We start from the raw sequence: 54,888 nt of genomic DNA on the forward strand, positions 1-54,888 counted from the left end.
GCCGCGCCGGTGTCACAGCCCCGCCGCGCCCCCGCGGCGCGTGACACAGCGTGGTTCAGCGAAAGCCAGAACGGTGCACCACGTACGCGTCATCCTAAAATTTGAGACAGATTTTACCCGACTATAATCGACTTCTTAAATCAGAACCGACACCTTTTTATTTTTCATCTGATGCCGTTAGTTAAAAGTTGTGTTGTTTGGGGGATAATAACAACGTGGTGTGTGTGTGTGTGTATACAGTATACATAAAAGGACGTTTTTATTTTTTGTGTCCCGGACGCCCTCAGCGTCTTCACCCAGGTGTCCCGGTCGACCCCCCGCCGGGCTGGGCTGCCCCCCCAACCCTGCCATTTGCTCTGAAACACCCCGCGGCACTGTATCATTTCCCTGTCACCGCAATGACTGGCTAACCGTTGTGCGGCGCTAATGAGAGGAAGAGAGAGGGGAGATGAAGAGAAGTTGCAGGAAGTCGGATTCCGCGCGCCCCCCCCCCCCCCCACACCCCTCCACGTAAATACAATACACAGCCTCCACCTACCCCCCCATCCGATCCCCAACAATGCAGTGCAGCCACGCGGGCCGCGGGAACCGGGGATCAAAACAACAGCTTATTAGTCGGGGGAAGGTGGTTTCCGTTCGAGACGACGGTAATGACTCACACTGCAGCTCTGTGTTAAAAGACCAAACTGTGTCACGTCGCCACATCAGATTGAGCGACCCCCAAGGTCACGCCGCCGCCGCGACCAGTCGGACCGCCGGATATTCTCCCCATACCCGGATACCTGGGTTTGGACGTTTTTTTTGTTTTTTTTAAATAGCCGCGCTCGCTATTCGCACGGACAATTTACCATGACTGCATCACATTTTAATGTAGCCAGCTCGCTAAGCTCCTCCGCGCAGATTAAAAAAAGCAAATTCCACTCAGTCGAGCGCCATCTTAACCTTGACCCCCCCCCCCCCCCCCCTCCCCCCCACGGAGCACTCGCAATATTTCCCCATAACTTTGACAAACATGAGACCTCCACGGGGGAATCCATCACTCCCCGGCGCCCGCACCTTGGGAATATGCGCCTAATCATCGTCAATCTGCCCCAGGAGCTCCGGCTTGGCGCCTGTTTTTTTAGGTCAATGCGCCGATTTCCGCGGCTTTTTCCAGATAAGAAAGCCGCCGCGTTGATACCGGCTCGTTAAAACGCGGGGGGCTTCGTTTGGTCAATATTAAGTTAATCAGATCCCAACACTGAGTGCATATAGATAAAAAGGAGCAATAATCTAATGCGCCGCATCTCACATAGAGAGCTATCGGCGGAAGCCTTTCAGGAGCTTCCTCCAGTGGCCCCGAATGAATTACACCGCTCTGTTAGTATGCGCCCGCCGCCGCCGCCGCGCCAAAGGTCAATGTCAAACGCACCTCATTTAAAAGTCAATAGCAGCCATGCACATCATCTCCTGGGAATTCCGCGCGGGACCCCCTCCAGACGGCATTGTGTATCATTCAGTTAGTGGAGGGCGGCCGCGGAGCTTTTTTAATCTTGACCTTCCAATAAAATATGCTTCCTATCCAGAATTACATGGTCCAAAATGGAGACATAAGCTCCCGACAAATCACGGCCCGGACCAAAGCGTCTCGAGGGAGAGGTTCTGCGCTGCTTGACACCCGAGACGCTGAGACACGCGCGCGCGCACACACAAACACACACGCTGCAGGTTATCTTGTCTCTGGAGAGGTGTCACAACATCTTTTACTGTTTCAAAATATACAAAGAAACACACAACGCGAGCACAGCAATGTGACCCGATTGGCTCCATCCACGTAGAGAATGGACTTCACATCTCGCCGTTTGATTGTGTCTTTAATACGCTTGGGGTCACTAAAAAGTATATATAAAAAAAAAAAAAAAAAAAGATACATAAGGTAACACGCAGTACAGTTACTGTTTGAGTGATCTTAAAGGGAACATGACAATTGAAGGCACTACATACTAACTACACAATCTCATAATACTGTCTTTAAGTTGTAAAAAATAAAATACAAGTCTGGAGTTCTTTCCCCATTTAGGAAAACTCTGCACCTAAAGCCCCGACATGGAGATTATGAAAGGAGCTTTTTTTGCGAGAATAAAAAGCGCATTTCTCATGAGCTCCATTGTCTCTTGCTGCAAAGATCTACACTGGATGGAATGGAAACATGGCAACAGTTTGCATAAACAGCTATTTACAAAATGTATGGCGACGACGGGGCAAAATAGCGGATACAAAACTAGTGTTGTTCTGATTTGTAAAGTCCACTGTGCAGCGATGCCCTCTGAATCATCCTTGCATTGCAGGTTGTTACGCTGGTTATAGAGGTGCAATGGGAATGGACGACAGGATCAATACAACGCAGTCACTACCAGCCGACCTGACTTTGCCTCCACTTCTGAGTCGTCGCGGTCACACGACCAGGCCTCCCGGTCCCATCCAAAGCTCCAGAGCCTCTCAGGCGGAGAGCAGCAGCGCCACCCCCCCGATGACCCACCTGGCGGGCGGCTGCCTGGTTCTGAGGTGGAAGGTCCAGACGTAGTCGGGCCCGCGCCGCCTGGTGCGGTACAGCGGACAGCGGTACGTGCTGCTCAGGTCCCGCTGCTCCGCCGGCGACGCTCGCACGTACAGCACCGGCATGGCCGCCGACAGCTCCCGCAGCACGGCGTCCGAGATGGTTCCGCTCTGGGTGTCCCACCGAGCCCCTGGGGGGAGGTGGGAGTTGAGATTGTGTTAATTGAAGCCCCCCCCAAAAAAAATGAAGGGATCAACAAATATTAGATATTATTTATCTGTTTCACTGCGGCGCTTGCACATTATACTACATACTGTGCACATATACATACAAGTCTCTTATATATACACACACAGCGAGTTCCAAATTATTATGCAAATTATATTTTTCTCTGATTTTCCTAAATAGTCGATGCAAATGACCCTCAGTATAATTTTCAAGTCATCAACCGTTCGGGTATAATTCAAATGTTATTGAACAAACCTCCCACTGATAACAGTTTTTTTTTCAAAAATAAACTCAAAATGCACTGTTCCAAATTATTATGCACAACAGAGTTTCAAAACATTTTATAGGTTGTAAAGAACTGAAAATGGTCATTTGTTGAATTTGCAGCATTAGGAGGTCATATTTACTGAAATCAAAAGCTATTTTAATCAAAAACATCTTAACAGGCCAAGTTCCATGTGAACATAGGAGCCTTCTTTCATATCACCTTCACAATTCTTGCATCCATTGAACTTGTGAGTTTTTGGAGAGTTTCTGCTTGAATTTCTTTGCAGGATGTTAGAACAGCCTCCCAGAGCTGCTGTTTTGATGCAAAGTGCCTCCACCCTCATAGATCTTCTGCTTGAGGATGCTCCAAAGGTTCTCAATAGGGTTGAGGTCAGGGGAGGACGGGGGCCACACCATGAGTTTCTCTCCTTTTATGCCCATAGCAGCCAATGACAGAGTTATTCTTTGCAGCATGAGATGGTGCATTGTCATGCATGAAGATGATTTAGTTACGGAAGGCACGGTTCTTCTTTTTGTACCATGGAAGAAAGTGCTCAGTCACAAACTATATACTTTGCCGAGGTCATTTTCACACCTTCAGGGAGCCTTAAGGGGCCCACCAGCTCTCTCCTCATGATTCCGGCCAAAAACATGACTCCACCGCCTCCTTGCTGATGTCGCAGCCTTGTTGGGACATGGTGGCCATCCACCAACCATCCACTACTCCATCCAGGGTTGCATGGCACTCATCAGTAAACAAGACTGTTTGAAAATTTGTCTTCATGTATTTTGGGGCCCACTGCAACCGTTTCTGCTTGTGAGCATTGGTTAGGGGTGGCCCAATAGTAGGTTTATGCACAACTGCAAGCCTCTGGAGGATCCTACACCTTGAGGTTCACGGGACTCTAGAGGCACCAGCAGCTTCAAATACCTGTTTGCTGCTTTGTAATGGCTTTTTAGCGGCTGCTCTCTTAATCCCATGAATTTGTCTGGCAGAAACCTTCCTCATTCTGCCTTTATCTGCACCAACCCGTCTGTGCTCTGAATCAGCCACAAATCTCTTCACAGTACGATGATCACACTTAAGTTTTCGTGAAATATCTAATGTTTTCATACCTTGTCCAAGGCGTTGCACTATTTGAGGCTTTTCGGCAGCAGAGATCCTTTTTCTTTCCCATATTGCTTGAAGCCTGTGGCTGCTTAATAATGTGGAACGTCCTTCTTAAGTAGTTTTCCTTTAATTGGGCTCACCTGGCAAACTAATTATCACAGGTGTCTGAGACTGATTTCAGTGATCCAAAGAGCCCTGAGACACAAAACCATCCATGAGTTTAATTGAAAAACAAATGATGTAATGTTTATGACACGTAAATCCAATTTGCATAATACTTTGGAACAACACAGTGTACAGTATGTATATATATATATATATATATATATATATATATATATATATATATATATATTTTTTTTTTTTTTTTTTTTGTTGCCTCTGGCGTATATTTATATTTACAGTGTGTATATATATATATATATATATATATATATATATATATATATATATATATAGTATACAGTATGTATACATATTATATATATAATTGTACTTTTTTGCTTCTGGTGTGTATTTACAGTATATATATATATTTTTTTATGTCCTTTTTTTTTCTTCTTACTTTGCCTTCAGAGTTTGCCCTTTATCTTCACTGTACTTGAATAACTGCATGCGACCAAAATATATATATATATATATATATATATATATATATAAATATATATATATATATATAAATATTGCAATCTTGAAATACTTCACAGTGCATTAATGTGACTGATTACGATTATTTTGCGTTTTTATGTCATGTATGAAGTAAAAAATATGAAGTGACAAAAAATGTGTAAAAAATTCTGTGCCAATACACCGCAATTTCCATACATTGGATAGAATGGCTGAACAAGATTTTATGAATAAAACAAACCCACGCAGTTCCCGTAGTTCGTAATCGATTTGATTCACACACGAAACACTGTTGATCTAAACACATTTCGGTCGATATGTGGTCGTTTTATTCCCGCAGGATGATGTGTGTGTGCGTGCCCATTCTCGCCTTCCATGAAGAGGCCGTGGATGTAGGCCCCCTCCCGGGGCGGGTGGCCGTAGTCCTCTCTGGTCTTCTTGGTCACGTCCACGGTCAGAGCCACGTCGTCCAAAGGCCACTGGTTCTTCCGCGCGATGCTCTGCATCACGGCTAGAAAACAGGATGGAGTTAGAGGGCTTCAACATCCGCTTCGTCATGGTTCATCATTGCTGCTCCGTAAGAGGCTGTGCTGTGGAACGCGGGCCCTTACCGGTGAGGAAGGACTGGGGATTGAACAGCCCCGGCAGCCAGACCACAGCTGGAAGAACCAGGTCTTGGGTCCAGCTGTCCAGCTCACGACAGCTACACATCAGATCAATAAACCTGGTGGGGAAATAATAATCCTGATATTTACGGTAATAGCTGCTTAAAGGGAATCTTAGTACTAAAGTGCCTCAAGTATCTTGCAGCTCACAGACCAACAGCGCTGAGAGAACTTGTCTTATCAACATTGTTCAACCTGAAAATGTTTTTTTTTCTGGCCGAAGCGAACGTTACCACAGTGCGAGCGTTTTGGTCGAAGGGGAAGCGAGCCTGGCCCAGGATTCGGGCACGGAATCCCTGAACAGAGCCGACTGCAGGGCCTCCATGCCGGACGACGCCGTCAGCTCTCCCTACGGACACGGTGAAAAAAAAACTCGGAATTCAAAGAGCGGTGGAGACAAAAACGATGAGTTGCTGTTTGCTAAAACCCTGGTGTGATACCTTAAGGCCGAGGTCCAGCTCCTCTAATGACCTTCTGATTTCGGCTAGCAGCACGTTCATGCGCTCGCACTCCTGGAAGCAGACCGCGCTGTACGGGCTGCGCTCCGCTCTTTTGGACATGATTTCCACGATGTTGTAATCCTCTGGTAGCTTCTCCAGCAGATCGTCAAGGAGGACTTTGACCTGAATAAAGTAAAAAAAAAATAAAAAATAAAAAAAATGTCCGCTAGATGGCTGTAATTCTTATCCTCGATGCTGTTCCCGTTCGATACCTGCTCCTCGGTGCCGCCGGAAGCCCCGTCGCCCCCGGACGGGTTCTGGGGCTGCAGCCGGAGCAGGGTCCTGAAGAGGCCGTCCGAGGCCACGGTCAGGACGTCCAGCTCGGCGTTGGGATGCAGGCCGTACAGGGAGGGGCTCTCCGGCGGGAGGCGCTCGTCCACGTAGGCGTGGTAGCCGCCGTAGTCGGCGAACGGAGGGGCGGGGAATCCAGGACACAGGAAGAGCTCCCCTTCAAACTGGAAAAAGGACAAAAAAAAATGTTGTAATAATTCCAAGATAAATCAAAGAACTACCTTTTTTTATTAAACAAAAGTAAAAAGAACAGAACATTTAAGAGTAATATGAAAGACGTGAGCAATAAAGTGCGGCCAACCGGTCATTACTGCAGAAATAACCCCCCGGCAGGGTGATCAGGTGACCTTTATCACTCTGAAGGGGTTATTTTGCGATAATGAGCGGTTGGCCGCACATTATCCCGCTTATTACACGCCTACTCACTAAATTGAACGCCTCGCATGGCGGCGTGCTCGGCGACTGAAAACCTTCCGCTTTTTAGCCTCACCTAAGAAAAATAGTCCACAGCGACGTAGCGTGCAGGCAGGCGGAAGCGGCTGCCGGTGACAACAGTCACTATTCAGAGATAACCGATGGGCGATTGCCGCCGTCGACCAATCAGAATGCCGCCGGGCCGTGTGATAACACAGCACACACGTTTTATAAAATGTACTTTTACTTACAGGGACAAGTCTTATTTAAAAGGGTAACGCTGCAATGCTGGTGTTTGGAGCGAAGCGGGCGTGCTGGTCAGTTGGTGGTAATCGATATGGTAAACACCGGTTGATGGGCGAGACAAATGCTGCTGTGAATACAGCAATACACATTGATAGATGGCTGGTTTTCTGTGGTTCCAATCGCAGGCCTGGAGAGAGTGCGATTGCATTGCTCACTAAAGGTGAACACGCAGCGTCTCTGATCCGACTGGCACCTGAGTGGACCAGAGGAATTCTAAACGGAGCCGGGAACCCTCTCCAGGTTCTGGTTAACTTTGCTCCTGTGTGAAGAAGCGCTGTCACAATCACGATATTTTAGCTGACGATTGTCAACAACAAATAATAATAATTAAATATTTTTTTGTGTCCATCATAATATAAGCATTATAATAAATGTCTGCCTGTTGCAGAAGAGCTATCTATTCATATTGATATTGGAAGATAAAAATTCAAGTAGACAGTTAATTTGCCTCAACCCAACTGATGGAAAATCACATCATTTGAATTTCATTTCTAACATTGGTTTAAAATTCTCTCCAAGTTTGGATGGAAACATGATTGCGGAATACGACAATTTTTACAAAATGATTGCAAATTTGCACTATTGTAATGTATATACACACCCAAAGAAGTTACCCGTTAGCTGTTGTAAAATACCCAGAAATCGAAGGCATCTTTTGGCATTTATGGTACACTGTAGGTACATAAGTGATTTTACAGAAATTCACACTCAAGTATATTTTTTCAATGGCTATAATAGTAAAATCACTGGCTTTAATAGCTCTATATTTGCCACGGAATAGTTCTGGTAATAAAATAAAATAAAATAAAATGATAAAAACAGTGCTAAATAAAATTTACAGTCGTGTGTTTTAGGTAAATGTAAGCAAGTACAAGGAGACTTGTATTCCTGGACTTGCCATTTTGGGATGCATGTATTCCCGCAGGTAGGTCTGACACAGGCGTCTGTCCCAGTCGTCGGTGATGTGGCCTCCGTACATGATCTCCCCAAAAAGGTAGCACAAGTCCTCCCAAGGCACCTGAATGGAATACTTTGACTTGTTATAGCATATCTGATACGACCCCCCTCGTTCAGGACAATCGATAATAGAAAATACAAATAAATACTATATCCCAAATACGATTTGACCAGTTGGATCTTTTTTTTTGTGTAGAGTATTTTCAACAAACCGCTCACCCCGTCCCCCAGTGTAAAAACTTAGATCGGTAACAATATGATTACCTCCCAATTAAGCCCCTCCGCAGCGGATAGCGGTGGGAAATTATGTTTCTCTACACACATTGATCCAGTGTATGACAGAGGACTCTCTCCCACAGCGGGAGATTATGATCCGTGAGGGTGAAGGAGGAAGAAAAGAACCCGTGATTCATAACAAATTACAAAAACTGGAGGTTCACAATCATTTGTACCTGTATTGTTTTGCAAATTGCTTCCTTCATCAACTCTAATTGCAGTGATCACTTATGCAGCATTGTGAACTGTCACATCGGCTGCATGTAATTACATTTAGGATAACGCTTCATTGCCCTCCTAATGAATTCTCTGTATACGCACATACAGGTTACTGTTTGGTTAACATAATGAAGGACATTCGTTTTTTTTGGAGGGCAGAAAACCCCGGAGACATAATTGGTTGTGACCAGAGTAATAAGAGTGCGAAAGAGAAACGCATTAGGAGCCGTGAGATGAGCAGCATTATTATGGGATGGATTTTTTAATTTTTTTTTTTGCTGTTTTCCTGAGATAAAGCTAAATTACAGGGTGTCTGTACGTACCGCAGTCGTAAGAGTAGAAAAGGTGGAAACTGAGTGGAATCAAGAATTTATTTTTTGGTGTTGTAATTGATACCGTCGGATAATTTGATATCGCCGATCAAATTGTTCTCCGTTAAAAAAAAAAAAAAAGAAAAATTAAAACATGAAAATAATTTGAGTAATCAAGTACTTTGCTCGTCGCCTCCAAATAGTTGTACAAGATGTTGACGGAGATGGTGAGATCTCCGTTATTGAACGGGTAGTTTTGATTCCAGCCCTGGGGCCCGAATTTACGACGTTCGGTAACACAGGCATGGAAGTAGCAGAGCGAGAAGAACAAGGAGTTGAACTCCTGTTCCCTGGAGCACATCTCCAGAGTGTCCTGGGGAGAGAATAACGAGGACATGTTCAGTCTCCATGACAAAATCGTAATAACCGTCCTGAAAACCTGTTTTGAATGTTGTTTCTTTTTTCGTCTCTCTTTTTTTTTTTTTATATTCTTTTCCCCGCACCTGACTGAAGTTGTGAAGTGCCGCGTGCAGACTGGCGTTCATGCCGGCGGGCGGCTCGTTGGCGATTTTGACGGCGCTCTCCAGAATGCCCCGGGGAATGCGCTGCTCGGCGGTGAGCGCCGGCTCCCCGCTGATGAAGACCCTGTAGGCGGGATGAGCGCCCGCGGCCTCCAGGAGAGCTTCCAGGGAGGGCAGCCAGCGAGCCACCAGGTGAACGTTCTGACCAAAGAGATATTTTATTATGACGATCGCTGCTCATTTGGAACACGGGTTTTCAACTCAAGATGACACCAAAGTGGACTATTTGTCCCGTCGTTTTAAAAGGGGTGGTGAAACGCTTATGGGGCTGGAGAGGTAGAAAAAAGCACAAGTCAAGGCTTGAGTTAAAAACAAGAATATAACAATGACTGGAAAGGCTTCACTGCTTTGGCTTTTTCCCCTTTGAGGCCAAAATTTACACAGGCGATTCAGCCGGTCCTTGTTTGAACCAAATTGAGTTTATTTCCCTGGCGAGATAATCAGATTAGGTTCTTGAGCGGCCGGCTGGAGCGGCTGCCCCGAAATCACCGCAGTCACCCGCACTAGCGCTGACCCAACCCTCGGTACCTGCAGGAAGACCCAGTGTCCGAGCTCAGAGGCGCTCCTCATAACCCTCTCGGCCACCTCCTCCTGGCCCTGGCCGAGGGACACGTTGTGCAGCGTTCCCCCCTCGATGGAGAACCCCAGTCGCAAACCTTTCCCGAGGGAGGGAGCCAGTGCAAAAGTGAATATTTAAGGAAAAAAAAAAAAAGTAAGACGACTAGCCTTGAATACCACGATACTGATGGCGGTCGTACCTAATTTCTCAACATGTTTGAGGGGGTCCACTCCAGGGGAGAGGATAAAGAACACGGGGGTCGCGGGGTCGCTGTCCTCAAATGACTTTTCCAATTCCAGCCCGGCTGCTTCCACATATCTGCTCCCCATGCTCTCCTCCACAAAGCTCCTGTCAAGCAGGTATGTTCAAGGACATATTGATAAGCTCCTCGACATTTAGAAAACCCAGTTGAATGACTTACCTGAGGGTGTAGATCATCCTATCGGGACGGATAGCCCTGAGGATGAGGAGCTTTTGGAAGGAGCTCCTGCTCTTCCAGTCCTGAGGAAACCTCTCTTTCTCAGGGCACTTGGACTCCACCACCTTCCTCCAGCGCTTGGGGGCGCTCTCTATGTCTCTGTCCAGTCCGCCGAACTGCTCCATCGAAGAAATCGCCTGCCTCCGAATGAGAGACACCATCAGCGCCCAAGAGCCCATTCAGCCGAGAATACCGTACTTGAACCGGTCTTTTTTTTTTTCTCCTTACTACCGCCGTACCTTGATGGCTCCCCAAGCTTGCGGAGAGAGGAAAGATACCGGGCTGACTTTGCTTTGCACCACGGGGAAACGCAGCAGAAAGTCAAACTCCCGAGCGTCAATCACACCCCGTTTTAGGAGAATCTGGGAGATGCGGGGGACAAGACAATGCCACAACATGTGAGCACGCCGTGAGATATTTCATTGTATTTCGAGCCTTCTGGACTCCGCTTGCGGCCGATCCCCCCGAAAAAAAAACAACAAAAAAAAAAGCGGCAAAGACATCAGGCTAGAGGGAACTTGAGCATATGGCTGAATAAGTGTTTTGGAATGCAAATGGCCCCTCGCGAAGGACAACATTTCCGAGACCCACTTCCAGAATGAAAACAGTTGGCACAATGGCACATAATTGCACTCTCTCATCAGAAGCCACCCCTTGTCAGAACCAACTGGCGGAGCAGCCGCGGCGGTGCCAGGTGTGAGGGGTAATCGATAGCGGCGTATGGTCCGGCCGACTGCTTTTAATTGAAGTTAATGCGGGGGCAGAAAAGTGCCGTGATTGATGAGGATGACAGGAGTCCCCACCTCGAGGCGGGCCCCCTCGAGGCCCTCACCTGGAAGGAGGTGTGTGACAAGAAGGTTAACTTGTCTCTTTCGAACAGGCCCTGGCTGGTGTACAGGAATACAGAGTAGGTGACGGCCTCGGTCAGGTTGCGCACCCTCGCCGCCACGTCCTCGTCCCGCGTGGCGCGGCTCATGGCCTTCTGGAACACGCGGTTAAAAGCCTGGAACACAACGGCGGAGGATGGTCACACACACCTGACTTCCAAAGACGAATATTAAAAATAAAAAGACCAAGTCACGTCCACGCTCATCTTTAAACGCCCGTGACATGCTCAGCACGCGTGCATGGTGATTCTGGTTTCTAACAGCTCCGAGAGGGTTTCGTCCTCTCGCGCGGCACTACAGGCGGAGCGGCTGTCGGACGACCGGAAGGGTCGGCGGTTTCGATTCCCAGGCAGCAAATTTGGAAGGGGTCTGCTTGAGCGAGTCCCAATGACGAAACAAACGTTTTAAGATCGGGGAGGGAAGGGAATCTCCCGTCGCCGGCAGTCGTTTGATTTGAGACGCTTAGAAACTCTACCCTGGGGATATCAGTCTTAGTCTGGGAATATTAAAGTACCGAATATCGGGTTTGCTTTAATTTATCTTAAATCTTGGTTCCTTTAGCGTGTGGTACAATCCCAAGAGGTGTGATCCCCTATGATCGCCGTCCTTAATAAACCCCACATGCATAGTGTGTGCACCACTGGGATGGATGGGAAGTCTTTAAATGTCTCTTTAAGCGTTTGTCTTAAGAAAGTCTCCTGGTTAATCCTTGAACATCAGCTGAAATTCGACATAGAAACGAGCCCGAGTTCAGCCCTGGTCTCACCTTGAGGGAAAACTGGTACATGGGGCTGATCCTGCTCAGGTAATTGATAATGAAGTAGAGGAGTGACGCTCTCTCAGCTGCTGGGCGGTAAAGTTCTCGAGCCTCGTTGATCTTTGTTTCGGCCTCTCTGGCTTCCACCACCTGTGCGTTCCAATTGCACAAAATGAGCGATTATGCTCTCAGTCATGCTCCAAATCACTCCCATTACACATAATCTCTTTAAGGATAATGCAATAAAATGAGGTGCCGGCTTTTGTGTCACACCCCGGAAAAAAAATAAAATAAATACGTGAGTGACGCTCCGAGGAAGAAAATAACATGCACTCAACTGTGGTCGGCCAAGTGGAGGGACCCCTCTGGTGTAATGGGTCTCACCTTGTAATGGACGTGAGCCGCCGCCGTCTTGGTGCTCTCTAGCCGCTCAACCAGGGAAATATCATTCAGAAAATTACCCTGGGCCGCGGAGAGACGGTTGAGCAATTCGTCTTCCAAACTCTTGAGCTCGATCTTAAAGTGGTTCTGCTGCGTGGTGAGCTCAAGCTTGTGAAAAGAAGAACAACTGTTCAGACTACTGGACATTTCACCGGGCTATTCATAAAAAATAAAAAATAAAAAAACCCACAGCACACCACAGCTTTTCTCTAAAATGCCTGAAAAAAAGGAGTATTTTATTTTACGCTCGCTTACCTTAAGGTTCTCCAGGTCCAGCCTCTCCCGGGTCACTACCTGGCCGAGGAGCTGCTCCTCCAGGCCTTCGGGGGTGACGGTGAAGTTGATGAGGGTGGTCTGGGCTTGGAGCTCGGGGGGGAAATGCGGGTTGGTCAGCTTTGTGTGCAGAATGAGTCTGAAGCCACGGTCGTACTCGCACTCCTTACCCCCAATACGTATGCACCTGGGCCAAAGGGTACAGAAGACTCACCTATTGAGGGACGCGTTGCACCCATTTGGCCTCATCATAGTGAGACCTTGGTGCATTATAACGACCAGGTATAGCGATGGTGAATAGTTATCTCGCAGGTACGTACGTATGTATTTCAGGGTTTCGTTTAAAAGCGGCGCCGGTTTCACCGCGAACTGATTTGTGATTATGAATTTCCTTTTTACTGACACAGCACACGACGTACGGAAGGTGAGAGAGTCATTGAAGGTGAAAGTTAAAGAGTCACAGTGAAATTCAAGGTGAATATAAAAGTATTTAGACGCTAGAGGGTGTTGTTCCTGTGATGCCGTATGTTTTTTTTTGTGACCAAAGACCAAAAAGAAACTTGAAAACGATCCCACACACGATTTTCACAATAATAATAATAATAATAATAATAATAACAATAATAATTAGGATAATTTGGGATTCCAATGATTCCTTAAATAAAAAATGTGCAAATTTCCGTTCTCATATGACGTTCTCACGCTCTTATATCTTCAATAAATGGAAAAGATTATCAACCGGTGCGGCCAGTATTTATCTGTTGATGCTTTTCAATTAGATTCAATTAGGTTTGGCTTTTCTCTTCCCCTAATTACCCCCTCTGGATGTCAGGTAAAGCCCCGGTTCCCCGGCGCAGGTTCCTCGCGCCCGGGTCCAGTTCAACTCTGTATCTCCACAAGCCAGAATTAATGTACTATTGATAGAACCATTACTCCACCAAATTAAAGTCCCTGCTGATGGATTGGCTTGTAGTCTTCCGTCAGCCATGAAAAGAATAATTAGTATTCATTACTTCACACTCTACAACATTCCAATTATTAATGAACTTCAGCGGTGGAGAGCGACCAGATCCATCATGGCCGCCCCAGCAGGTTGGATTAATCAGGGACAGAAACAAGTGTGCGGGTCATTCTACATGGAATAAACTTATAATCAGATTTACGCCGTGATGAATCGTCACGCGCCCAGAGACAGGACGTCAGTAGGGGCTCAATGCGGGCGCATTATGGGGGCTCGATTTTCATACTCGTTCATACATCAGAGCGAGAAAGATGTAAACATTTTTGGGCGATGGTCGATGAACGTTGTCGATATGTGGTATTTTCACTTTTCTATTTGTTAGACCCGTTTATTGAAAATTACCGGTTGTTATATGGCGATATTGTATTTTGCTTAATCACAGTTGTGGGGCAAATAGTAATGTCATGCTGTGCAATCACACATATTTGAACAGATAATGAGAAAAAAAACACATATCTTCAGTATTTTAGTGACTATTTGGAGATTAAAAATGCTTCATCGAGGTTTTTTAAAAACAGCCTCTGTTTTTATTCCTCACGTACAGACATGCACGTTTAAAATGTATGTTAAACAAGAATTCTTACATTTATGATATAAGAATGAAATAATTTAAAAAGGAAGCATAGTAACAGACAGCAGTGCTGCACAAATGTTGTGACAATCCAGAAGCGGCATATGGAACTTCTCCTATTACCTTTTGATTACAGTTTTATATTCACAAAGACGGTCAGTGTTCGCAGCTGGACATGTGCATATTTAGAACACATTTATTATTATATTTTTTGAAATTTTTTGAAAACGCGTGAGGACAAAATGTCTAGAAATCACCGATCCATAATGACCTCTGGAGGAAAAAATGAGTTTGTGATAATGACAAAGGAACATTGAGTTTAGTGCGCTGTTACCCGCCTTAAGACCTTTAAAAGCGAACGGCCACAGCCCAGCACTAACCCGGAGGCTCCGCTGTTCAATATGCATCGCGCATAGAGAATATAAGCTCACATAAATACATCTTTCAAGCCGGTGTCGAGAGGCCGATCAATACGCTGGCGTGAGGAATTCCACACACGCGCCGAAAAATCCATCTATAATCTAAAGACGGGGCGATCATAATGCTTTCAGTCAAGTCCTGCTGGTGAGAGAGACTCAGCCTTCTTTTTAATCCGCCTCCATTGTCTAATAGCAGAGGAGGACAAAGTGTGGGCTCACTGACCTGTGATCAAACGGGAAAACAAAATAAAAAAAGACCTGATTTTACATTAAAAAACAAAAAAATTCACATTTTACACATACAACTGTATTCTATGGAAATGGTACTATTATAAATAGTATAAGCTGAATATATTAGTTAATATTTGAAACACTCACAGAGAGAGATTTTTAAGCTCTTTTATGCTGATATATATTTTTTATTTTAACATTTTTTTTTTTGGGGGGGGGGGGCTTACCTTCCTTTCTTCACGGTGTTTTTACCCAGTAGAGGCTCGAGGACTGGATCCACTTTCTCCGTCACGTTTTCGATCAGAACCGTTCCACCGCCAGCCAGCGCTTCCTCGATCACATCCAGATACCTGCAAAACCAAGAGGATTCGGTGATGCCAATGTGGCTCGACGTGCACCTTTCATTCCCTGACCTAAATTTGTACTTTAATATACTTGTTAAAAGCGGTTTATTTTGGTCGTCAAAAGTCATCAAAGATACATCAAAAATATGTTTTGATATTTGATATTTAAGCCCATGTTACGTACAACCTCTAACACACAACTTACGTGGTTTCAATTGAGCACCACCATAGTATATGAACTAAACGAAAGTACATGCTCAGAGAACACACTTACGTATACTTGTGCCCAGCCCCGCCCCTCTCACCCCTTCTGGCCCAGCTGCACCACCCTCAGCTCAGAGCCGCACCAGGTTCTGATCCACTCGATGCCTTGCCGCTGGGGGTCGATGACCAGCGGCCAGCGCTCGCTGGCGTTCAAGATGGCTGCGTTCTCCACGGACATGCGATCGTTTGGCAGCCCCTGGTTGTGCCAAGCGGCCACGGTGGCATCGTCCGTGAGCAGCAGGACCGGGTCCAGGCTCTCTGTGAGGGGGACGGAGACCTGGAACCAGGACCAACAGGCAATGTCACTCCGGTTAGAGGGAGACGCCGTCTTTAAGTTGTATAAGTATATGAATGGGGGGGGTTATGTCAACTCGGCATTTTTTGGGCAGCACAAATTATTTCTACAAGTTTTGATTTTAACTGCAGAATAACTCATCAGAATCAGAATCTGGAAGTGCATTTTTCAGATACAATTTGGTGCATTGTAGTGCAAAGAGACAAGTAACATAAAAATTAAGAATCTTTCACAGTCTAAAAAAAATAAAGATAAAAAAATACAATATACTGTATATATACAGAATGTGTTCAATGCACCAGATAAAGATAAACACTATCTGAAAGGGGCTAAATGCCCCCAAAGCTGACTTCTATTACATGAACACTTTCAGTCCTTTACTTGTGTACTCTACAGGATGAGAGTTATAGCGACTCATTATTTTTACTTCAGGCTGCGAAACGGTGCCATCTTAAGTTTACAGAGTTTTCGATAAAAAGATAACATTTTCCACCACCTTAAAACACATTAAAAATAACCTTAAAAATCATTCATGACACGGACATAGTCACTCATTGGTTAAGGGAAGGAACAAAACGATTTAAAAAAATTCAATTATTTTGATTTATTTTCAAATTTAAAAATATATAATTAAAATATCTATTTATCATTTATAAGAAATATCCCTGTGTACATGGAGTGACCCCTGTGTGGGGTCACAACCCCAAGGTTGAGAACGTTTGTTGTTTGTTTGCAGATAAAGGTTCCACCCACGAAACACCAAATTACTCCAACAATCAGGTCAGTAAAAAAAAAACTGAAAAAAGTTTTTGCCTTTTGAGAGCGAAGGAAGGGAATCCAGGCGTCGTAGAAGAGCTCCAGGCGGTATTTCCTGGAGAAGTAGCCCAGGTAGGAGACGAACGCCGAGGCGAGGAGGACGTCTCCACACAGCGTCTTCTGCTGCTCGGCGAAGCGGACCACCGCCTGTGACCAGCGCTGCCTCTCCGACTGCAGGGCCGAGAGAAACCAAAACGCCACGGGAGCACGTACGTCGTTGCTGTTACTGGAGCACATTTTTTATAGCATCTGCACTTGCTTCAGTACGTTCGCTCTGAGAGACGTTTGGCTTTCACTCCACTACCTTTTAATCAGGATGTGCATGATATGCATGGCCCAGTAGCAATTTAAACCTTATTATAAACTCTGTTGCTGTATATCAGGGCAGTACGACAAGTACTTTTACTTTAAATGCCATTTCTGCTGAAGTAGAAATCATGGTACTTTCACTTTTTATAGGAGTAATTATGGTACTAAGTGTACATAAGTAAAAGGTCTGAGTTCTTCTCCCGCCACCGACAGAATAACTGCATCATGACAAGCGCACAAGCAAAATTTAAAAGAGGAAAGCCTCCTGTCCACATATTCCGAAACGATAAAACGCAACATGAATCCTTCTGTGAAGGAAATCAGAAAAACCAGTCTGCAAACGCCATTCTCTGAACTGTCTTTGGAAGTTTGTCCATAGATTTCTCAGCATAAATTTTGCATTCATTTAGACACTTCAATACGACGACGGTCCAACGGACAATAAATCATGCACCGCATTCAGAGCTGGGGGCTCGTAAGGAGCCGCGGACGCTGAATATGTGGCATAATAAATTCTAAGACAGTTAAAAATCACTATAATTTTACTCTAATGCATTATGGATTGCCTGCAATATCACTCAGTCTGGGGAGAGATGTTGTTAATTCCAAACAGCTGTTGAGGCTTTGAGGTAAGTTAATGATTAAATATAGACGGCCTGATTTATTAGTCTAAACACTATTGCTTCCAGGTCAATGCCACCAAGACAAAACATTTATCTTGATATGCTTGAAAGCCAAGCTGTTCAATGCAAACCACATTTATTTCGCGGCGTGAAATAAAGTCGAAGATAGAGCGGCCATTGAAATGGCAATCTTTTATTTGAAATCGGAAAAGGCTGTGGATTATAAATAATGAATAAAATGGAGGCACTTATGCTAATATGCAGAACTTTAAAGGTAAGGTCTGCGTCCCTTATTATAAGGTAATATTGGGCACCATGATATCAAGTTGACCTAAATATTGTATCAATAATTTAAAATGCCTACATACCTCATATGCCTATATAAAATACATTTTGCCTATATATTATTTCTGATATAGTTTAGATTTTTTTTTTCCTTCTTGTTTTGCAGTCTTGTCAGAGTTTGCCCCTTGTCATGCACCGTACTTGTATAAAAATCTTGTCATTTAAATCTTTAAATGAATTGAAGAGATAGAAAAACTATGACAACAGGACATGCAGACAGACACACATTGACCCGGTTCACTGCCACCGCTCTCACTCTCTCAACTTGGATGCAGTTCAGCCTCCAGATGCCCGGTTCAACCATGCGTCCTGTGATCCAGCCCTCTCTATCTTCATCCCAAGTTTTCTGACGGCGTGTCTGTGTGTGTGTGTGTGTGCGTCCGTGCGTGCGTGCGTGCGTGTGTGTGTGTGTGTGTGTGTGAATATGTGTGGTCTGCGACTGTGCTACACCTTTTATCTACACCTTCCATGCCAAGCTGTTTCATCCCGACACAACGGCTTCGTGTCCAGATCAAACAAGTCCTCTGGTGCCGCGACAGCGTGACTCCGGTAACAGGACAGTGAACCCGCTGCCAGGGAAGAGCAGCCTGATCCAACGTTCATTACCTCCAAGCCCTTGACCAGTCTGTTGGCCAGCTCGATGGTCTGGTCGGTGCGACTGACCTCCTCCTGACAACTGACCTTCTCCGCCGTGGCCCTTTCGAACTGAGCCATGAGGCTCCGGAGGTTTGCATCCAAATCCTGCGTGAAAGGCGGACAGAAAAATGAATGAATGACACTGGATGGAAACCTTTCACTTAAATCAAGTGATATATCAATGACGTTCATTCATACGCTGCTTACGTCCAATTTCTTTTGAACAGCAGACAGTTTGGAAGTTGCCGTGTCCAGATCTCCATTGGCTTGTTTTAGCGCTTCCCTCTTAGGGGCAACTTCACAATACACCTAGTGAACATGATATGCAGAATCAGTGACAACAATGTTGTAACTACATATGTATATAATAATAGTAATTATGATGTGACAACATGTGAATATATACTACTACTACTACTAATAATACATATAATATCAATTATAATATGTTATTATAATTATATAATAATTATTATATTATAATAATATAATAATTATATTATTATTATTATTATTATTATTATTGTATAATTATATAATGATTATCATATTTTATTATAATTATATAATTATATTATTGTATAATAAAATATAATTGTTAAAAATATAGGTATAATATAGTATTACTATTATGATCATGATTATAACTATATGGAGTTGCTGTCTGACCTCATAGTATCTGACAATGTTAATGATCCAGGCACAAAGTCCCGCTGCCGCCGTAGACTTGGTCCTGACGAGGTCGGGGTGGAACTCTGGATTCTTCAGGTACTGCTGCTTGACCACGCTCAGACAGGCCTCGGGAATATGTTCTTTATCGTACGAAACCAGGGTCTGCAAGAAGTCATCCACCTAAGAGGAGGAGGTGCATTGTAGAGACACAGTAAAGAATATGGATACCTCCACACTATACCAGCACTGGTTAAAAATTGTGCGTTGTGATTGAAACTCTGTATGGGAAATACCAATGCTGAGAGTCATTCTGAAAATGTATTTCAAATAAATAATTGTGTTCAGCTGGAGGATATATTATGAGAATTAGACCCTAATCTCTTTATCTTCTTACCTCAAATTGATAAACGTAAGTCAAGGTTGTCTAATCACAATAGTTCATTCACACTCAGAGTAGAGTGATTATAATCTGGCTTAAATGCTTATCTGGTGAATCGATACTTAAAAAAAAAAAAACAACGGGTATTTAGCTTTTAGGAATTTAAGTAGGGGTTACCGGTGATTAATGGCTGAGAACTGGTGGGACTGGGTTATGAGTAAGCATATTCATGATCCCATCCAGCACTAATGCGGGCGTTTGAGATGCCGAGCGGAGCCGAGGTCAAGGCCCTCGCACAGATTAGATTGGCATTAATCTGGTCAAGGTAATTGACAGGGTGACAGCTTAACCTTGCCCATGAAGGCCCGCGCTGCCTTCCAGCTCCGCTCCTTGGGCACGCGGCCGCGCGGAGCCAGCAGCACCATCACGGCCGCGGCCACGTTGATCACGGCCACCGGCGGGTTGGGGAACGTCTTCAGCTCGGTTAAATTCACCTGAGAGAAACCAATAAATAAACAAATAAATGAATAAAACAAAAACCCCAAAATAAGACTCCAATAAGAATCCAGAACGTGGATTAAAGAGACGGGGGAGAACATTCCGCACCTTGTTGAGGGTGTTTAGGGCTGCCGTGGCCGCCGCAAGTGCCGGCTCTGCCTTGGCGAGGTCACTCTCGCTGTCCCTCTGCGTTGTTGACACTTCTGTCTGGATCACAGCAACCTGGGGAGGCGGACGCACCGAGCCAACCGCACGGCAACACGACTCTAAGCCTTGGCTTCTCGGCACTTCCTACTAGTTTCCTCCATTGATCCCCAGAGGCAGGACGTGAGCTCTCACCTTCCGCGCGTCGGCGTCCGCCGCCTCCCTCTTCACCCGAACCTTCTCGGTCTGCAGCCCAATCTTGGATATGAGAGCCTCGGCGCTCCTGTTTTTGACGGTGAGCTCGGCTTCCTGGGACGCGAGTTTGGCTTTCAAATCCTGGACCTGGCGGTTGCAATGTGTGTCGTGAGAGGAAAAAGGAGCAATAACGACACGGGGGGAGCCACGGCGGCAACCGGCAACCTTTACCTGCGCGGCGGTGGTCTGGATCTTCTGAAGGCCGCTCTCCAGACGGTTCATCTTGTACCGGAGCTGGGAGCGGCTCTTTCCCAGCAGGCTCCCGTACAGGGCTATGTGCTGCAGAAAGCTCTTGGGGGTGGTGTAATTGTACCTCTTCTCATCGCGCCGGTATTTTTCACTCGCCTTATTGACACCGGTGTGTACGTAGGCCATGAAAAGACTGATGGATTCCCGGACGGCCGGCTGTAAAAATAAGCCGAGAAGCGGGGCGGGGGAGGGGGTGGGGGTGGGGAGAGGGGGGAGATCGGGGGAGAACCGGATTGAGTAGACTTTAACCTCCCCAAGCTGATGTGGCCTGAAATATCGTCTTCATAAATTCCGAATTCATCTACAAGTTTTCGCCGTCTTGTTCGCCGAGCCCTGACTTACTCATTCTGAAATTTAGGTGCAGCTCGCAGGAATGATTAGGGCTCTGAAACCGCTGCGAAAATAATGCGTTCGGGGGGGTGGGGGGCCGCCGATGTGGGGCTTGTGAAGCACGCGGGCCGCCTGCGTTATCCCTCACGTCCTAGAACTTTCCCAACAATGTTAATAGAGGCTGCTGCGCCGCGTTCCCGCTCGGTATTTATCATTTGACGCTCAATGACACCGAGCCCCTATTAATCATACTGTTAGCAATCAATTAATGTAAAAACAAATGAGCGGAGAATACAAGGACCATACCTGGCCATAACTCACAAAAAGCCATCGTTAACGATCAAGGATCCAGCGGGGGGGGGTGTGAAAAAAATCATTATTAATTAAGATCTGACGTAATGCATTTTGACAAAGCATTTTGTGTTCGAGGTGAGACGCCCGCGAGGCTCCGATTGATTGGCCTCGTGTATCGGTTATTAGCGCATTGTGCATTTGTACCTTTAAATAAATGACCGTTTCATTCCTTGTTTCCCCTGACAAGGTAAACTATTGACGTTACGCACGAATATCAATTGATATTCAGATTTTTAATAGAACTTCAAATTTGTGGTTACGTTTTAACTATATGATGTATATAATATATACATACAGTTTATAACATATACATATACCGTTAATGTATGCAGGTCTGCTCTGCTCTATTATTCCTCTGAGTGCAAGTTACTGCACTTATTTGATCAGTGCTTCCAAAAAAACAATGCAATAACCACACCCGCTACCGAAACATCACCAGTCGTGTTTCACAGTAACCACTACCGTCATAATCAGCAATTATCACCAAAGGACAAATGCGGAGCTGAAAGTGCCGGACGAGCGGACAGCGCTGCCGCTACGGCGTGGTACCCCTGTGACAGCTGGTCCTTTAGAGACGGCCATTATGTGTTTACTAATCACTCATCTCTCCTCGGCGTAAACCATCATTGCTTGTGATCGCTCTACCGCCACGGGGAGGGGAGGGGAGGGGGGGGACGACGACGACAATGATCTCCCTTTAGTCGCTGGAGTTTCCAGGCACGCGGGCGGTGATTTGTCAGTCCCTCCGTGGAGGACTAACAATGAGGGATCTATGAAGAAGTTAATCCAGCTGCACCGGCGGTAATTAGAAGATGTTCATTATGAGTGTAACAGCCTATGAAACAGCAGAAAATTAAAAGAAATTGCAAATATAAGGAAAATGTCTCACGCACATAAATCACTTATCTATCTATCTATTATTCTGACCGATGCTTGTGTCAGATAATCGCACAACGACTAAACACATTAACTACAATAACAAACAAAATAAACATTCTGAATGTTTTCAGTGAATGTGTATTTGAACGAATGCTGTTTTTGTTTTAAAGACCTCAATGCCCTCGATCTCTTTGAGGAACCTGTAGCTGACGGACTGCAGGGCCTCGGCGCTCCACCCGTGGAACCAGTCGATGGTGGTGCAGTGGACCAGGGCTGGGAAGCGCCGGGCCCTGACCTGCAGGGCACCGCCCACGGGGGACAAGCAGAGCACCACCTGCGGAGACAAACCCACGCGCCCGTCAAATGAAGCGGCGAGCGGCCTCGAAAGGTGGTCACAGGCCGACCAATCGGAGGAGCACGTAGCGACTCCCAGAAAGGGGTTAGGGTGCGAGGACAACACTAAATTCGAATTGAATTGGCTAATATCTCCGACATTCATTATCCCTTTGCTTTTTGGGAACTTTGTTCAGTCAAGTACATGGAACAGACATCCCAAATGTTGTATTATTTGGACTTTCCAAATATTTTCCAAAAGTTCAAGACAGAGATAAATATAAGGCTTTGTGGACGCTAATTTATCAAGGTTTACAATCACAGTGACTGAAAGATTAGAGAAAGATTTGCCAATCCAGGCCTGCAATATTTTTCGGCCGTATTATAATAATAATAATAATACTAATAATAATAATAATAAATATAGCTGCAGGCAGCAATGCACAAGGTCCAGGTTAGTCGCAGCAATTGGGCCAATGGCAATAATGGGATTAATTGAAGACAAAATTAAGAATTGCTGTGTAAGGAATCCAGCGAAAGATATTTTTTCTACATAAAGCAGTGTAAAAGTCACTAAAAGATGGCAGTATAGCCCCCCCTAATGAACATTTCCTCCCACATTTGACAGAGTAATCGTAGGTACTGAGGAGCAGCGAAAACAACCTTTTGGACTAAATTCAAAATGGTGGGAAATCTATCAGGACGCAAATATTGCCATTGAAAGCTATGCGATTTCCATAGTGCCACCTATTGACCAAACTACACTCGATTTTTCACAGTGCCTCAGAGTCATATCCTGCAAATACAGTATCTATCAAATTGGATGAGGATAGGATAGATGAGGATAGTACAATGCGTTGGTGACTTATGGCAGATTATGTCAAATAGGCCCAAACCAGACATTTTTTGTAAACCTTGAAAATGAATTGTGGCCAAATAATGGGGCGTAGCAAAGATTCACTGGATGAATTGTATTCGGGGCAGTCCAGACATGTTGTGGTCCAATTCTGGTGAACATTGGACCGAATTTGTAGGAGAAGGTAGGAAAATAAAGTATTTTGGACAAAATTCTAAATGGCAGCCATTGAAAGCTAAACGACTGTCAGAGCAACACCTACTGACCAAACTACACCTGCACTTCGCGTTGGACCCCGAATAAAATAAAAACGGAATAAAACCAAAAGGGTTTCCCGCACTTTGTGGTGGAGCCCTAATAATAACCCTTTCAATAATAATTATTATAGCTGTTCCCATGTACATACATACACACAAATAAAACCAACCTCACTCATAAGCAAAACAATGCAATACTGCACAGGCTGCTAGGATGGCAGAGGCCGAAAAACGGAAAAGCCATTGACAGAGGCAAACACATTACATTCCCCAATCTCATCTCCTTGGCATTTTGCCAGGCATTCACACTCACAGTTTGCAAAGAGCAGATGGAGACACCACCAGAGGCCCTGGCCTAAAGCATCAGCTGGATGTACATGTCTAAGCATATGAGCATGCTCATTTATTGATTGAAAGAAATACATTATGTCTAATAGTGTAATAGAGTGTTACAATAATATAATAATTGTAATAATAAATAATAATAATATAATAATAATAGTGTTACAAACAATAGTAGAAATGTAAAGTTTAAAAGCTTGTTTTTCTCCAATTCATGACAAATTCATCAATGATATCTAGGAAACCCCTTTAAAGGCCAAAGGGGGGTGGGGGGTATTTGGAAGTAAAGGAACCGGACCTTGAGCTGCAATCGGACTCGGTCGATGAAGAACCTCCAGCAGTTGTCCCTGTTATCTAGTTCTCCGTTGGCCCGCACCTCAGTCCTCACACTTGCTACGATGCCTTCGATCTCCTCCTCGCTGAAGAGATCGGGGATCTCACCTGGAAACGTCGGAAAGTCAGTATCAAAAGGATTTTTATTTATTTTTCATTGGTTGATATATGATTTTACTCCATCTCAATCAAATCTACACATTTCCATCGCAAATTTACATTTCATAGCATGGTACATAATGCGGACCCGTGTATTTTAACCACCATAAAATGTGGATACCAAGCATAGAAAGCAGCATGGGACTACACTACACAGGCTGAGACTAAGGGGCCTGCACAGTCACCTTGCACAGGGACGTTTTATTGGGAGATCTCACGATCAATACTGACACGCGTCCTCACCGGAAGCCAGCAGGTCATTGATAAGGACCAGAAGGCGCTCGTCGAGTATCTGCGCGTCGGTCAGGAGCAGAGCCACGCGCTGCCTCTTCACTCCGGTCTTCACGAACAGGCCGGCTAACTCCACCTTGAGGGAACCACACAGATCGACAAGGCCCCGTTGCTGCTCACGTTTTGGAAAGAGAGCCGGCTGATGAGTTTGGCCCGATAATAATCGATGGCATAGCACAAACTCGCAAATAACGTCGTCGCTAAACAGGCGATTAAATGAACAAGACTCGCTTCGTCGATGAGACATTGAAATATTTTCCAGGGGTCTTTAATAGCATCTGACAATTCTTCCTTCTCGAGCCAGTGGAGGGGTTTACTAGAAGGCAATTAGATCAATAAGCTGCATGCGGCCAGAGAAGATATTGATCTGAGGGGGGCCCTTCGTGTAAAAGAAACCTTGATCTTTGTTAATTATTCACAGCGATCTGCATAATTCCTTTGAATGGTCGTCCTTCGATATCTGAAGCGGGTGACGGGGGGGTAAGTCACTAGAATTGCTTGAGTTCCATGAGCGCTCATTTATCCGACCCGCGTTTAAGAAAAGGTAACTCGTGGTGAAGCTTTACCTTCAGGTCCTGCACACTGTGCGCCGTGATCTGGAGGACTTCCATGGAGGAGACGTAGGCAGCCAAACGAGTCAGGCTCTGCTTGCCGCTGCCTCCGACCCCCACCAGCAGGCCGTGACCCCGCGGAGACACCAGGATGCGACTGATCCGACAGCTAATCACAGCGCGACCTCGGTTACTCAACTGTGCTTATCGTTCTGGTTCTAGTCAACGGGTTGTGCATCGCTATCTGTATACAACTCTCTCAACAGCACTTGTTTAAAACCTAATGACCTAATGAAAAAAATGAATTTTTTTCAAGTGCGTTATAAGTTGCATTTGTTATACAAATTACCATGAGGATAATGAATATATCACCACCACCATTTTTATACCACCATCACCTATTTTACCTCAAGAAACCATTGAGGGGAATATTTCTCATTTACAATGGTGTCAAGTTACAGCAGAAATTAAAACACAATTAAATGCAAATATATACCTAGAACAAAGAATAAATAAATGTGTAAATATAATAAAATAAACTAATTAAAAATCAATAAAATCAATAAAAAATAACATGATAGTATAAGAGCTATAATAATAATAATATTAATAATAATTGAAATAAATTCCATTCATAACAAGTAAGCTCAAAGATCACACGTTTGAAAATGGCAATAATAATTATTACTATTATTATTTATTGTTTATTTATTATTATTACTATTAATTATTATTAATAATAATAATAATATTAATAATAACAACAACATTTAATTGAAAAGTTTTAAGAGGCTTGCAAATATATCAGTCTCAACAATAACCCAACTCACACATGTTGCATGGCGTCATCAAACAGCACAAGGTTCATGACGGCGTTTAGCTCATTGTAGCTTTCCAGGGCGTCGCTGAGGACAGTCCTGATCTCATCCCAGTCTCTGACCGACGCGTAGCACGACTCCTCACCTCCACGTGCAAAGTGACAATAGAGCAGCGGCTGCCTCGTCGCCTCTCTATCGTCCACTCCCTGGGAAACAAAAGAAACGCACCTCGATAAGCTCCCGTCGCACCATCGAGTACGTGCGATCGGCTGAGCCTGTTTACTGTCTCCACCGCACCTGGAAACATTTGTGCACCGTTTCCATCTGGAGCTTGTGGAAGAGCTGCACATCTTTGGCGTCCACCATTCGGTCTCCGTACACTCTGCAGGATTCATGGAGCCACAGCCGCACCAGGTCGGCGCTCTCTCTCACACTTTCGGGCGCGGCGAGGAGAAGCCCCTGTTACGCAGCACAGGTTTTTTTTTTAACAAATATCAGCGGGAACTAATTATGGAATGGTTTGGTGAATGGTTATCTGATCGTTTCTGTAAAAATAACATGGTACCTCAACACAAACAATGCTTTTATATACAAAGAAATGTTGGTCATCTTTAAAAAGGTGGGTTTTTTTGGGTGTAACACCGGGAACGCTGCAATAAATCAAACTGGGGATTTAGCAATATTTTTTAATAATATTTATTATTATTATTATTATTATTATTAATAATATTATTTGCAAAGTCAGATTGCTGTGGCATCATGTTAGCTTTGGATAAAATGTGGACACAAATTAGAGATTTGTGCGTCATTATTTGTATTGAACTCCCCATGGAGGGATGGAGCGTGTGAAGGGTACGTTTAAAACAGGGATAAACTTAAATCGGACCTGTCCTTATTTCTGTACGTCCTTTTTTGGTCCTTTGGCACTTTACCTGGAAGATGTTGGAGAGGTCCCTGAGGTTGAAGATGTAGTGGAATCTAACGGCGGTCGGCAGGAAGTGGAGCACCACCTTGTGATGGAGAGCCACAGCGGCCTGGACCACGGCCGGGGCGACCCTCTGCACGGCCGGGCTGAAGAGGTGCTGCCGCATGTGGCCGCCCAGGACCTGACTGTAGATTGAGAGCTGGGCCTCGGGCGACGGGAAATTCACCGCAAACACCGAGAAATGCCTCTGGGGAAGGGAACGAGGACATACACAAGGCAGCGTTGATACGTCCCCATCTTTTGCTGTTTGGTTAAAACCAGCGACGAACAGCAACAACTGAAAATAAATTGCCGTTAAAGAGTATTATTAATAAACACCTGAAGCCTGGGGTTGATGGTGAAGCTCCCTGCGGTTGGGTTCATACAGGCGACATACTGGGTATTGGTTACTTCCTTTAGGAACAGTTTCTGTCTGTCATACCTAAAGGGGATGGACAAAAACAGCTTGATCTGGCTCCAAATGCATCCTTCCAAGAATGATCATTATATGCCGACTGGGACGGGTGTCAAGAATCAACGTCCATAGGGAACACTAATAATTCATGTGTTTATCAGCTGGAGGCATCTCATGGGTTATTTTTATTCTATTTATTATCTTAAATTTTTTTTTTTTTTTTTTTCTTTTCAGTGCTATGCCCATTGCAACTTAAGACGTCACTTGTTAAGCGCTTTATTAGGTTGTGAAGATGAAAAAAAGTAAGGGATCAAACACTTTTAAGAAACAGCAACCATTAACTAAACAGTAACTACAAAAATCCAGACAGGAGTGCAGCTCATTTTACATCTTAAGTGTTTGAAGTCAGTAATTATGAGACAGAAGAAGTGACTGTGTGAGAAGTGAAGTGTGTTCTTGAATAAAAAAGTAACGCTACTAAGGCTGCAAGTGCTTTTATAAACCTGGATAATTGGTTGGGAATGGGATCAGAATCAAAAAGGGTCTCGGACTCAATCCTGTCCTCGCTCCTCACCAGTGTTTATAATCCAGATGCTGCCGTATGAGTGCGTGAGGCTGCACGGAGCCGTAGCCGTCCACGGCCGGCATGTTGATGTCGTCTATGAAGCAGATCAGCCTCCGGTTGCCAACAGGGGAGTAGGTCCTGCCGGCCCTCTTCTCCAGCAGCCGCTCCAGGGCCGCTGGGGGTGACAGCAGGTCAGAAAGACAAAGTTATGCTTATCAAAGCATAACTCGTGCTTATCAAAGCATCTCATCTTGATGATTCCATAAAGGTCCCACTGAAAACACCTGTCTTCCATCTACTCACAGTTTTCAGTTGAACTGAGATTGATTATCGCCAAAGATCCGCCTCGCCTCCCTGAACATTTCCAGTAGATGGCGAAGCGACACAGTTTACTTGACAACGAGCGCGGGGAAAAAAAAAAACGCCAGAGACAACACATCAACCCCCCCCCCTTACTTTGCAGCGTGTAGGAGGTGGTGTAGTAGTTGAAGGGCACTTTAGCAGTCACGTAACCCTTCGGCAGACTGTCTAACTTGTTCCTCACGAGCGCCGTCTTGCCCACCCCGGCGTTCCCGACCAGCATCACCGGGTGTCCCCGCTCCAGCAACAAGTCCACCAAGTATCTGAGACGCACGGTCTCCGCTGTGTGCGCCAGAACAGCCTGCAATCATAGGAACAGCGGGGAGACGGAACCGAAACACACATGGTCATTATAGCTTTCTCTGAGTGTGATTTATTGACAGCCGTGTGTTCAGCGAATTGTTGACGATTTATAATTTCTCGTATTTGCCCCGGGCACACCACAACTACTCTGTCATAATAGCATCATTTGCCGGGAACAAAAACCTACTAATTACGGCTCAGCAAGAGCCTTTGGAGCCTTCGCAGCTGTATGCAGGGAACATGAGAAAGACAATGGCGCGTGGGTGATAGCTCAGGCCTTGACGCTGATGCCTTCACCCCCACACACGCGGGTATGGGGCACAGCCGACGGTAATCAGACACAGTGGCAAACCTATCATCCACCGCGAAACCCCCGCCATAACCTCATGATGTGGCTTTGCCCGACGCTCATTATGTTCACCGAGGCATGGCCACATTTTTAATACGACTGCATTGTGCAATTTTGGTAATTGTTTTCAATGTACACTTGCGGACGTGTGCTTCTGGCTTCTTTTTAAAAAGTTTGTACTTCCACCTTCAGGCCTATAAGGAGGGCAAAAAAAAAAAACACTCAAAAAAAACAACAACATGGCTTCTTACTTGTAATGGTGCATCGGGATAAAAATCGAGCGGCGGCACGGCGTCGCTCCAGGGCAAGAAGCGTCTGGTCAGCGGGTCGAGGTAGAAGTCAAACACCGTCCCTTGTGCCGGAAGCTTCACGGTCTTCATCTCTTTCGTCCACCACCGACTGAACTCCACCCGATAGTCGTGCAGCTGGACAAAGCACACAAGCTGGAATCACGCATGTGGTCAATTTTGTCAACAATTCGGTTGACGCTGAATTATGTTTTTGGTTTCAGATACACTTTTCTTCACTCGAGCACAATGCACTATATCAGCGGTTCTCATCGTGGGGTCCAGGGACGAAACAAACCAAACTATAGCATAGACAGGTAAGGATTATTTTCCGGCTAAATCATATCTGACAATAAACATCTTCTCAGATTGGGGTCCCAGGGATGACATTTTATTGAATGCCGCCCAATGCATATCAAATGAATATGAAACGGGTTGAGCTAACTGTGCTGCATTGGACCGGACGCTCTCCAGTGAAAGTGAAGTGTCGTAGTGATACCTGATCTTGGTGCAGTGCCCCGCCGAAAGCCCAGATGCACGCGAAGGTGAAGTAGGTCTCGTAGAGCTCACGGGGAGAGTCCGAAGGGATGTTTTCTGGCGTCAGCAGACAGTCCAGCAAAGCACAGAGTGTCTGGAATAAAAGGGGGGGGTGTTATTTTCACTGTGAATTTCTGTCTGTTGACATACATAAACAATAGGCTCGGGCGATATTTGCCACCATATGCGAGATTTGCACAGTATCGAAATATCGTTTGTTACGCACCTGAACCAAAGTGTTCTCTGGAATGGGAGTGATGGTCCTGAAGGAGTTTCTCATGTGCTCCAAACATGGAGGAACATATTTGTCAAACAGGATGGTGAGGTGGGCCCTCTCTGTCTGACGGGCTCGAGTGTCAATCCAGCTGGCGACATACCTGAACGCCAAAGAGAAACACAGTTTCTCTATGGTGACTTATATGAAATATGAAACAAAAAAATTTAATATTATAATGCCAAGGAGCCACATTATGGGCACCAAGAAAACGCATTCCTTTAAGAGACAAAATTAAATTGCAAACAGTTATTTGTACAATTATTAGCTTCATAGACGTATTTGAAAATGTTGAAAAAAACAAGTTTTTGTGTTATGTTTCTTTTAAAATCTAGTGTTAGTACTTATAGTATGTATTTTACAATTTTTCATAATACATCACCCCCCCACCAGAGTGCCCAGACTTCCACTTGTCTCAAATGAAAAAAATGTATTATATGAAATAAGACGGTAATTGAGTGACTGACGGGCTCCATCCCAGGTCTTGTGAGTTGACGTAGAGAACTCCAGCTCTGGACACGGTGGCGGGCGTGGCCATCCTGAGGTGACTGATCTCAAACACCAGTCGCATGGACGAGGAGAGGGGCACACGCTCATTATTCGCCAAAGTCAGGACCTGAGAGAGACGGGAACGATAAATAATAATAGCAATGATTATTTCATTTCACGGTGCGTAGGAAGGAAAACGGTGCGAAAGCTCCGCACGGAAATAAACGAACCTCCGAACCTCACTGTGCCGCAATGACGCGTTTCCATCGCAAAAAGGACAGACGGCACAATGGGGATTTTGAGCAGAGGCGGGTGGGGGCGGGGGGCGGTGTTGTTTTCTAGCCGTGCCACCCTTGTTGGTATGTGTTGTATGTTAGAGTCTGAGTGAACAAAAGGGAGGTACCTTGTTGTCATCCATCACCGTGTTGAGTGATTCAATCCACATCGGATCAATATCTCCATCCAACACAATCCACTTAGGACCCGGGTGGGAGATTTTTGCCTGCTCTCGCATCAGCGATGACAACAAACCTAAGGCGGGAGGGGAGGATGACAGAGCAATGAGAGCATAGCGCTGGACGTGAAGTTTTTAATACTCGGCTGGCTTTTAAAAAAGGTGGATGTTCTCGCCCCGAGTTGCATTCACCGTCTCTCCACTCTCTGGTTCCAGGGTGGATGAAGCCGAACAACTCATCCGTATCCACCACCTTTGTATTCAGGTCGCTCCATACGGGCCTCCTCTTCAAATTGGAGTAGGTTTTATTGAGGACTCTCAGTATCTAGTATTTCAGGGGGGAAATATTTGACCTTGCACGTAAACATTTTGAAATATTTTCATTGCCCACGCTGTTAAACAAAAAAAACAACGTCAAACCTGGCTCTTCCCCGTCCCCGCGTTTCCCACGACAAACACCGAGTGACGAACGGCCAACAGCTCCTCAAGCTGCACCACCTGCCGAAATAAAGGAGACGTTTTCTCTTCCGCGGGCTCATGCAAAAGCGCCCTTCACTCGGCTTCGCCGGTGTTCTAGTCGGCACCTTAAGGATGAAAGGCTCTTCAGGCTGGAGTCGAAGCTCGGCCGTGGTCCGTCGGATCTCCTGCTCAAACGCCAGGTCTCTTTTCCTCTCGACCTCCACGCCCGGAAACAAGTCTCCCAGCAGGCCCGAAAATACGGAGACATCCTCAGTCACTATCTTCGGGGTGTTGAAGTCCCTCAGTGCACGCATCAGCACCTGGAACGTGGTGAAAACCCATTTAGAGCCAGTCAAGGTAATACAACCTCTACTTTATGTATATGAAGATGGCTTGCAGCAGACCTGATCTTCTGGTCTAGACTTGTCTCCTCTTCTCAGCGCCCCTGCAACTACCAGAACCGACTTAATAGCACGTAAACCCCAGTCGTAGTGCTCCTAAAAGATGAGGGAAGATAGTGTGAAGAAGGAGAGGTGTATCATATACCCGTATGTTATAACACATAAGGTACTCAAACAGTTAAATAGGAGCTCGGATTCACAATAACAGCAACCCACAGGAAGCTATTTATATCACATTCCTTCCACCTGTTTGGAAAGTAGTTCTTTGCAAAGCATGTAGAGGGTGATGAACTTCCTCGCTAAGGGCTTAGCACTGAGGAAGCCCTCTGCCACCAGCATGATCTCGCAGATGAGCTCGATGTCGGGCACCACCATGGCACAGGGTCTGCGTTAAGTGACGGATCGAAAGACAATGTCAGGAAAAGGCAGAGCACCCCGGGACAACAATGAGAGCCCCCCGGTCACAGGCCCCAATGTCTTCCCCCACACCTGAAGAGAGCCTTGAGGTTCTCCGGGAGCGCCGTCCTGCCGGCGTAGCCGGGGTTCATGGTGATGAAAATCCCCACTGAGGGCTGCAAGGGGATGTCCTCGTCGAGGAAAAGAAACCTGGAAGGTGGCGCGGGTGGTCAAAACCGTTTTTTTTTTAAACGGCCCGGTGGAATTATCTGGAAAGTTCTGGATCAGTTTCCTACCTTTTCTTTTTGTTGCGTATGGCGTCCTGTATGGTTTTGACCTGCACCGCCACTACCGACAGAACGTCCACAGCAATTCGATTGAATTCATCGAAACACCCCCAAGCTCCGGTTTGGGCCAATCCCTTGTAGATGTTTCCAATTGACTGAAGGCAAGAAAGAAATGCTTTATGGGGGAGAAAAAAAACAAAACGCTGGAAGGAAATAAGCGCATAGAACGGCTATTGAAACTAGATTTTGAACCTACTGTAACTGACCTTGTAGTCCATCTGCTCCGAACAGTTGAAGACGTAAACCATGACGCCCAGCGCCCGGCCCAGGTCCTTAGTGGTCTCCGTCTTCCCCGTCCCCGCGGGGCCCGCCGGAGCTCCGCTCATCATGAGGTGGAGGGACTGGGTCAACGTGATGTAGCACCTGGGTATACCCCCCCAAAAAAAATTCTAAACGGTAAGACACACAACGACACACGTTGATCCTTGAGTAAAAGTTAGGAAGACGGGCGGCGGCGGGACGCAGCGAGCTACCGGTCGGTGAGGGGTGTGACCACCAGGCGAGGGGTGTTCCCCAGGTACTCGTACGAGTAGAGGAACCGGGCGTCGCAGATGTCGACGAAGCAGTGGCGCTGACGCTCGTCCCAGGAATGCCGCAGCTGAGACAGCCACTGAAAGGCTTGCGAGTTTGTCACCTGTGAAGGGGAGTGAATGAAACACAATGAGATTGGTACTAGTGTGTACTGTACCTCACTTCTGATGGCACTTTTTTTCTTATCAACGTCACACTCTGCTTTCTCTTGCAGATTTTGTTATTTTATCCGACTCACAAAGGTGTGAGTCTGCGATCTTTGAATGTATCCTTCTGTTAAGTTTTAGATTTCTTAGATGTTAGATACTAATCTGTCTAATTGCGAGTATGTGTAAGTATCTATGTATGGATGTGAAGAGGTATCGCAAAATAGTTATTGATCTGAATGGGACCTAACTTAATATTTCCTTAAAATAAAGGAAATTAGAATATTACAACGTTGTTCATAAGTGGAAAGTAGAGACACAACGGGATATGAATTAAAACAAACTAATGAAACATATTTCAACAAAGTCGGCATAAAAACAAAGATAGAACCTCAAAGGTCTTACTTATAAAAAGCAGAAAATACACAAAAAATGAAAATTAAGTCAAAACAAAATAAACAACACATTTAAACAAAATGTAGGAGAAACATTGGCTCTGATCAGAAACATGCAGCACAAAGTTAAATGATTTTGAAATATAAATAAAAAAAAAAAACAGCTGCAAGAGAATTTGAAGTATCACCAATATGAATGTTTTTAGTTGATTTTTTTCCAGATACAGGAAATGTTTTGCGATCACTCTAAAGTCACTCTACTCGAAAACAAACAGAATCATCGCGAGACGAAGCTGCATTAACCTTCTGAGCGATGAGGTTGGCCACAACATCCCTTGCGTGCACGTCGATAGTGCATAAAGTCATGATCTTCTGTCGCTCGCCCAAGCTCAGCTCCCCCAGCAGCATGCCGATCAGAGAGTTCAGCTGAGTGACCTGGAGGACGGAACAAAATGATATGTTTAAAAAATAAAGACCAACACCAAATACATGGTGGAAACATTAATTCATAGGTGTGATTAATGCATAGATTATAATAGATACAGGTATACATATATATATAAATATATATATATACATACATATATATACACACACACACACACACACACACACACACGGTATATACAGTATATACATGGAGGGGTTATTTTGCAATAATGGCTTCTGCAATAATGGCTGGCTGCACATTATCCCATTTATTGCTTATTTGATTTCATCTATTTGTTTCTGTCAATAAATGACACTGTTTGTGTAAAGCAAGGTCAGGTATTCCATTCTAGAAGGAAGCATTTGTCCCATTTATCAAAAAGCTTGTGAAGTTGTGCCAAGAACCGTGTGTGTGTGTATGTGTGTGTGTGTGTGTGTGTGTGTGTGTGTGTATATATGTGTCCGCGCATTTGTGTGTGTGTGTGTGTGTGTGCCTGCGTGCGTGCATGTGTGCGAAGACATGCAGCAATATGAAACAAAGTCTCCTGAATCCTCAAAAACACTTCCACGCAAATGAGCAGCGACGCCGTGACGCTCCGCCAGCGGAGAACTTGCATTTATCACCAGCGCCGTATGACAGCGGATCCAATCAGCGCGGCGCGGTGCAGCGGCTTGAAGGGAGAATGAGAGATTATACGAACAGCGGCCAAGGACATGTTAACCTTAAGTAGTGCGGATGAAACCGACATGAGTGATAATACACCAATTGTGAGCGTAGCCCCACAGCAGGGCTCCGCAAACCTCCAGTTCAGGTCAATGACTGGGATGCCAGATAATGGAACAGGTGTCCACTCGCTGACAGCTGTCTCCACCTCCACTACAGGTGCACAATATAATGCCGCTGTGCCATATTTGAGTAAAAATAATAACCGGGTCCGGAGTGCCTTGACTTATGATTGATCCCTGCAATTTTAATGTGTTGAATGTGACAGGTGCAAAAAACGGAAAGCGTGTCAGACCCCCCCCACCCCCTGCCTCGCCCCTCACGCCCGCTGTTATTTCAAACCCGTGTTTTGTTTAGTCACAAAAACAGATCAGGTGTGCCAAAATAAATTACAGTACATTTTAAATACAGTATTGTAAAGGTTATTAGACGGCCCGCCGCGTGTAAGCCTTTCAAATATATTGATTTCATTGTAACTCGCCGCTTCAAATCACTTAAAACAATTATCACAAATAGAGAGGTTGAATTTTCATAATGATGGTCAGTCAGGATAATAATGACATCAGGAAACAGTGTGCGAATAGCTGCACAACCTTAATGCAAATAATTCAGCACGACTGAATAAAACGGTACGGTGGTATTGTCTTTTAAAGTCTCATTACAAAATATTTTACTATTTAATGTTAACAATGGAATATTTATGCTCTGCAGTAATTGCGTTTTTTTCATGTATTTTTTTCTGGCACTCACTATACACGTCTGTTGTGCTGTTGGTTCTGTTGGAATCAGTTTGGAATTTTGGGAAGGGGGAAAATAATAAAAGATTAATTAAGATTAAGATTAATATATTAATTCTTGAATATGTTTTACTTACCAGCATAAATGCCAACATCCTACCTCCACTTTTTGCTCCCTCTCCTAGTTTTACTTTTACTTTTGTCATGCACATAGAATAAGCAAATGTTTAAGCTTGGAAAGCGATATCCCCTGTTTAATATTTGAGATTGGCTTGCCATTAAATTGAAGTTTGAACACCTCCATTTGGACGATATAAATTTAGTATTTAAAGTACTCAATATCAATATTACTTTATAACACGGCTCTGTGTAATACTCAATTCGCAATAGTGGCAATCGGTTATTTCTGTATAATGATCGCTATCTGTTAATAATGACCGTTGCCACGGACAACAGCTTCTCCTCCGGGATCCACGTCCCCAGTTTCACGCCACCTACATGCTGTTGGTATTGTTAACGCTAGTATTAGCAAGAGCATGTAGAAACTACAATGGAGGACTTGAATGGACGAATGCAGATTATGTCAAATATCACAATAATAACAGTAAATAGGTTAGTAATATGTGGGGCGGAGTCTTTCTGCTGCAGTGTTAGCTGTGTTGTTGTGGACTATGTTATTTAGCGGAAGGTCTTAAATCAGGCATATTACTTATAAAATAATTTCAAATCAACATTCTGGCTCAATGTATTATTTTATTGAGAAAGTAGTGCAGCTTTATTTAGTCATTATGGCAAAATAAGCCCCTCCAAGTCCCTGATCAACCTGGCAGGTGTTATTCTGCAATAATGAGCAGCTGGCAGGAGATTATTCCTTACATTAAACATACCAGCTTCTTATTGTAGTCTTTCAGCGCGGATTCAAAGCCTTCCTCCAGCCTCTGAAACACCAGGTCCATGTCGTTGCTCCACCAGATCTGAGACCCGGTGAGGGCCACCTGGGCGGGGAAGTCCAGCACCCACTGCTCCCTGGACCGGTCCTCGTTTGCACACAGCACCTCGGACAAGTGCCGCCTGACGCACTCCCTCATCGTGCTCTCTAGGCAGGTCAGCCATAGCTCCACCTGGGAGGAAAGTGTTTTCACCGTGAGTTCAGATGGTTTTTTTTTCTTGCGAAAGGTCGGGAAGCCGAGTCGAATACTTTGACGCAAATCTCAAGTTTACCGGCCCGTCACAGCTGCATCGGGCGTGGAAAGGGACATATTCCCCGTCTTTGCTGTACATCCCCACTGCGACTTTCTCACTGTCGTCCTGCTCGTCTTTAGAGAACTCAAGATCCGACATGTTGTCAAATAACTTTGGGAGGTGGCGTGTTATCTGTGAAACACATTGCATTGTTTATTATAACGCTGAAATTCGATCGAAACAAAGAATCGGTATGTTCTGAGGTCTCGGGTGCGAAGGTGCTCTTTGGTAGGGAGCAAAAATGTGTCAAAAGAATAACATTAAACTCAAGGCAGGTTCTATTAAAAAATGTATCGGAATTGTTAAAATCATATGGATAAAGATAGAGCTACTGTACAGCCCGAGTGTAGTCACAAAAAAAAAGCATCAAGTTATATTCTACTGCAGACACACCTCTCCAGGGCGACTCCCTTTAGAAAGAATGTCCAATAAATCCGACGATGAGACAAAGTAGAAGCGTGGAAAGGTCAGTCTCTTTGTTTCCAGGTATTCGGCGAGAGCTTTTTCACACAAAGCCAGTCTGCGGGAAGAGAGAGAGCGAGAACCTACCGTCAAGTCCACAGAACCTTCAAGTGTGAAAGGAATAAAGAGCAAAGAATTAAGAATAAAATATGTGAACCGTTTCTGAAGATCCTCTAGCTTCTCATGGAGATGAGGTTTATTGGTGGCCTTGATGACATTTCTAGTCTTGGCACTGTCCATCATTAGCTCCTGTATAAAAAAAAAAATCGAATCTATGAATATAAAAAAAAGGGGGGGGAACGCCAGAACTAGCAGATATTAGCGTTCAAACCGGAGATCTTTGCTCAACATGAATGGGAGAGCACCTGGAAGTCGGTGTTTATGGTTTGGAATCTGTGCGTGTCGGCAGGCAGCTGGTGGCCGATGTCGTCGCAGCCTATGAAGATGCTCTCCAGGTGAGCCCAGGTTCTCTGGACCTCCATCCAGACCATCAACACGGAGTCGGCCACCGTCAGTTGTTTCTGTAGCCTTGAAACCTGGGACACGAAGTGATCCACGTGCTTACTCTGGCAGATTCCCTGCAGCTGAACCTGGAGGACAAGGACACAGGGACGGCTGTGATTAACCAATTCAGTAAAAAAAAAAAAAAATGTTTGACAGGGGGGCCTCTGCGGGCGGCATGTTGATTGGATATCAGTCATATCCAACAACGTCCTTCAACTCCATTTCCACTTTATTATCTTGTATTGCATAAATATTGTGCATTATATCTTAAACATTACATACATTATGAGAACTTTCCCAATCATCATTTCTTCCTTTTTCCATGCTCTATGATTTATCCCAGCCTGGTAAAAAAGTAAAGTTTCATCCATAACTTTGCCAGGGTTTCTAACCCTGTCTATTACTGAGTTTTAGTAACAGGCTGCTGGGATACAACCCTCACCATTAGGCATCATCAGATCAATTCTTTCCAGTTCCCGACCAACTTGCTATGCTGCAGCGATCATAACATGGGGCAGCGAGACATTCTGCTCAGACAAAGCCTGAGACAGTAACGGGGCTAGACTTCTAATTGCTGTCTGTAACGCCACCCCGCACCCCAGAGCATGTGGAGTGTGCATACAAAGACCATCACTGTGCAACATTGTCCCGGGACCCGGAGCAGCCATAAATCAGACGACTGAATGGGGAGCTCTCCACTCACAGCTGTGCTGTTAAGACGGTTGGGGATGGCAACCCCTGCCTGCAATCTCATCTCTATTCAACACTGTGTCAGCAACGCTAACACTAAATAAATACACCTTAAGCAGGCCCTTCTCACAGAGAGCAGAGCTCAAGCACCAGTACTTGTGCATGGTAGATATTGTATTTCCTAGGCTTCTTTGGGAAGTCATGTTAATAATGTGACATATAATAATGTAATTGTTATAAGTGTACCTGGTGGTCCTCAAGAGTTTCAATCAGATGCTCATCACATTTGAGTAGTGGTACAGAGGTCTGGCGATCTCCATATGAAAATTCCATCGTTGCCCATGTTTTACTGATCTCTGTTATCACCTGAAGTGAAATGAAAAGGCAAAATGCTGCGACGTTGCAGGTGTAATGTAAACTGCATTCAGCAGACCTTGTGGCAAATGATTTTGTTGTATGTTGGGCTTCAATCATAGTTTTTAAATATACATACTAATGGGAGCATAGTAAAAGGAAATTTCACTGGAAAGCAACATTAAACTCATTTAATAGATTTGAAGCATATTTCATGAAGTCTCCCTTTAAGAATGGCCGATGCCATCTCTGCAAAATAGTGGCAGCAGTGCCAGGAGCAAATTTGGTAGAGGTGTACATCAGTGAATTTACCTTTAACATAGCTGTGAACATTTATAACATTTGTCTGTCTAATGTGCAATCTAAAGCGGAATTTTCAGGAAAGCAAGCTTCATGAACACATCGCATCGAGGTAAAGAAGAACCTTCTCTATGGCCATTTCCTTGACAGCCTTATCCACAATGTCGCAAACTTCCTCTTCAAACAGATGGAGCTGCAGAGCCAGGAGGTCTTCCAAAGTGGAGCTGTCAGACACAGTGAAGTCCATCTGCGTGGGGGAATCATTCCCAGGAAGGGAAGCCAAAATAGTTTTTTCTCTGTACAAACATCAATAGATAGATAGATAGATAGATAGATAGATAGATAGATAGATAGATAGATGGATAGATGGATGGATAGATGGATGGATAGACGGATGGATAGATGGATGGATAGACATTTTCTGACCTTCATGGTTCTAACAAGCTGCACCCAGTGCCGGTCTCGGATCGCCACCCTCTGCAGCTCACGAACAGCCCGCAGCGACGTCAACAGGTTTTTGACATAGAGGTCGAGCCCGCAGTACACGTCCCACGTGCGGGCCTCTTTGTCAAGCTTCTGCATGTCCTACACAAACAGACGGCCGATAAACACAATTCAATATCAGGGGGGCATCTGTTCAGAACGCCAACGGTGCATGAGAGCAGGACAGCAGGAGAGATGTGTGAGTGTGATGCGGCACTGCTGGTGACCTCACCTTGGCAAAGCTCCTCAAGTCTGCATCCATCTGGTCCACATTTATCCGCCTCCATTTGGTGTCGGTCCAGTTCTCAACACTGCTCTGCGCGGATGAAGACGGGGAACAGGGAAAGTTAAAGAGGACAAATGAAGCCACATGGATGCTGCGTACAAACACAGCACTCCAAAGAGCCAACAACAGCCTCTGGAAGTATCAGATTTCACAGGCGGTTCACCAGAGGCTGAGCAATTATTTTCAGAACGATGTCCTTGTTGGGACATTTAGGCGCCGTACAGGTATCCGTGTCATCTGCTCACCTGCACATACACGACGATGTCCCAGAGGTTTTTGAGGACCACGATTTCCCGCCTGCAGAGTTTTATCTCTCGGTAGTCGGGGACGGTGACGTCGAAAAGGTTTGTCAGCTCCTGAAGCTCAACGACCTTGCGCTCGTATTTCCTGATTTCTTTTTCGTACTACAAAAAAGGGATTAAAAATGATATCAGCGTCGTTCTATCTGTCCAAAAATATGAATGGTCAGTGAAAGAGCAACAGTTAAACCCTTACCTTCTCAAGACTGTTGTAGGGGTGGACCGCTCTGTAGCTGAAAGGTGCATCTGTTTTGAACTTCTCCCTGAATGTGTTTTGTTTTTCCTGTGAGATGAGAAACAGCAAATGTTGCGTTAATACCAGGTCCTACCACAGGACACACTATCTCAAATTGTGTGTGTGTGTGTGTGTGTGTGTGTGTGTGTGTGTGTGTGTGTGTGTGTGTGTGTGTGTGTGTGTGTGTGTGTGTGTGTGTGTGTGTGTGTATGATTCTGGGACAAATAAGTGACAAGTTACCTCCAATTGCATACATCGTCTTCTTAAAACCAGGACCTCTGCATTTTGCATGGGTGCGACTTCGTGCCTCACTGACAATGCTAGTTTCTTAGCCGCACTCCATTTTTCCGGCAGTTCCTAAGAAGACGGCATTTCTATTTTGAAGGCCACGACAAGTGACAAGTGACAAGTTCCAATATTCATACGCTTGGTGGATGTGAACGTTTCCACGCGTCCTTACCTCCAGCTGAGCGTAGACCTGCTCAGGAAAGGTTTCACCGTAGCGCTCCAACAGGGTGATGGTGTCCCTGAGAGGCTGAAACATCTGGTCTGTGGCTTTCTGTCTATCTCTGATGGCCGCAAGGTGACTCATCAGTGTCGTCAAGCTGAGGGGATCCCCCTCGGACACGGGCTGGGTCAGCCCGTGAGCTGTGGCTCGCACAAACTCCTCCAAATCGTCAAGGCTGAGAGGGGGGCGCGCGAAACATGAGGAACCAGTTAGTCCCAGAACGTTCAACGCGTGGAACGGTCCGTTTGAACGACGGCGTCAAAGAGAACTGTACCTGTCAACGACGTTCGTCATGAGGTGCCCCTTGAACAGCCAACTCCACTTTTTGATGACGTTAAGAAGACTAATTTTGAAGGGCTTGATACTGACTTGGAACCATCCATCAAACACCCTCAAGTCTTCTAGCTTGGAAACTTGTGTGTAGAGACCTTCGTAATAATCAATCTGGAAAAAAACAAAAAAGACACACTCAGAAAGAAAGGCAGGGTGTCAGTGGGTGTCAGTTAAGAAGGGAAACCAGGGCTTTACCTGTTCTTTGAAAATATCAATCGTGGGCGGGTTCTCGGGCAACACGTCCTCTACGTAAGTGTCTACCTCTTCGGAAGTCAGGACATGTCCGAACAAGAGAAACTGTCGGAGAAACTCGGCTCTGTCCTCGAGCCACAGGTGAGCGTAGCCGCCCAGCGTCCTCTGGTAATCCAGCGCTTGCTTGAGAACCTTCTCCACGCGCCACATGATCTCCTGTCTGAGATCCAACAGCGCTATCACATCAGCCATCACATCCTGAAACAACGGTTCGGTGTTCACGCGTTACATCGATGAAGTGCCGCAAAGAAAACCTGCACCACATAAAGCAATGATTCCGAGAACATTTGAGGTCAACGGATGAGATCACAGTCGTGGTCACTTTCAAATAACCGAATAACTGAAATACCTGATAGCTGTCTTTGTTCAAGTGAGCGGCCACCCTGTTCACCTTGGCCGACGCCTTGAAGATGTCGCCTATCAGACCCTCTACCAGCTCATAGAGGCCGTCGCCTGCACCCTGCCGCAGCGAGGGCGAGAAGGTCAGGAGCGTTCCCTCGAGCAGGAGGTCGGCCTCAAACAGAGGAGCCTGGCTGGGCCCCGGCTCAGTGTTCTCCACAAAGAACCTCAGAGAGTGGTTGATGTATTTGAAGAGCCCGTCCACCACAATCTCATCCATGTACTCCAGGTAGGACCGCCACGCCTCCGAAGTTGGGTCAGCGTGGGTGAGGGCCATGTTCTCCTGGATTTGTTTCATAACATTCAGTGTTTCATAGCAAGACAGGAAACAATGATGGGAAATATGAATTTAGAGACAAATCGAGTATTACGCACTTGGACCAGCTTGTGGATGGTTTCTCCGTCCCTCAGTATGAAGCTGTATTTCCTGTTGGCGCGGTCTGCCCGGTCTTCAAGCGGAATAAGTGTGCCTCTCTTGTTGTCTTTCCGACAAAACATGGGCTGTCTGCTCCACCCCTTCATCAGCGACTGGATGACCTCGCAGTTGTTCTTCGCCCTCTGGACCCGACACCCCAGGTCGTGGACCAGGTCTCTGGTGGTCCTGATGAAACTCCAGCAGCTCCGGTCCTCCCACGTCAGGTCGACTTCCGCCCTGTTCAGCCGAAGATCGATGTCCGCCAACTCGACCCGGATGAGGGGCAGCTCCACTTCCAGGACAGTGAGCTTCAGCGCGTTGTAGCACCGAGCCAAAAGCTGCAGAGCGCTCACGTACTGAAACAACGAAGAGGCGGAGTGACTGTGAGTACTCCATGAAGGGAAAAGATAAACCAGAGCTTTCGAATGGGTCCAAGTTGGGAAATCGATGATGCGGCACGGCCGTTGCGAACCTTGACGAACACCTCTCTCTTCTGAAACAAAGCGGTCGCTACCGCCGGGATGTCGGCCCGGTTCAGAGTCTGAATGTACTTGACATCTCTCAAGACTTCCATCAGCTGCAGAAGAAACAGGAAAACAATAACATACTAGACAATAAGCGAAGGTGGGTCGACAGCTCTTCCGTGAGATGTCATGCACAACGTAGCCGGGACGAAATAGTAAGTGGTTACCTGTGAATTGAAGTTGACTGAGATCAGACCGGATGAGATGTTCCTGGTGATGAGGGGCTGGTTGAGATTCAGGGAACAGACCCGGTCGAGGCCGTTGCACCACTCAGAGTAAACCTGCTCCTCATGCTGATCCAGAAGAGCCAACATCTCTATGGACATTTGATACTCACGTACCACCTCTGCACCCTCCATTATCCTAAAGAGAAAAGTAATTATCATATCTATCTATCTATCTATCTATCTATCTATCTATCCATCCATCCATCCATCCATCCATCCATCCATCCATCTATCCATTTATGTATCTATCAAGCTATCTATCTTTATCCATCTATGTAGTATCTATCTATCTATCCATCCATCCATCTATCAAGCCATATATCTATCTATCCATCCATTTATGTATCTATCTATCTATCTATCTATCTATCCATCCATATATCTATCTATCATCTATCTATCCATCCACCCATCTATCTATCTATCATCCATCTATGTATCTATCTATCTTTCCATCCATCTATGTAGTATCCATCTATCTATCCATCTATCCATCCATCCATCCATTTATGTATGTATGTATGTATGTATGTCTGTATGTATCTATCTATCTATCAATCAATCTATGCATCCAACTATCTATCTATCTATCTATCAATCTATCAATCTATGCATCTAACTATCTATCTATCTATCAATCAATCTATGCATCCAACTATGTTTTGATCTATTTATCCATCTATCTATCATCCATCCATCTATCATCCATCCATCTATCATCCATCCATCTATCTATATATCTATCTATCTATCCATCCATTTTTGTATCTATCTATCTATCTATCTATCTATCTATCAATCTATCCATCCAACTATGTATTGATCTATCCATCCATCCGTCCATCTATCTATCTATCTATCTATCTATCTATCTATCTATCCATCTATCTATCTATAATGTTTGAGATATGAATTATATATAAATGCCACCCTATCTATTACATCTTGTTGTTTCTTAAATTCATTGTTTTTTTTAGGTGGACGTTGAGGGATGGCTTGGCTTGGCTGCGAAGGCATTTTATAAGTGTTCCAGGACTCACATATTTTTTTTTTTTTTTTTTTTTATAACAATCAATAAAAAGGACTTCCATCACTGACCAGAACAGTCATTTGCACTGACTTGTCAAAGAGAAGTTTGAAGTTTTGCCACGGGGTTTGAATTCGTTCTCTGAGCATTTTTGTCCACTTCAGCGCTCCAGATGTGTGAGCCATGTTCTTAACCAGGCCGGCTTCCTAGAGGCCAAAAAAGTGAAAAAAAATATTAATGAAAATGACATATCAATTATCATCCATGCTGTATCCACACCACATCATTTAGCGCCTGACAGACCTGGTGTTTTAACAGGTGTTTACATCGCTCAAGCTCCTCTCCAAAATGTCGCCGGAGAACGAGGAAGTTAGGACTGAATATCTGCATGATCTGTTTTCTTTCCAGGAAGGGTCGGAAAACAGCTAAAAGCTGAGAGACAAGAGTTTGAGTAACTTTTAGCATCCTGGTCACAACCTGTGTCGTTCATTATCTGCACAAAGTCATCGAGTTGTGTTATAATCCAGCTCAACTCGCCTTGAACGCAGATTCCAATCCCGAGCAGTCCTTGAATGCCAGGCAGAGAAGTGTGGCGAGGCGGCATTCAAAGTCAGATATCTTCACCTTGAAAGCCTGGTAGAGCTTTTCAAAATCCTTTGGATGATGCAATTGATGAGGGTTTGATTAGGAATTCAATAAAAAAAAAAAGTTGTCATTTGCATAAAGCACAAGATCGCATTTCCCAATAAGGATTATGTCATAAGCTATTTGAAACTGAAGTATCAGGTAGATTGTGAAATGAACACAAATGTCTCCACATACTTCAGAGCATAACACTACTCCAGGTTAACATTGTGTAGCTAGATGCTTATGTATGTGTTATTTTTTATCAAATTTAATTTTTTTTCTTCGAGTTAAATTAATAAATCAAATAATTAGCCATGATAAAAAATAATTAAATAAATTATTAACTTCTTATTTTATCTTCTCAGTGCATGTCAGAGATTAGTATAAAACAAAGAGCTTAATACTATTAATTTCTATTTCAGCTCAAGGTAAAAAAATTAAAACATTTTAAACCAAAAGAAAATGTCACCTGGGAGTCCAGTGGATTGTATTCCCTTTGCTTCACGGCCTGACAGAGGTCAGTAAACTCTCCATAAATGCGGGCAGCCTGCTCACTGTAGATCTTCCCCCTGAGTCCGCCGAACTCCAGCTTTTCCAACCGTTGAAAATCCAGCATCATTTCAAAAAGGTCCTGGGGTGGCAGGCACACATTGCAGTCAAAAAGTTGTCGACAAATCCTCTTTAAGGTGACGTTCTGACGAGAGCCCGTCTTCGCAACGGCGACGCCTCACCTGGATCTGCCTCACGCGACGCAGGAAGCGGTCGAAGCGAGTGAAAACCATGGCGGACGGGAAGTCCCAGGGCGCACCTGCGCGAAGGCCGGACAACCTCTCCCTCTGAGCGTCGTACGTCCTCCTGATGCGGGCGAGGACTCTCGCCGCCTTCTTGACTCTTTGTAAGCCCTCGTCCGTGTCTTCCTTGAGCAGCTGGTCGCCACAGAGGTAATCTGAGGCCTTAGAGGAGAGAAAACGCGTGACTTTTACCTCAGCGGTTTCCATCTCTCTAGCATTTGATGTCGATTATCACGCGGCTCCGTGGAATACTCGATTCTGATTGGTCGATAGCGGCAATCGGCGGTCAGTTATTTCTGAATAATTACCACTTTGTGTTAATAAAGACCATTATATGACGTGTTATCGTAATGCACACTGTGTGATGAAAAAAGAATAATAATAAATAAAAAGTGCCCACCTCCAGTAAACCGCTGTCTTGCGGTTAAACGTTGCTTTTTAACCGCGGTAAAGAAAAAAAAGATACCGCCACAGCCCTAGGTGTACTTGTTATAAAATCATTTCATATCAATATTCATTCTCCAAGTCTTCTTGTATTTAGTAAACCACGTAATAAGCGGGATAAAGTGCAGCCTGCGGGTCACTATCCCTTACATACGGCAAACGGACCAAATGAGGTACACCAGTGATTAAATATAAGAATATTGGAAATTAATAAATACATCATGCTCGCTAACAAAGAGGTTCCACGTCGCTGCCGCACGGTTCTGGAGGAGAACCCATTTCCGACCTGTTGAACGTGGAGGTTGCAGACTTCCTGCAGCAGAACCACGATGCGGGCGGGTCGCCTGTAGGACGCACAGTGCGTCCAGATCAGGCCGAGTGTGTGGAAGAGCGCAGGAAGGAGCGGCTCGGTCTGAGGAAATTCATCCTCCTCCAGTCGAGACAGCTGGAATTGCAGGGGGCGAAGATGGACGTCAATATCCCGGGCCTCCTGTAGCGCTTGGGAGTACATTTATATGCCAAATATCAACATCAGTCAGTCTTGCCAGTCTACTATTAGTAGTTATAAATACAGTATAATCTCACTATCTATTGAAGGAATGAAGACATAATATAACTGAAATTATGTTTGATTGTCTGATAAAGACACTATACTACTGTTCAACCTACATTATTTGAATGATCAAACCTTTTGCCATCTTGCTATTAAAAAAAATAATAATAATAATTTGTATATTTCTTACCATCAAATACATTTCCAATAAGAGTTTTGAACGTTGGCTCATAACTGCTCTCCGACATTTCTAAGATTTTGACCATCTTCCAAACAGCGGGACTCTGAAGCTGGAAATGAAAAAACAGCCAGCATGACAGTATTGCAAACTATATCGAACGAAGTACGCAATTAAACTGCAGAACAATTAAAGAACGGGGCATGCCTGGTGATGTACGCTTGTTAGATTTCTCCTCCTAGACGCCCAGAAGTCGATCTCTACAGAGGGCCCCGGGTTGGAGCCCTTGAGGAGCAGCTCCGCTGAATCTTCTTTTAAGATCCTCTGGACCAGAGTGCTCCAGCTGATGACCATGGACTCTACGCCGTGGACGACTGCGCTGTCGTAGTGATCATACCTGCAAAACATACAGACCGATGAGGCAACTGAAGTTGTGCAAATATATACCCAGTCTGGAAGTAGACCTTCATTCATCCTTACGGCGTCATGGTGCTGTGAGCGTTCTCCATCTGAGCCGGCGCTGTCTGCATTGGGAGGACGGTTTCCCCCAGAACCTGGCCTTGGACGACAGCTGCTCTGCTCCTCATCCTCTCCACGTGCTGAAGAAGGTCCTCGGACATCACGCTCGGCCACTGTCGGCGGTTGTTCTCGTTCGACAGCAGCGGCAAACAGAGCTCGTGGAAGGACACGGAATGAACTCACTCACTCATCTGCCATGCACTATTTACACCGCCAGCATTTCTTTACATGCTGTGCGCTATGAGATGGGCGGTAAACCGCGCGGTGATTACCTGTTCGATGGTGCTTGACAGCTGTTGAAGCGCAGACGGAGACAGGAGCCCAAAAAGCAGAACTTCCTTGCAGTTCTCTGTGCTGAGGGGGACAGCTCTCTTTTTAAGAATGTAGACCTCTTTGTTTTGAACATCGGGTAGGACCTGAACTTGAAAAAATAAAAAATAAAAAGTTATTTGCCGAATTACATTAGGCAGGTTCAAGCTATATCACTGTGTTGGTAATACTACTAGTACGACTTTATTACTACTAATAATATGAATAAGAAGGAACACCTGTTCTTCAACTGTATCTACAGCTAACTGCTATACGATATGCGGAAAGTTTGGGGGGTAAAACAATTTAACCTTTTCATGATGCAATATTTAATTTCTCTGACTTTATCAATATGCAACTGTTTCTCTTGGAGAAATTCTATCATCATCATCATCATAATATTTATTTGTATAGCACCTTTCACACACAGCATGCAACAGCTCAAGGTCGCTTCACCATTAATAATAGTCGATCAGACAGTGCGAAAAGAAAAGCAAACAAACAAAATGCATCCAATAAAAAAAACCCATAAAAAACAAGCAAACGTCACTAAAACGGTGCAGGAGCAACAACTGCCCCGGCAGCAGCAGGGCTCGGCACCGTGCGCACCTCGTCGGACGCACTGAGGCTCCCGCGCGGTGACAGACGGAAGAACACGGCGGTTCCCCTCTCGAAGAAATCCGCCAGAGTCGCCCGGGTCCCCGGTTCGGCCGCGCTCGCCTCCCACGCCCCTGCCTCCAGGCCCAGGAGCCCGCAAACTTTCCGGCCGACGTACCTCGCCCTGTCGTCCCCCGGGAAGGGCGGCGCGCCCTCCTCGTCCGACATTACCGAGAGTTACTTTTTTCCCCCCAAACGCACGCGGCCTCGGGAGCGTCGCCGCGTCCGTGCGCGCGCGCGCACACACACGCACACACACACACACACGCACACACACGCGCGCGCGGTGAAGCTCAGCGTCCCGTTTCCATGGTGACGGTCAGACACGCCGTTCCACTCGTCGCAGTTGACGCTCGCCTTAAACTTTTCCACTCGCCCACGAACTTGAGAAAACGTTTGATTTGTTGACATCACATTTGTTGTCCGTTGCATTTGTTCCGGGGGAAATTGAAATAGGTGCGTGTGCGTCTTTGTTTGTGCGTGTTTGTTTGTGCGTGTGTGCGTGCACGTGCGTGTGTGCGCGGTAGTGGTGGCATGCTGTGTTTGCAGTGTTGCCCCGAGCAACGGTATGTTACGGGGGCTGGACGCCCCAAAACGCCGCCGTAAAACACGCAGTGGTCAAAGTGCATTAAAGTGGTAATCCGTCAAATCATTTCGTAAAAAACAATCCCAGATTTGATAGTTTATTGAGCTGGCGCTTTGTAAGTTTGTGTGTTCTTTTTTTTTTTTTTTTTTCTTTTTTAAATCGTACTTTTTTTTCTTGGTTTTGCACAGTTTGCACACTTGCACAGTTTGCTGCTGTTGTGACCCCTGCATTTCACCACACCATACCATTCCATCTTTTCTTCTCTTCTACAGTGTTTTGCCACTTACCAGCAAGAACGCAAAGATCCGTAAATGCCGAACGCGTAAGAAATGAAAGGCGGCCGCGGTGAATTTGATAACCCGGTGTAGCCGCTTGTTGTCGTTAAACTGTTGGATGAAAACAAGTCCCCAACACCACAAGTGACTAAGAAAAAAAAAAAATCAATCAATCAATCAATCAATCACAAGGAGGCAGATCTTCAAATGCAATTCTGGGATTTGTAGTGTAATCTTCACAACACAAACAATTTTATGGATTTTCACTTTAATGAGGAAATTAATCCATAGAAATTCTGAATAGCAATAGTATGTGGCTCACTGGCAAGTAACAATGCTGAAAAAGGATTTTATCTATCGTTTATCAATATTACAGTTTTTCCTCATTTGCTTAGACACTATTCTGGGAACGACTCACAATTTTCTCAATTCTTCACACACTATTTTAAAAACCTCACACTCAACGGCACAAGCATCTAACTTCTTGGGTCCCAATTCAAACGTTGCCCTCAGACAACACACACAAGCTGTCAAAAACACACACCACACGACTGTTTGTTTCACACACGGAGGGATTCATTCAGAACCCTGCGGCCGAAATGGGAGGGGTTTAGGAGGGGTTTTCAGAGAAATAATTTGGAACTTCACAGCAAAAAAAAAAAAAACAACATGTAACAAAGAGTCCATGCACGGTAAAATACCCAATTTCCAAAAGCTTGGTTTCCAAATGCAGCAAATGTACAGGACAGGTTACTCAGCATCACCGTCACCATTGTTCCAGAGCACATGGACGTGCCTCTCGGCCCTGTTGACCCTGCAATTGTGATTGGTGTGTAACAATTGTGAGTGTCAGTGTGTGCACCTGGAGAAAGGCGTGGTCTTTGAGTTTAGGTTGTGACGACTTGACTTAATTATATTGACAGTACGTGTTTTGCTGACTGAACATATAGTGCAAGGAATGATTCATTTGGCCACTCTAGTGTAAGGTTTTGAAGAAAGAGTTTTGAATATTGAAACGTGTAGAAACAGGTTAATAGTGTTTACGGTTATGGGAAGTGTATGTGATTTTGGGAATGATGTTAGGGTATGGGGTTTTTATTTTTCTGTGCTACAGGAACCAGTTTTTGTGTTTAAGCCATCGAGAAATGCAGAAGTAGGACAAAATGTAAGAATTACTTTTCAAAAACAATCGAGCATGAAGCACTTCGAGGAAGAGACAGATGCCAAATTGGCAAGCTGTTGCATTCAAACAATAAAGATGGAAGCCCTTACAGAAATTATGGGATATAAGCTGGAGTATCTTTGTTTCCATCATCAGATTTTAATGCCTAATAACCTGTCATACAGTAAGATTTCAACATCACAATAAGGCTTAATCCTCATTCAGCACTCAAAAAGCAGACGCCAGAAACCTCCCGAAAAACATGTAGTTCTTTGGACTCCCCAATAGCTTTACTGTCTGCCTTACATGCAAAAAAAAAAAAAAAGGGAGCTCTATGGCCAGAGCACGGGGATATAAGAGCGAGATGACCACCACTCCAAGAACCCCGAAAAACGATTCTCGAGAAAGGGTACCATCAAACAGGCACAATCACATTTCAACAAAATCAACTTCAGCGTTGCTTCGAGTCAGTCATCTAAACCCGCAACCGCCAATCACTGAGTTCAACGTACAAACACACAAGATGGAGTGATTGTGAGGCCGTCTGAATGTCACTGTTTGTCAGCATGAGAACTTCGACAGGCGGGAAAATCGCAAAGGCAGGACGGACACAAGTGGAGCAGGGGGGTGTGTGTGTGTGTGTGTGTGTGTTTGTGTGTGTGTGTGTGTGTATCCTCTCCTAATGGATTTTTTGCTCTTTGCCTCCACGTTATGCATCGTTAACGTTATCTGAACGCTCAAAACTTTAAAACATGAAAAAATGAAAAAAAGAAAAATTAAGAATTTCACTTTTTTCCCCACTTTTAAATTATAGGCATAATTAGTTTATGTAATCTTCCAAAATAGCTAAAATATAAAATATGTTTTGGGTTAAAAAACACGTGCTCAATGTTTTGTTTCTATTTTGTTATTTATTAAAAAGAAAAACACAATGCAACATTTACTGTAATCAAGTTTATATTTTCTGTTAATTTTCAAATCATCCCATGTAATCATTTAAAGTTTTTGTCTCGTAACCCACAGATCTGAATAAATCTTTAATTTAGAAATCCAATAATAGAAACCATAATAAATCCAATCTTACTTCTATAATACACTACTGCATGCTGTAGTGTCCTTGAGCAAGACACTTAACCCCTAATTGCTCCTGATGTCTGCGTCCGTCGGTGTTTGAACAATTGTAAGTCGCTTTGGATAAAAGCGTCTGCTAAATGAAATGTAATGTAATGTAATAATATGACCACTGCCTATTTATTCTACATGCAACCTTCCCGGTAAAATCTGCATCGGGATTGACCGGTTTTATTTCATGCGGTTAGAAAAACATTTGTGTTTCCCTGTCAAACAAACGTTGACAAAACAAAGAAAAGAAAACAAACCAAAATTATTTCCTGGTCTTAACTTTGAGAATCCATGTGTGGCCCCCCACACTGCAAAGGAGGAATCCTCCATCTGAGGAATTCTTGCAGATTTGAGGGAAAGGAAAACAAGAATTATGAATCTATACATAGTAGTAGTCGTCGTACAATAAATATTTATTTCAAAGTTAAAAAAGTAAACTGGTGTCTCCGGCGGGTTGGTTGGGTTTGTAGGCTGTATTTTGTGGGTTTTTTTCCTGTTCCATCGGCCCCCTGTAGAGGGCAGTGGTTTCTTTACTTTTGCCTCTCCTTCCTGTGCCGTCCCCCCCAGAAGCGTTGCTGACCCAGGATAGACAAACATCTAACTCTATGAGACCTGAATCAGAGGAGGCCATAGTTTGAACAAGTGGCCAGAAAGCGTTCTTATCCGTTCCTCTCTGAGGCAGGGCAACGCCAGACAAAATACTGATATATATTGTATATGTACACGGATAATAATGTCCGTGCGGATTTTGAAAGAAAAGGCCTCCATGTATGGCCTGCAGACATTTAACCCGAGCGCTAATTCTGACAGTGCAGGTGAAAAGCCGCCGAATGAGGGCTCTTGTGGTGTCGCATAAAACCCTAGAACGGACAAATTTGTTATCCGCACCCCCGGAGGCATCTGGTGATGGAGACGCTGTCCTCGGGGGAATGGCTCGGCCGCGCTACAACAGCAGGCCGCTCATCTTGAAAGGCTTGTTTTAAGTGTTCGTCTGTTGAAAAGACAAAAGCTTTAAGGGCACCCATTACCTTACAATAGTTGAAGAATCCCCTTTGTTTTGTCGGTTCGCACTCGTAGTTAGAGCATATGCCGTGCATTTACCTTGAGGCGCGAACCTTGAATACACAGATAATTTCACATCAGAGAGTTTGGATGCGCAGTTATCCGTAACTCCTGGGATGTATTTGGAAAGCCTGCTATTTTTGTCAGATTTCCCAAGGAAATCATCATCATCATTAACAGTGTGTGTGTGTGTGTTTGTGCGTGCGTGCGTGCGTGCGTGTGCGTGCGCGTGCATGTGTGTGTTCCCAGTAAGGCAGCGGTGTGTAGGAGGAAGGGAGCGGGGCCGTGGGGACCCGGTGAGGACTCCCCTGAGGACCGCCGGGGCCACTTGTGTCTGAGGGTCTAGTTTATCCCACTTAATCAGCATCCTGAGAGACTGGCACTGCCCCCGCGGTCATAATGCCGGGGGTCACCGTGGGCTCCCGAAAAAAAATGAACTGAAACCCTGACGCACAATGCCTCTGTCAATCAGCCTTAACCTGAGCCGGGTCCTTTATGCCTCATATAGTGTACTTGTGTAATCATTCAGTCCATAAATGCAAATCAATCTCTCCGATGCTCAGGCTCACAGGGGACGGCGAATCTGCGTGCAGCACGCCAGGGCGACGAGTGCGTTTGCATCTCTCAAAATACGAGATTTGAGAAGCGCGCGAATGTCCCGCGTATAACACCCATATTACCCATATTTCCCAATCGAGAAGCCTCTCTGGATGAAATGTAACATTCTTTGGAAAACACGGATCCAAACCTTCCGAATTGTAACGGGTAATTTTTTTTTGCAAAGATGAGAAATGTTCTTTGTCTAAGTGTGGGAGGGTGGGGTGGGGGGTGGCGGGGGGGAGGCAGGTGCTATAGTCCATCATCACAGCAACATGTTCGTCTTGAAAATACATTTATCTCCAAAGAAAACAACAAGATAATGAAGACACGGGAGAGCGCTTCCTGCAATTTGTGGCGTCTCTTCCGCCTGGTTTGGGCCATAATTTGTGCGTGTTTGGATGGCACATGCAGACGGCGTTTTTTTCTTTTCGGGGCTGGTAGCGGTAATGTCCCGGGGGCTGCTGTCAGGGCCGCGCCGTTACAAATGACAGAGCGGCGCGAGGCTCCCTGGCCGCCTCTCAACACCCGGGCTTCCTCGGGGGCACTTTTGCGTCGGCGCGAGCGCTCGCGGCGGAGCGTGCCCTTTTGATTTTTCTAATCCCGGGCGCGGGGCTGCGGAATGCCGGCCCCCACATGAGATATTCCGCTCACAGGGCGTGATTTATGTCCGCGCGGCGCGGGGCTCAGTGGTGACGGGATCGCAGGTGTTGTGGTAGACCCGTAAAAACTTTTAATATGCACACCTCGCGGTCCCAGGCAGAGCCCGCTGCAGGGATTACTGCCGCTCGGTGGGGTTGGGTGGGGGTTGGGTCAATAAATGTTTAAAACGCATCTGGGGCTGTACAGTGTGAGAGCTATTATCCAAACAGAGATGGTCCAGAGATTCCTTCTGTGGCCGGGAAAACAGAAGCGCGGAGGCGTCGAAAACTGCTTCGCTCAAATTTCCTGTTTGTCAATTTTTAATGCCGTTATTAACTTGGCAGAGCATTGAGAGTATAAAATCCTGTACAATAAATAATTAACGGTCGCGGGGGCCACGTAGATCGACCGGAGAAGACTCGGCGTAGCATCATTGATAAGCGTCGTTTATGCCCTCTTTAAAGTGGTCGTAAAGTTTTCTCATATCGCATTTTGAGCCACTACATAAAGTCCAAGTCGTTCCCCGTCAAAGCTGAGCGTTCCCCATCTGCACAATCACCGTGTTGTTTGCTGTCTAGCTACGGCGCTAGAAGGTTTTGAGGTGCGGCCTTTTTCTTTTGCGACGCGGGGGCGCGAGGATTTCATTTTACTCCGTTTCTCCGCTGACGTCGTTTTGAGATCCCAAACCATGCGGGGGAGGGGACGCCTTGTGAATCAAGACATGATACATTTCGGATATCGCCCCTCAAAGAGCACAGCGCTGTTACGGAGGTAGATATATCCGTCACGCCAGGCGACATACTGCACATGAACCTCGGCCGGACGCGTGGCGGTGTTGCTCATCGTCCTCCTGCGTCTGTCAATGAAAAACTTTCCATTCAGAAATGCATCCCGGATCCTTCCTGCCAGTGAGACAGAGCGTTGTCACGACACGTTGCAGGCGACCTGCATGCATACTAACAGGGCTTCCTGCCACATTTAATAACAGTGATCTGCGCCTCCTC

The 54,888-nt window shown here is 45.2% G+C and overlaps 1 protein-coding gene across 1 annotated transcript; it reads right to left on the reverse strand.

Annotated features, from left to right (window-relative positions):
* Positions 1-2,478: 2,478 nt before the first annotated feature.
* On the reverse strand, positions 2,479-48,606 carry LOC307233373 (dynein axonemal heavy chain 11; the record flags this gene model as incomplete). The annotated part of the gene is made up of 82 exons (XM_080004700.1): positions 2,479-2,726; positions 5,140-5,280; positions 5,381-5,493; positions 5,668-5,783; positions 5,875-6,057; positions 6,147-6,389; positions 7,844-7,972; positions 8,890-9,081; positions 9,212-9,430; positions 9,818-9,945; positions 10,048-10,196; positions 10,270-10,463; positions 10,566-10,688; positions 11,159-11,329; positions 11,980-12,120; positions 12,355-12,519; positions 12,667-12,871; positions 15,154-15,276; positions 15,576-15,811; positions 16,643-16,816; positions 18,529-18,663; positions 18,766-18,867; positions 19,228-19,410; positions 19,960-20,103; positions 20,216-20,329; positions 20,447-20,593; positions 20,678-20,911; positions 22,491-22,652; positions 24,405-24,547; positions 24,842-24,965; positions 25,456-25,609; positions 26,271-26,464; positions 26,556-26,717; positions 27,191-27,430; positions 27,562-27,664; positions 28,212-28,377; positions 28,659-28,863; positions 29,466-29,639; positions 30,001-30,132; positions 30,265-30,415; positions 30,780-30,928; positions 31,205-31,332; positions 31,448-31,580; positions 31,676-31,753; positions 31,840-32,034; positions 32,119-32,211; positions 32,362-32,500; positions 32,605-32,721; positions 32,808-32,953; positions 33,065-33,221; positions 33,332-33,492; positions 34,234-34,365; positions 36,708-36,941; positions 37,042-37,194; positions 37,456-37,582; positions 37,682-37,773; positions 37,890-38,114; positions 38,965-39,084; positions 39,497-39,619; positions 39,799-39,957; positions 40,088-40,171; positions 40,387-40,545; positions 40,637-40,723; positions 40,916-41,032; positions 41,136-41,358; positions 41,458-41,627; positions 41,712-41,966; positions 42,118-42,450; positions 42,543-42,938; positions 43,055-43,159; positions 43,274-43,469; positions 44,454-44,566; positions 44,640-44,792; positions 44,898-45,014; positions 45,457-45,618; positions 45,719-45,940; positions 46,509-46,720; positions 46,966-47,065; positions 47,173-47,350; positions 47,434-47,627; positions 47,745-47,888; positions 48,391-48,606. The coding sequence occupies 82 exons, from the start codon at positions 48,604-48,606 to the stop codon at positions 2,479-2,481; spliced, it is 13,359 nt and encodes a 4,452-aa protein (XP_079860826.1).
* Between the last annotated feature and the right edge of the window lie 6,282 nt (positions 48,607-54,888).

The sequence above is a fragment of the Zeus faber genome (genome assembly GCF_960531495.2).
Source record: "Zeus faber genome assembly, chromosome: 8".
Classification (NCBI taxonomy): domain Eukaryota; kingdom Metazoa; phylum Chordata; class Actinopteri; order Zeiformes; family Zeidae; genus Zeus; species Zeus faber.